Source organism: Colius striatus, chromosome 2 (assembly GCF_028858725.1).
Source record: "Colius striatus isolate bColStr4 chromosome 2, bColStr4.1.hap1, whole genome shotgun sequence".
In the NCBI taxonomy this organism is placed as follows: domain Eukaryota; kingdom Metazoa; phylum Chordata; class Aves; order Coliiformes; family Coliidae; genus Colius; species Colius striatus.
In genome coordinates, this window is record NC_084760.1 from 116774696 (window position 1) to 116837423 (window position 62728).

A 62728-nucleotide genomic window follows, 5' to 3' on the forward strand; every position below is an offset into this window, starting at 1 on the left:
ATAGTGAACCTGAGCCTGATGGACTGGGGAACATGATGCATGTTGGTGCGTTGGTTTCTCACAGCTTGTCTTTATCATTCTATGTAAGGAAACCTGACAGTACTAAATCAGTGCCTCCACAGTGCTGCAAGGATGCAGAATGCTGGCAAACTCTCAGCACCAGTTTCTTCAGTGGAGAAATGTGCATTTTTACAGAGTTTTCCCACCATTGGCGAGCTTTAAACCTGTGTGACTTGGACCAGCTGTGTTGTTGGGATCCCACCCAGCCTGACACCTTTCCCCACAACTTACAATGTAGAATATTTATGTTCCCATGAAAGCTGTCTGCAGGATACATAACACAAAGGGTGTATCCATTGGTACCCAAACAGAGGCAGTGATCCCCTTACCGCCCCCGTCAGCGTGTCTTGAAACCATCTTAATATACTGTATCATGGCACTTTAGAAAGTCAAATCTCTTTTTAGCCAGACTTCCTAAGGAGGCTTATGCGATCATGCTCTGTTTATATCTTCATCCCTCTCTCTGAGAACTTTTGAACCCGTGGGCCCAGATCAGCTGAGTTTATCAGCTAAAGGTGTTGACGGTAGTAAGGCTACAAGGGGTTTTTTTGGAGCTAGATAAAGCAGTGACACTGGAGAAAAGTGCTTCTGTGTCAGTTCATGGCTGATCAGACACAAAGGCTGCGGGGGAGACTGACACCAGCCATGGGAATGACTTTGTTTTTGCAGAGCCCCAGCAGGACCAGCTCCAGTTCAGGTCCTGCCACAGAGGTGCCTTGACAGCAGCGGGGCTCACAGGGCTCCCCCATTCCTGCTTTCGTGGAGCTTGGCCATGGAAGAGGACATTTGGCTGTGAATAATAAGCTGTGAGTAGTGGAGGAGACATCACGACAGCAAAGAGGCTTTCTGCAATGTCTCAAAAACTGGCAGCATTTGGAAGAAACAGAGCAAAACTTGCATTCTGATTTTTGCATTGGAAGCACACTGTGAGGACCACAATAGTGGGGGAGGGGGATGTTGTGTCTGGAAAGGAAACGGTCACAGAATCACAGATTTCATTTTTTCACAATGACTTTCCTGCACTTCTGATGCCACAGAAAGTGTTGAATGAAGCCAAGTCCCTGAATTCAGGCACAGGAATACTGCTTAATTGGCATCTAATAGTGTGTGTGTGTACATACATGTGTGCATTTGGATGTGTATGTACATGTATACATAGGCATGTGTTATGCTGTACTGTGTATTTTGAGCCATCATTGATGAGAGAAAACTGTGAAGTCTCACTGTGGGGAGCTGACAGTTAAGTTTGGGGTACTCTGTCAGCTAAACTAGGCGTTACTACCATCCAAAACCCCTGAGCTCATTCAGGCTTTGCAGTTTTTCCCTGCACACACATCAGTGATTCTCTGTGGTCTTGCCTGACCTGAGTAAAACAAAAACACACCCACAGGGTAATATCTCATGAGCAAAAAGCTTGCGTAAGGCAAAGTCCCTCGGCAACAACCTCAGTGAACTAAATCCCTCTCGGGGCGGGGGGGCAAAAGATAATCGTCCAGAGGCTCATTTTCCCCTTCCTGTGCATCTGTCAGCTGCCTGCAGAGAAGGGGGAAAGAGGTTCCACCACTGTAACACTGTGGGGAGGGAAGGACCAGATGGGCGGGTGATTACATCTGCAACAGGAAGGGGAGAACTGGGAATGACGGTGCTGGAAACACCATCGTTGCCATCTCGCATGGAGGTACAGGGAGCTACACCCCACCGCAGCTGCTTGCATTCCGCCTCAGGGCCACATCTAAATCCATTTCTGCTCAGAAACTGATTGCATTAGAGACTGGAAGGTGGAATTGAAAATGGTTATCCACTAATCTCAGCTTTTTTTTTTCCTGTCTCAAATTTCTACACGTTGTACGGTTTCAGGTCAGTGTTTGATGTGACAACAGTTGTCTGAGCTAAAACTATTTATTCCTGATTTCTAGGACACGGCTCTGAGCCCACTGTAAACACAGTATTTTCTGGCAGATTAAATCACAGCTTTTTTGAGGAAGTTGGAAAATATCTTCAAGTAAATGGTATATAACATCAGCAAAAAGGCAGCAAGCAAAACTCAAGTGCTTTGGTCCTTCTTAATCCCTTCCATTATTTTTAGCCTCCTGTATTTTTGGGTATCTCTGAGCTAAGAGTTGAAGTTCCTTCCATGTGCTTCTCTAAAACATTTTGACTAACCTCTTCATGATGACCTCTCATTGCAAGAGTCATCAGGGGTACATTTCATGACTGTCCAAACATCATTTAGAAGGAATACTGCAGAACAGCTTCTCCAGCAAAGTCTTTATCATCTATGTTTTGCCTTTTATTATGTTCACATCATATTGTAGTCTTGGCTTCATAGGTACATTGTTCCTTGCTTCTCATTTTCAGCCTTCACTCTTCAATATTCATGAATGTAGTTAATAAGATTTCCAAAGTTAGGGGTTTTGTGCATGGAAAATCTTTGAAGCTTGAGTTTCTGCTGCCATGATTTTTGTTCTTCATGTTTCCTTTCGCTTGGATGGACATGGGTCTTCAAATACTGTGTTTTCCTACTGACACATACGCCAGCCTTCAGTACTTTAATAACCATGTCCTTGACTCCAGGACCTTTTGGACTGGCTTTCTCATTCTTCTCATGCGGTTTATTATTTTTGGCCTATTAACTCTCATAGGTGGTTAAATTTAATTATGTGAAGTTGAACTTGATTATTTAACCTTAATTAAACCACTCTAGGTCTCCATTCTTGAAATCTCTCGAGAAAGAATTAAAATATTCCCTTTCTGGTACAACCTACATTAGGAGTATCACCTCGACTTTTGAAAGCTGACTGAGAGAGGTAGATCTCATTGGTTTCTTCAGGTCCTGATGTTCAAGTGTGATGTGGTGGAGACATAAATATTATTTATTTCTTTCCTTTTTTCATCCCCCTTTTCTCCCTTTCTGTTTTTTTTTTTTAAGAATAGCCTTCCCAGTTATGGGTTCTGCTTATATCTCATGCCAATTGTATGAGACCTTTTTCCACAAGTGTGATATGAGACAGATTCATTAGTATGGGCTGTCTAAACCAATACTTTGAAATTACAGTCCATCATACTTTATCCAGGGCTTCAGAGGTGACTGTTAGTAAATATCAACTCAGGCATATTTACCTAAGGATAAATCCAGGCCAACATTATACTTTAGTTTGAAATAATTGAACAGTTACAGTGCTTAGGTTTTAATTTCTTTGTAATTTATGTCCCCTCCTGTATGGCAGGTTGTAGGCAGTTCTTATGAGATGCTTCAAGTCTTCAGTACTCTAATTTAATTACTTTAAATGAGTGATCCATCTTTATTGTGTAGAACATGCAGCAATTAATCTACCTTGCTGAAAGAATTAACCTATGAATAAAGCTACAGGGCTTGGGTGGTTGGGGGGCCCATTGGCTTGGGAGGACTGTGGTTTTGCAGTCCTTAGCAGAAAAAAAACACTTTGAAAGTTGTGCTGGTAGGGGCCCAGTTTTACTCAGTGCTTGCAAACCTGTGATTTTTAAAAGGAAAATGCAGTGGTGAGTGCCTGCACTAACTAGATGTGCCTCAAGTCTTTGTGGTGAGCGTAACACTGCCCTTTTGGTGCTTGTTTGAAAAGGAAAGTAGCTCATCTGTCCTCCCACCTGCAGAACTGCAAAATAGGGTTTGTCTGGAGAAAGAGCTGGGTACCAGGTGACTGTATTTCTAGGATGCTTTGAGTCAGACTTATCCATAGCTGTATATCTCATGAGCGTTCTCAGTTATGTTTCTGGTACCAGTTCTTGAGTTTATTCTGCTAAATGTTTCCCTGGTGTCGTCTCTAATACTTGCCTAAAATTCACTACCTCTCAGACTTTGCTACCGTAAATTCTCAGGCTAATGCATCCAGAGGAAACAAACAAAGATTAAGTAGAGCATTTAGTACCTGGACAGATATTACAAAGTGATCTGATTCAGCCTGATGGTAAATCTATTGCAACTCCCCAATTTCCCTCGTACATGAGACAGCAAACGGCTGCATCCCGTCCCATGTGATCACCCCAGGGTTTGTGTTAAGGTCCAGGTGTCTGCTAGAGAGCTGTGTGGTATCTGATTTACATGTGAAGCACAGATAAGTTGCTCCTAATGTAGCACATCCCTTGTAGGAAAACGAGAAAGCCATGTACAAGGTGTGAGCCCTTGGTTTGGCAGGCGAGTGAGAAATGGTTTCTCGAGGCCATGAATTATGCGCTAAGTCATCTTTGATAGTAATGTGATTGGTGCGTTTCAAAGTGGCTCTGGCAGTGGCATTTTTAAAAGATTCAGAATAGTCAGAACCTAGGGCAAAGAGCAGCTCCAAAAAAGGCAATTACCTTCCTGAGAAAAGCAATGGCAAATTTAACCCCTTTTTGCTTCAGAGAAGAAAATCAGACCTTGGTCCTGTGAGCTTTGATACATGAGTTGCTTTCAGGACAGGAATCATGTCCTTAACGCTTGTAAGACCAAACAGCAGGAGTAAAGTTATGCCTATGTGTGGGTAGGATCAGAGCTTAAAGCCCCCTCAGCATCAGAACCTGATCTGTGCCTCTGAGCTTACAGTTTCCCAGAGAAACACTCACATGAGGTGGACTCAAAGGCGTGAAATCAAACCCAGGCTCCCTGTTGTAACGTAGACAAATCACCATGCAGCTGAATGGAGCTTGTCCCACTCATTTCCCCCCCTTGCTCAGGCTTTTCTACATATCCAGTTAGCCCTGCAGACTGCATCATGTGTGCAGCCGATGAGGCTCTCACCCAGCAACGGTGCCTGCAGTCTTTATCATAACTGGAATGAGTTTTGCCGTTTGACATCACTTAAGCTAAGTTCAGATAAAGCCCCTCAGAAGAGTTAAATCAGCGTAATTCTTTGGTGGAGCTGGGAGCGTTGGTACTGAGATGTCTGATTTAGAATTGTATCTTAAAAAATCCCCTGCAATGCAAACATATAACCAAGTAAAAGGTGTTCTGGGCCAGATTTTGCAGACACTTAAGCTTCAGTGATGTGCAAAGCCTCGTGTTGACTCAAGATCCTTCCCGTGTCTGCACAGGAGGTGTTTGTATCAAGCGTTCAGGGATTTTCCCTGTGTGTGGAAATACCTTTGCTGATTAAATTTATTGTTTCTGTTCAGGACCTGACTCACTAGTTTAACTCTCTAAGCACAGGATGCCAAGGTGTAAGCAATGGGGCCTCATCCTGTGGGATGCAAAGGACTTTTCATATTCAGCACAGCAATGGCTGATGCTGACAGGTGCGTCTTGAACCTCGTGTTGGCCAATACTGTAGGGCCCATTGGGCTAGATCCTGCCTTGATTCCTCTCTGCTAGCTTTGGCAGCTGTGAAGCAGGCTTCATCATTCCTGGCTTTGGGATCCTGAGCAGCAAGTCTAGGACGGGTGGATGGCTTTCTTGTCAGAGGAGGAAGGAGTGACCTGAGTTGCACTGCATCAGTCTGTCTGCACATCTCAGTGTTTTGAGGAGACATTGAGAGACACCAAAATCAGAGTGTTTAGAGATGGTGGTTACAACTCGTTCTGAAGATGCACTGTTTAAATCTCTGCTTTGAATAAAGCCTTGAAGAGATCTGGACCTGCTTCTCCCACCTCAGCTGAGCTATGTAACTGCACAGGCTTTCAGCACAGGAGCAGTATTGTCACTTCTTCCTCCTCCACAGCCGTTTGGTGAGCAGTGCCTGCATTTCGAAGGAAGAAGATAGCTGAATCAGTGCACTGAATTCAGCCCAAGTCCATCAGTCACTTCAGATCTTCCAAAATAGTATTTTTGATCAATGTCCATTTTTATAAAAAGATCTTTTTGAGTTTTCACCTGACACGTGGCTGGGGTTTCTGTTGGTCTCTCTTGACATCATTTCCTTAACTGTTTTTAACCATTACTAGCAGATGAGTGCTTTCCCTTCCCATCTGAGATTGTGGGATTGCCCTGATAGGAGATATTTCTTCAGCCTGCAGTAACAATAAGCTCCAGCCCACACTGATCATGCCGGTCTCAGTGTCACGGGATGAGACCTCTGAGGCGGGTGCGTGCTCAGCCTTTCCTTCATGAGCTGTCTGTGGCCTTTGTCATATGTATCTCCTCTTTTGCCAGCTCTGTCCTTGCTTGCAGGGCACCCTCTTGCAAATCCTGGAGCAGCTGCTGATCTCTGAGTATCTACCCCTGTAGTTGGCATTCATGCATCTAAAGGGAAAACATTTAGCACCCAATAAAGCATTTGCTGACGGAAAGCTGCAATCCTTGGTTGGGTTTGCGTTAGCAATTTCTGTATCTTTTGCCATAATCACAGTAATTTAAGCAGGTACTGTTGACTGAAGGACAATTAGGGAGGTCCTTAGTATTCACCACAAGCTGCCATCATGCCTGTTCTACTGGTATTTATAGTACTACACCTGAGCAGCTCCTTTGAAGCCTGTGGCAATGAATGGACACAAAACCAGAGGAGCAGCGGGACTGGCACCCGGTGCAGCTCCTGTCATCTTGGAAGTGGTCGCAGCAGTTTTTTCTCCTCCTGCAGAGATTCCTACACAGCTGTCCTCCCCCTCAACAGCCTTGAATCATGCCCCGGGATTTATAGAGCTGAACAAATGATTATAGAAGAGCTGTGTGCGTTATTACACTTGGACCGATTTTTCCCAAGCCTGAGGGCAAATCTCCTCTTCTCTGCCGACTCTCTGGTTGTACAGCTCCTCTTTGATAGCCTGAAAGTTGCAGATTAGAGAACTCAGAGGACCAAAAGAGTCATTTATTCTCCTTTGGAAGTTGAGCCCAGGAATGGAGTAGGTGTTGCTGTGGTTTGCCACCAGCTGTGGCTTTGCTGGGTGATGCAGCAGGGTACTGAGGGCTGTATCCAGCAGAGTGCGAGTGGAAGCAAGCTTTGCAAAGTGAAAGTTGGGGGACATTTTTTAAGAAATCATTTAAATTTGCTGGATGTTTGGTCTCAAAGCTCATTACGGGAGGCAAACTGAACACTTACCTTCATTTCCATTAGCTACTTTGGTCGTCCAGGAGCTGCATTAGCGCCACCAGAGTTAACGAAGTGTGCGAGTTAAAAGCTTTCACTCTATGGAGCGTCACCGAGGCCTGACTGGGCCCATTCCTCAGCAGCAGGTTTGCACAGATGTTGCCAAGCGAGACATCTGACCCTCAGGAACTTCGCTGGTGGTGCTGAAGGAGCCAGAGGAGATCTGGCTGAACTCTGAGATCCCAGCTTGAGGCTTCAGCACTCTGCCATCAAGAAATGTAGATTTCCATGTTTGAGCTGAGCCCCTTGAGCCTGGAGCATAGCCAACACCACAGAGTTGCTGTTTCCATGGAGGCAGCTCTGAAAGCAGATTTTTCCTTTTAAAGAAAAGCAGAGCATGGGATGAAACACATGTACTCCAAGTGGATGGAAGTTCTTTACCAAACCCTTTTTTTTTTTTCCAGAGAGAAAAGTAGTACTCACATCTGTCTGGTGGCTTCTGATATTCCTGGGGCCAGGGGTGGAGTGTTACTGATCTCAGAAAGTCTTGCTTCTAGGGGGAGAGAGGGGCAAGAACCTGAGCCCAAAGGAGTTTTATGGGTTTGTGAAGCCTTCCTACTGGGAGAAAGGAGCTGCCAAAGCTTGGTCTGTGTCTAATTAATTCAATTCTGAGCGTTTAGGGTGCTGGGAAAAGTGTGTAGAGCAGACCCAGCAGAGGGGACCCACAGCAACTGCCACGTGAGGCCAAACAAATTGTGACTGATTTTGTCATTTCACCCTGTGTAGAGTGACTGATCAGATCCTCCTCCCTGCCTTTTAATTGCTGTTCTTCTGGCGCTTCCCTTTGATAGTGGATCAAATCAAAGCTACCTGATTGATTCAGCTGTTCCTTGCCTGGCCTCTCCTCCCTTACACAGTTTTCTATTGCATCTGTGCCATCAGAGGGCTGAGCCTCCCCCTCTGCCGGTGGCTCATATCGATACCTCTGCGCTGCTCCTGTCCTCTTGGAAAAACCCAACAGGGTTTCTGTAGTCATGCCTACCACTCTGCCCTCATCATTCCAGGATTTCCTATTTTTCTTCCCCACCACCCTCTTAACCTCCTGTACATGGTTTCCCTGAAGGGATCATCCGTCCCTTGAATCCTCGTTACAAGCACGTGCACCAGAGCTTCATCCTAAATGCTGGGAACATCCTTTGATGCAATGAATGTCACAGCAAATAAATGCAAACTGATGCTTTTTGATGGTTGGGACCTGCCCAGTGAATGGTTGCACTCTTCCATTTTCTGATTCAGCAGGAGAGATAGTCTGAACATGCAGAAAACCTTGCCACAGAGATGACATCCACCGATGAGCGGATGCGACATGGGGCGAAGGGGAAGGCATCAGCAGGGAGCAGATGGGCAGCACAGTATGGGCTTTGCCTGACATTTGCTGCTTTGCTAGAGGAAGCTCAGGAATGAGTTAGAGCAGGACCAAAGAAAGGGGAGGGGGGGAAATCACACTGAAATGCAGCAGCAATATTCAGTACAGAAGAACAAATGTATTGACCTAAATGACCACTGGTGACTTAAAAGCTTAAAGGCAATGGATGTAAATGGTGCTGGTGCTATTAAGAGCAGGAAGGGGCTGTGAAGGAAATTAACTAGTTTATTTGAGGATCTGCTGTCTTTCGGCCTGACCACAGAGACTCTTTCTAAAGCAGATTTGTAAATTAGAATCTTAACTTCTGCCAAAGCCAGTTCAAGTACTGTTACCTTCCTCAGAGGAGAGGGTCTCATTAGGCTAATTCGGAGAATAACTTGGCCTGAATCATCTCCACGTGATTCATCCATATGAATTGCAGACTGATTGCATTTTCTGCCTGTGTTTCTTTCAGCTGAAGGCAAGCTGACCTGGGGGTTTTTGCTTTGGAGCATCCACAGCAAAATTGTGCTTTGCTGGCCTGTCATCACTTCTTCCTCATTCCATGTTTTTTTGGTTTTTTAATAACCAGGAGAGAATAACTTGAGGTGGATGGCCTATTGGACCTCTTCCAAACAATTCTCTATCCTAGTGAAGTTTGAATTAACCCTCTGCTTTTATTACTGCAAATTAACTGACTGGATGGTATCTGATCTGAAAAACTATGTACTCTGACTCATTAAGCCTTAATGTGCTGGGCTTTTGCAAGCAGATTTTGTAGAGATATGGAACGTGTAAAACCAGTCCTGAAACCTGACATGTTAATAATCTATTAATAGTCTGTCTTGAGTTCAGACATCAGGTACCATCTTCTGCATTTTTGCTTTTACACTTTATCCCGTGTATGTATTTCATTCCTATTCCCCGCAGTGCTTGAGTTTGCCTCTCTGTTTCTGTGTTGGATAATTTCAGTGTCTGATGATGTTAAGGAAACTCCTTTTTGTCTGTTCTATTCTACTGACAGCAGCTCTTTGGCCTTGTATTGTTTTGGAGCAAATATCAGGAGCCAAAAAATGAGAGGCAAAACTTTGCTCTTGACAACCCAAGGTGACAGGGCAGGAAGAGGAGGAATATGGTTGGTGATGAAACTGGCTTTGAGATGATGTTTGGAGAGAGTTTGGCAGATTCTTTTGCATCGATGGGTAACTGAAGAGCGGTGCAGAGAGGAGTAGGGAGGAGCTGATGGAGGTAGTCCTTTGGGAGCCAGCACCGGGAGCAGGAGCACAGCAAAACTGAGAGCCCAGGAGAAACGGGTGACGTCGAAGGGCTGCAGGGAGTCCTGGCTCTGCTCAGCAAGTGCAAATAGAGGAGGAAGCTACTACCAAGTTCCCTTCATGTGCTCTTTGGATTTAAATATGCCTTTAGCCAAGAGAAATAAAGATCCTCCTCCCCCCATGTGTAATTTCCTTGCTCTGATTAGTACCAAGCGTGGAAGCGTTTGCCTCTGCGCATGTGGGGGATGCCAGCGGCACTGGGAAGCTGTCAGCGGGGTTGGAGGGAAGAGGAGAAAGTCTTGTCTTGTGTTTCCCAGAGCAGAGTTCAGTGCAGCATTTTCAGATGCTCGTGTCTGAATCATTGCTCTTCTGCTTTGCCTGGAACTCGCCTTTTCCTCTGCATTAGAAACCTCCCTGTTAATAAGCTGCCAGGCAAGTGGTGATTTAGCATGTTAAGCACTGTAGTTGCTTCACCCCAGCAGGGTTGTGCTCGTTCAAGGTTGGACATTGGAAAAATACACATATTGGTAATTAAATTCAACTTTACTGACAAATAGTATCTCTGAGATTCTCCAAGTTGGATGTTTGTGTCTTTGATTTTGCTTTCCTGAGACACGTGAACTTTGCTGGCTTCAGAGCAGATAATGTGCAGCTCAGCCTTTGTCCAGCTGTACAAAGTTGGCTCAGAAAACATTGACAAAGGGGCACGGTTTAAGTTGCCAAGACTTTGTTTTCCACTGAGACTTGGGAGATAGTGGCAGAGGGAGGGAAAGAGAGAGATAAGGAAACAATGTCTTCTCTAGCCTGTGTTATGAAGAAAGGGCATGGGAAATAAGCTTTCTCAAAGTCAACCAGGCTCCCTCTCTCCTTGCTTTCAAATGTACTGTCACCATATAGGCTTATTTTTCCATCCTGCTATCAGTAGAGAGAAATGGAGAAGAAAGTGACTATTTCTAGGGCCAGAGTCCTCTCACTGAAGCCAACAATAGTTGAATCAGGATCTAAATGATACTGCAGAGAGTCCAAGACAGATGACAGAGCTCTACACCAGGGAAACAGTGTTTGAAGATGACTTTCAGAGAGGTATGAAATGCACAGCAGTGAGTACTCAGCTATGCATCATTATACATCATTATACATCAGGTATGCAGGAGGGAGGCTTACTCTAACCAGTCTGATGGTGACACTTAGAATGAGGTCTGAAGCTCTTTGAAATTTGGAGTTCCTTTTGAGTTTTGCTACTCCTTCAAACTCTCTAAAAGCAAGTCATGCCACTGTAAGTAAATATTCTTTTTACTTTCTCTGTGTATACCCAGCTGCATATTTTGCATTTTAAAAGGTACTGAATGAAGTGATGTTGTTAAATGGCACCATGGATAGTTAAAGGCTGCACGGCAGCTCCGCTGCAGATACAGCTTCTCCAGCCTGAGCCCCTGCTAGCGAGAGAGAAGCTCACATGGACTTTGCACTGATTTATTCATATCACATCTCATCTGTGGGCGAGCTGAGCCTTCAGCTTTCAGCATCCTGAGCATTGGTTACTTTCAAGGACACGCCACAAGTAAGAAACACGGGGAGAAGAGATTATGTTCTTTCCATTTAAAACATCCAGCCGATATGTAATAAGGAGAAAGAATAGTTATAATAACACGGTTGATTACCATCAGACTACTAAAAGGGAGTTTTTCTGGGAAAGGTATTATGCAGCCCACTGTGCTTTGCATAATCATCTTAAAAGCTGTTCAGGACATCTTCCTGCATTTATCCTGAGGAAGCTGGAAATAATTTAGCAAGCCGGGGTTGTCAGTAGGGCCGAACTCAAGGCTGGGCACTGCACGTGATTGCATAGGACCGGGGTGGGTTCACTTGAAGACTGAGAATTAGCACGTGTGTAGTGCAGAGACTGGCTCACAGGAGTATATTGTAAAGGTGTTGTCGCTTATTTATGGTGTTTTAAGTAATTTGAGTATCATGGCTGTCTTGACAGCATCTCTCTCAAACCTTTCCATCGCCTCACGAAGCGCACAGCAAGTAATCTCTGATGCCTACCCAGAGCACAGACAGTTTTCACATCAGCTGAAACAAAAGATACTGGGGAATGTATCGAATCCTGTGTCCAAATATTTGAGGAAAAACCTTGGTTGACATTTGAGAGGTTTAAACTTAAGTAGCTTTTGAGTTTTGTTTTCTTTCATATTGAAAAACAAAAGGAAAGCTGTGAAAATTAAATGAAAGACTTGTTAGGACAATGTAATTCATTTAGCCAGAAACAATAGTTTTGTTCCAGTAAGAAAATATTTCCATTAAGAACTGAGCTCCCTCCTCACACTGATTTCTGATCTCAGCCAGCAAGTTTTGCAGTCCCTCTTTTCCCCAAGTGTAACTCTGCTCCCCATCACCCAGCGTAACTGCATATGCTTCCTTAATGAATTTTTTTTGCAATCACTTTCCCTGTTCATCTTTTGATTTCCCAGTTGTATCAGCAGCTTTGCTGGAGTTGTTCCTTAGCAAAGTAGGGAAGGAAGGAATGAATGAATGAATAAATGAATGAACCTCCCTGCCCCTGGAAATGACAGTGAGTGTAACCAGAGCTTGCATACAAAGAAATCTTTCCTTAATTATTATTTTCTAATTGATGGTATATTTTTGTGGCTGAGATTTGAAGGAGGACCTGTAATCCCAGATGCAAATAGGCAAAATGTATGTTTTCCTGGGATATAAAAAGAGGCCTCAGGGTCTGGCTGACCACCAGCACCATTTCCCTGGGCCAGGATGGCAGCCGTGGGCTATTGATTCCCAAGAGAAGACGGCCAAGTTTTTCACCTCTACACGGACTCATTGGTAAATCAGGTTTCTCAGAAAATACTTGGAGCTCTTGCCTTTTCCTGCAGACTCTTTGTTATAATGGTGGTTTTGCAATGAAACAGCCTGCTTTGGAGCTGCTTGAAAAAGCAGTTGGGCTGGGCTGGGGAGGGATGGTGCCATATTGTTTATGCAGGAGTGTTTCTTCTGGGAGAAAAGTGGTCTTTTGTCATAATTGTGCAAAAGTTTGGAAGCTGAACCAGCTCATACACACGCTCATATGGCAGTTTCTCTTGGTGTTTTCAGACCAAGGTTTCTTGGAGTTGTTTTACCTAGTCAGTCACTTGACAGCCTCCTTTCCTTGTTTTTTTTGAGAGGTTGAAAGTGTCCTTTTGGAACATTTTGGATGAAAACGCCCATCCTGGAGAAGCAAAACACTGTATGGATGGGCTCAGCAAAATGCAGTGATTCACATGTGTTCATACTTCCTCTGAAGGACGGAATTGGAGCTGCTTTCTCTCGTAGCATCACCTCTTGGAAGGTGGCAGTGGCCATCTGAGATGCAGTAACCTTTCCAGTTGTTGAAAGCCTCCCTGCAATCAAACCCCATTTCTATTGTAGTCATCTAAAGACTAGAAAACAGTGAAAAATCTCACAACAGTATTCATCTTTCTGTATTTGCATTGATTGTCCAGAGAAAAAAATGTGTGGGCTTTTTCCTTCAGTTTACATGATATTCTGGGTTTTGTCTGCGTTGTTTTGGTGACTGGCCTTAAAACTTTTATATTAGTTTCAGAGCACAGCATAAAACATCTCTATTTCTCCTCACAACCTTTGTCTCCCATTTAAACAGAGAGCAGGTGAGTCCTATCACTCCCAAACTCGATGTCTGGAGATGGCAAAGTACAAAATGCACGTGGCAAGGTCGCTTAGCTCTGACAAAACCAGTGCTGTGGAATTACTCAGTTGCAGTTATTAATAGATGGGAATGATCTGAAGGGAGGAGAAGTGAGCAGGCATCGCTTTATAAACGTTCAGTGTAAGGAGCTGCTGGGAAACTTTCTGAAGGAGGTAATAAATAGTAAGTTCTAGCAAACTCTTCCAGGGATCAGTTCTCATTTTTAATGTGGAAACTGAGTGCTGCATGACAGCAGCTCAATAGTTAATAGGATAAGAATTGACTTTTAAACCAGTTTTTTCTGCACAATGCAGAGTGGGAAAAGATCAAGAAAATATGTAAGGAAAAAAAATTTCTTGTAGGATCTGTACGTTTGTGGTTTATTGTAGACTACAGAAATATTTTTCCTTCAGTTACACAGAGGTGATAGGGAGGAAAACCTGATGGTAAGGTAGGAAACCCACCGTGATGCAGAAACAGGTGCGATTTTTGATGTCCCAGGCACTCCCTGTGGCTACATTAATGTATAGACAATGTTTGCATTGGAGAAATATTTTCACATATCAAAATAGCTGCTTTTGTTCCGTTCCTTGGTAAATATTCACAGGTCAGAAGATGTTTCATCCTAAAGGCTGTTCTTTCCAGAGGCTCACCATCAATGATGCGTTAGGAAGGATTTGCTTCTGTTGATCATTCATTCGAAGGCAATATTTATTACAAAGATAACTGCAATAGAGAGCCAGCACAGCCTGTATTGTTTTAGAAGTGAACTAAGAAACACAGTTAATATTGTTGCAGGGGGAAAAAACTCAGCATGTTGATTGTGAACATACCAGAGAGGATTTAAGGCAGGAGGTGGGCTCCAGAGCTCCCATCCCATTGCTGACACTGGCACGTGTGTCGTCCTCTAGTCCCTTTCATGTCTGCTCCGTGGTACTCCCTAGAGCCTCTGTGCAGTTTCGGTATGTTCAGCACAAGATGAAAGGCTTTTGAGACCTAGAAGCCATTTTGCTCCCTGGTTTTTTGGAAGGAAAAGCTATTTTTACAAATTATCAGGACACATCAATAGTAAATCCGGGGCACTTGTGAGGAACAGTGTGGGCTTGTGATTAGGGTCTCGTAGGAGCTGTAAAAAAGCCCTCCCGCCGCCTAACAGGCTTTGGTCATCGCTGTGTTTGTAATGCTGGCTTTGCAGCTACCGTCAGGCACTGAAACCCTCAGCTTCAGAGGGGTTTCAGTTAAAACTAAAGCTTTACACGCAAAATCAAGCCAAGACATTTTTATGCAAGTCAGTCCCAATCCTTCTATTTTGCTGAGACTTTGCCAGCAGACTCCACCAAGGACGAGGCTCAAAATGCAGCGAAGGTGTAGCCTGGTGCATGATCAACCAGAGCAATTTTCCAAGTGTTTTTCAAGCACTTTGCTCAGTCCTTTCTCTTGACAGCTGTAGGATTTTGTATCTTTGCCATTCTTACCCTGCAGCCACCAAAACCTCAATATTTACTAATATTTGGAGTCAAGTAATATTTCCTAACCCTGGTTCTGATATTACCTGCAGTTTTTCCTGGGTGCTCTGCTCACTCTGTCTTCTCTATCAATATAGCATCACTTTCATTCTTGATAGTATTTCCTTCTATTGATTATATTTTCTTAATTCAAAACATAGCAATAGAGCAGCTGTTTCAGTCCTAGAAATAGAACATCTCCATTCTTTGTATTTCCGAATCATCAGCTCAGAAAAATATACTGTAATGGCTTCAAAGTTTCAGAGGTAGCTTGAGATTTAGGGTGTCATTTAATAGGTGCATTATTTAATACCCTCTACCTATGGGTGTCCAGCATTTCCTACAAAGTTAATACTAATTATTATCTCAATCTGAGCAGCCAAAGGGCTATTTTCTTCTTCAAATCTGGAATCATTTTAGTTACTGGGCATATAAATGATTTTGAGTTACCTCCAGGAGTTGGTGGGGGTTTGGGGTTGGGTTTTTTTTTCCCTGTTTAATCTGCCCAGAGCTGTTGCAGACTAATTCACCCCAGGAACCCCTGTCTGTACAGTGCTATATATGTGTGCATGTGTATGAGATAATAGAGAGTGACTGACTACAATACATGCATTTAAGCTACTCGGCTGAAAATTACTGAGCATTAAAATCCACTGGGAATCACAAGACTTCTAAATTAGGAAAGCACATGTCAGTCAGTGTGTGGAAATGAGTCCTTGTACAAGAGCAGCTTTCAATAAGAAGAATGAGCATTGTTCCCTGGAGTATATCAGTCCTGGTTTGGCCACTCTGTACCAGCTTTTACTGTTTCTCTGGAAGGGATGCATTGCCTTTTGTTAGGATTTTTTCCCTGTGTTTGGTTCCATTGTGCATTTCTATTTGATATATCTCACGAGCCAGCTATCAAGAACCACCCTACTGTGCTGTGACCAATGGAGGCATTTTCAACCATAAACAGGGGCTTGTGGGATTGAAAAGAAACATGAACAATGACAAGTGCAGGGACAGCTTGTCATGATATACATGTATTTCTGTTATAGTGTACAGTGACACTGGAACTCTGAAAAATGGGCTGATTTGACCCAGGGTTGAAATGAGCAGAACACCGTGAGGTAAATGGCTTTTTTGTACTTGTCATGTGTGGTCGAGTCCGTCAGTATATGTTTTTCCATGATTAAAACATGCATTTAGTAGTGTTTAAGTGACTTACAAGTCAGTCCCATCTTAAAAATCCAAGGCACCTTGAAACTCCATGGCAGCAAGTCGAATCCTATTGGCAGTCAGGCTTTTTTGTTCCTAAAGCTCACGTGGGGATGCATTGAAAAGAGTATTTCTGTACTTTGAATTTTAAAAGATAGACTAAGTGTGGAGAAACTGTGTGGTTACAGGTGATTAATTTTTCATCAGTGATTATTTATGTGCAGAAGAGCTTAGCAGAATGGTAGAAGACTCACAAAACTGGGGCTGTATGGGCTGTTCATTCAGGATTTGTAGATCCATTTTGTTGCTGCTAGAGAGTGAATGTTTTAAATTGTCATCTCAATTCCTTAGTAGGGTATGTCAGAATATTTTCTAAGGGTTTATTGTATTGTTCCTACATTGAAATGCTGAAATCATAATGGAGAAGAGCAAAGGGTTAAGCAGGGATCACAGGAAATGGGGTCTCCAATTAGACAGATGAACCAACCTGGCATTCTCCTGGACTTGGTGTTGTCCATCCGCATGGCAAAACCAATATCCTTTCACAAGATGTGAAACTACCTTGTATCTAACCAAGTAAAGAGATCTACCTCTAGATGAGCCCAGTAAATGAATGAATAAACACAGTACGTGACTGCAGGACTCACCCGACTACGTGCTCTGCAGGCAGCTGCTCCATTTGTTCATCTCTGTCCTGTACATCCAGAAAGGTCCTCTGGGAGGTAGGGAAGTATTTAGGAAGATCTTACCTGGGAAGTCAAAAGGGATTTTTCCTCAGTCTTAGAGTCAGAGTGGTGTGTCAGGTCTGACCTAAAACTAGTGCAGTTTTTAAGAGCCTTTCTATTAACTTTACTGGCTTCTTATTCAGTCCACTCACCTTTCCCAGGTACTGCTTCTTGTTTCATCTCCTGGAAAATAGGGTAGTGCTCTCTGTTTTCAGTTAAAAATACAAAAATGTAAATTATCCTTTTTAAAAGCATGCCTGCAATCAAGGCACACTTGGGCTTTGTTTGCAACTCGTGCTTTGATTACAACAAGCAGCGGTGGATCTACACCAAGAAGCTCAGATCCATCCTCAAAGCAAGCAACAGGGAAATCCAAAACTTGTTGATATGCCTTATTAAAAGAAGCAAATAAGCATTTTTCTCGTGCTTATAACTGCATAGATACACAAATAGGTGTCAGTCTCCTCCTGCTTGCCTCAGCAGCGGGGAGTTACACCGGTGTGAGCTGAAGGAGAACCAACGTCATTTTTACCTCTCGCTTACGGGGTATTTCTCAGCGATTTATGTTGCCATCAGTCCACCCCAGACATTTGCTTTCTCCTTGAGATTGAGTATCAGCCCAACTCCCATTTATCTGCAGTACAGGCTATGTGAGCCGGCTTGACACGTTAATTCAATTTGTGCTTCTCAATTCATACTCTTTCATTTAGGATCAAATATGGGGAAAGGTTACAATTAATCAGAGCAGGGGAACAGAAGCTGCCGAAGCTAATGATGTATTACTGCCTTTTGTTTGCTCTGGAGGGGAGTAATTGAGGTCCTTGTGCTACAGAAAACTGTTATTAGTAAGTAAAAATTACCAAAGGAAAGCGACCCACACCCGTCTCTTGTCTTGCAATCTGTGTTCCTAGTGGTTTTCTTAGCAGTTCTTTAAGGTGAAGCATTTTATTAACATTTGCTGTGTCTGTGGCTGCCTTGGGGGGAAAATGTGCCTTTGGAACAGGGCGTTTTGGGATTGGAGCCCTCACTGCTGCGCTCTGCTCTGGGCATGCAGATGATACTCAGCGTGCGGGAAGGCAATTTCTAGATGCTAACAGCGTGCCGGTCCCTGAGGAGAAAGTGCTCTGCTGCTGCTTGCTCAGCAAAGGAACCACAGGGAATCCCTGCAGAAGAAACAGCCCAGGCTGATGGACTTAATGTGGTGTGCGCTTCCTAATTGAAAAGAAACTAATTTCTGTTTGTTTAAAAAGCAAACATATTACTGGGCTGAGGCAGACAAACCCTGAGCCCTTCCCGAGAGAGTGTTTACACTCGAGCAGCAGAAAGGTGTGCATAACAAATCCTTTCAGGCTTCCCAGGGCAGCTTGGGGTTACCGGCAGGCGTTGCTGCTGGCCACGGATGATTTCCTGGGCTTAGTGGCACACAGCATCTGTAGAGTTTGTGTGGTTATGGTATGCAATCATTAAAAGCTTAGGTTTTAAGTAAAAGTACCCATCTCACTTTGTTGTTTTAGTTACTAGCTTTGTAAGGTTATTGTATGATTTTATACATGGCAAAATTTGCTCAATTGTTCAGTGTCTGTGGGGTCATCTGGGGTGACAAGTGCCATTGTCAGTGCTTAGTGGATGCGCTTGGGACTCTTGGGGTAGTTTTCAAGGTTACAAGACAAAATAAGTCTTTTCTATTTTCCTAGTTTGTAATCTGAAGGAATAGTTACTGAGAGGGGAAGAAAAAAGTGACTGTCTTAGGTAGGGAACAGTCTAAGTCTGTCAGAGCTGAGCACACTTCTCCTTTGATGGGCTGTCTGGATTGCTCTGTTTAGGATGTAATGAAAGATACAGACTGTGATTAACTTCAGGAATGAGGGCATCCTTCTCGCCTTTTGTTCCAGCTGTCTCAGGTTTTAGATGCTGCAAGTGCAAAGGAAAAACTGTTCTTCGAGGCTATTTTCTTAAATCTGGACTTTTCAGCTTTTCAGTTCAGCAGTCCCCTGAGTATCCTCTGATCTCACATACAGGGGAGAGACAAAGACCACTGAAACCCCAGGATGAGCCCAAGCGTATGAGACTGAACAGAGTAGCGTGTCACCTCTGAGTGTGAGCATGGGGGTATGAGCTGGTCGTGGCTTTAACTTCCCATGGGAAGGGTATTGTTGGAAATCCTGCCCTGAGCACTGTTTTGGGAAGACCTGAATGGGCATCCTTGGCACCCAAAATAATACTGCTACCCTATTCCTCCAGAGTAGGGCTGTGGGATACTTCTTGTTGGAAAAATACCTTTGTTTGTGACCAGGAGGCAGCGTGATGATGGTGCAGTAGCTGACAGAGTGGATTTCCTTTGCTGGTCTGTGTCACACCTTGCACAGGCAGTGTCTCAGACACAGGCAGTTTTCTCTGCGTGTGGGGACTTGATCTGTCCATGAAGGTCATGTGTGAAATTTGGACCAGACCAGGAGTGGCTCTGTGCTGCTCAGCGAATTACTTCTGCATGTAGAAAGGAGTGAGATGAAAAGGAGGCAAGTCTGGCATAGCTCTCAGGCAGCGTGTGCTGATTAGCATGTAATTCGATTTGTTAGGCACTACAGTAAACAGTATTAAGTGCAAAATGCAGTGATTACTCCTGATAGCACCCTTTCAGCACTGCCTTGGTTCCTGCAGCAGCTGGATGAGGCTGTGTTGTGACTGTTGAGCAGGCAAAGGCAGAGCTGGCTGTAAGACCTTTCTTAGGCAAAAGCTCAAACCATGTAATTAGTGCCACTATAAAAGGTTTCAGGTAGCTGTGCCTACAGAGCACAGCTCACACATTTCTCCTGCTATCCCTACTCCTTTTGCATTCCCCTGTGGTGCAGATGGGACCAGAGCTGCTGTAGGTTATTCACCCATTGTTGGCAGGAAAGAGGGTGTGATAGTCTGATTTTCCTCCAATAAATGTTATAGAATCATAGGATGGTAGGGGTTGGAAGGGACCTTTAGAGATCATCCAGTCCAACCCTCCTGCAGAAGCAGGGTCACCTAGATCAGGTTGCATAGGAACATGTCCAGGGTAGGTCTTGAAGACCTCCAAGGAAGGAGCCTCCACACCCCCTCTGGACAGCCTGTGCCAGGGCTCCCTCACCCTCATGGTGAAATAGTTTTTTCTTATGTTTAAGTGGAACTTTTTGTGTTCCAGCTTCATCCCATCACCCCTTGTCCTGTTGCTGGCTACTATAGAAAAAAGGGATGCCCTAAGCTCCTGTCACCCTTTAGATATTTGTAAATGTTAATAAGATCTCTCAGTCTCCTCGAGACTAAACAACCCCAGTTCCCACAGCCTTTCCTCCTATGAAAGATATTCCAGTCCATATTATTTACCAAAGCCACGATGGAGAAAAGTCTCTTGTCTTTATTCTTTTGCAATGGTTGGATCAGGGGTTGGAGGAGCCCCTCGACATCCCAGCCCTGAATTATCTCCTAGCTCTTCTGCTTAAGGACAGACTTGCATTTGGTCTCGTGCTGCCACACTTAGTGAATTCCCAGTCTGCTATAACTGTAGGACCACCTGCTTCAAACCTCCTGTTTACAAACACAAAATGAATGTTCTGCATCCAAGGGCAAGTCAAGTCATTCTGTAGAAAGAGCCCATTGGAGCCACGTGATGATGACTCCTGTTTTTTCTTCCCCCCCATGAAGTTAGCTCAAGCCATCAGCTGCCACGAATAGTGGCTGTTATTAGGACAGGCTCCCTCAGCCTCCCCCCCCATCCTGTTGAGTATCACCTTGTGCCATGTCTGTGGTGTTGAAGTCAGATTGTTCTTTGGCCAAAGCACATGGGAACACAAGACAGACATCCTGGTTGTGCTCATCCACCCCGAAATAGCAACAGTTTATGCGTACAGTACCTCTCATTTCCTCTCGTGCTGTGGGGGTAAGCGCAGGAGGAGCTGGACACAGAGATGACATTTGCTGAGAGTTCTGGCACAGTTGGGAGTACGTTGGAGGCTGTCGGGAGGAATTAAGTTGAGGATGAGTGCTCTGGCATGGGGAGGACTGGGTGAGGATGCCATACAGGCAGCTCCCAGAGCTGCCCTGCAGCCTTCTCATTTGCTGCTACTAAATGCAGGCCATTCTCCCCTTGTCAGTGGGATGTTTTTCTACCTAATCCCATTAGGAATTTAGGGTTTGACAGCTGGGAGAGGATCACTGTTCTGTGTGACAGGGGATGGATCAGTGCCTGAATGAACTTGGAAGTCTGTACATTTGGTGCTCTTGATAGAAATTTCATAACGTTTCTGTTGCACACACATTATCCATCCTCCTGGAAAGGTCCAGATGCTCTTCAGAGCACTTAGGTACCTCTTATTCCTAAAAAGACTTTGATAAAGCTTGGAGCGCTCTTATTCATTTGTGCAGGATGTTTTCTGCATCTGATGGAATGAATGAGTGCTTTATCTTTTTGTATCATTAGAGCTATGTCAAAAATGAAATCATCTCTCTTTTTCTGAGGCCTAAGAACCAAGCACATTAGTGAGGACTGAATTGAGGCTCTTACCAAGAACAAGAGGTTTCACAGGCTCAGCTGCCCCAAAAGCACATCAGAGAACAAGTAGCTTCGTTCCCATTTTTAGGGCAGAAATGAACTTTCTTTGTGATCGCTGTGTATAGTGTTTACAGTTGTTGGGAGGGGTCATGGTAAGGAGAGGTCAGCCTGGCTTTGCAGGGAAAGGGAGACCTTGCTAGCAGATGAAGCAAAGCACCAGTGCGCAGTGTTTATTATTGCTGCCCTTAAGAGCCAGCCGAGTTTCTGCTCCTCTTGGCAGCACCAAGCAGCCGTTTGCAGAGCTGGAGGAGAGGCAGCATGGTCCAGAAGGGCTCCTGCTCCACTTCCACGGGGCTGGGGGCTACCAGCAGCCAGATTTTCTGGTCACCTTTCACAGGCACCAAGATGCGTAGCACTTGTGCGTTTGCCTGCATGGCTGAAGCCACCCCTTGCTGTGTGAGGTGCTGGTGTCCCTGTCTCTCCTGCTGTAACTTCACGGTCGATTTAAGCTGCTCTAAGCACGAGCAGCGGTCAAAAGAGCAGGGCAAGTCCCACTGCCCAGACCTCAGACTACATCTATGTGCAAAACCGTGGCCTTGGTGTCAGGTTTTAGATAAAAAGATTCTCCTGAGAAAGTAAAGGTCCAAATTTTGTGTTTGCTTCTAGCTGCAACGCTATTGAAATGAGAGAGGGCAACAGATCAAAGAGCAATTTAGAAACATCTTGTTGAATTAATCTGCTGTATATTTTTTTAATGGCGATATTCAGTATTGCAGATGATGTGCTTTTATTTATCTGATGTCGTTTGGGGCTCTGGAGGACTTAACAGCATCCCACAACTGCATTAGGATGCAAGTCCGGTGGGAAGCCCTGCGAGTACTGGCATTGATCAGATAAAGAAGTACGTGTCTGGAGCTCGTGGTTTAAAATGTGACTCCAATAGGTCTCATAGATCCACATCCCAGAGGGTGAACGAAATCAATGCGGTGCCATTGATCTGCAACTGGCTGCAATTTGTGGAGCCCCGTGAATGAGCGGTGAATACGAGCCCCCGCCCGAACCGCTGCCTGCTGCCGTCTGAGCCTGGAGAGCAGTCGTAGGACAGAAACCAACCGTGGTGGCTTCGAGTTAGGCTGGAAACAGCTAGAACAGTTCTGCAGGTGCCACCGAGTGCTTGACATGAAAACAGATCACGGTGCTGGAGGTGGAAAAGGGGACAGATATCAAGGTGATTGTAGGAGGTTTCAGGAGAGGAAGGTGAGGAAGATAGCTGAATGAACGGAGGTGGAGAGAGGCTGTCAAAAGGGCAGGAGATTGGAGGGAGATCAGGGGAGAAAGCCAAAGGTGCTGAAGATGAGACCTGTGAAGGAAAGGCCAGCAGGAGCAGGTGTGCTCCATCTAAAGAAGGTACACACAGGGGAGACATAATCACCTGCAAACACACAGAGGGACTTAGACAGCAGCCAGCAATCAATTTTCATGTAATGGACCTGATCTCTAAATAAGCTAGTAAAAGGGAATGGAGGTGGAATAAATACCCGATTTATCATCCCGTCTTTTTGCAGCAGCAGCAGTAATGCAACTCTATTTTCTTCCCCGAGCTTCTTGTCTCCGCCTCCCGAATCAAAGTCAGGGCAGCACCTTTACAGCAGAGTCTCTGCTGTGTGGTACAAGAGGCTTTGCCTCGTCTCCCAACCGCTGTTTCAGACAGACTGCTCAAGGGCTTACCGAGTCCTGCTTGAAATGGCATGGGAGTCAAGGTGGAGGACTATTTTGAGACAGCAGAAAGCAAGCAGAGGACTTTTCCAACAGAGGACAGTATTTCACCTCTGTCTGTTTCTCTGGGGCCAGGAATTTCTTCTTCCTTCACGCAGCAGGTATCTTGAGTCCCTCAAAGTCAGTTCTGTGGTTGCCTCTGTAAGAGTGGGCTCCTCTTTGTTGTAAGGTAGGACCCACCAAACCCAAAGGTTAATGCAGATTGTGAGTGTATTGCCTATTTCCTACGCTAACAGTGAGCAAATACCTTGATCTCTTTCAGTTTGCAGTTCACGCCTCCTTCACTTTGCCTCCGAAACCTCTTTTGCTTCAACTATCTTCCTATGCTCTCTATGGGCCCTGCAAACCTTCCTCCTGCTTTTCCCAGGCTGGACAGGAGGAAGGCAAACAAACCCACTCCTGTCAGGAAATAACAGCTAACATAGTTGACCAAAAAGCTGGCTTTCTGTGGAGTAAGTGCTAGAACAATTAGCTTTACTGGGCAGCCAGGTCAACCCAGGTCTCTCCAGGGAGGCAAGAAGTGGCGAGGTTGCATTTCCTCCTACAGCCTCCAATTCCTTACTTGCACAGTGTTGGAGGGACTCCTCTCTCTTCTCCACACCACCTGTACAACGATGAAGGCAGCTGATCCTTCCTTCTGCAGGGCTGTCACTGTAATGAATCCCACCTGAGTCTACTGGCTGGGAGCCAGTGGGCTGGGCTGCACCCTCTTGAGCATAAAACCCAAGTGCTTTGGGTATGCAGCTCTCAGCAAATGGTTTCTCTCCTGAGAGAGAGGGCATGGCTCACCACTTGGACTGTGTGCTGTCCTCTGAGCAAAGCCATATGCTTCTGCTGGTAGAGCTCAGGGCTGTGAGCTTTGCAGAGCTCAAGGCTGTGAGCTTTTCCAGGACACATCTTGCAGCATGAGCAGAGCAGCAAAGGGAGGAGTAAGAAAGCAGCACCTGGGACTTTCTCTGCTGGGAATAGAGGCATTTCCTTGTTTTGTAAGGTATTGTGAACATACATAGATTAGAGGCTGGGTTAATTCTTAGACTCTCAGATCCTAAGAGAAGAGGTTGAGGATAGAGGTCAGGATCTCCAGGATAATACGTATGGAGTAAGGCTCATTTAGGTATTTGGCTAATAACATCTCCTGAAATTACCTATGCAGTAGAGCAAAAGGCTCTAGGTTGCAACAAAGCATAAAGGTGTGGTTTTTTTCCTTTCTTTCCCCTCTGCCTCCAGATTTTTCCACCATGTTCGGGAAGAAGAAGAAAAGGCTTGAAATTTCTGGCCCCTCTAACTTCGAGCATCGGGTTCACACTGGCTTTGACCACCGAGAGCAGAAGTTCACGGGGCTGCCTCAGCAGTGGCACAGCTTGCTGGCAGACACGGCCAACAGGCCGAAGCCTATGGTGGATCCTTCATGCATCACTCCCATCCAGCTCGCGCCTATGAAGGTATCGTGCTAAGTCACCTTTGAATTTCCTAAACCTGCCTTTGGTTTGTGTGGAACCTCAAGCGAGTAAATACCAATAGGGGTGGGCACAGCTGGGGAGTGTGCAAGTGACAGCTGCAAATCCCGTTATTTCCTACTAGGGCTGTAAGGAAAATGTGTTCTATGTATAAAACTGACACGTATGTCCAAGGGTCACGAGTCTTGCAGGGGCTGTGCTTTCGTGCTCTTGAGCTGCAGAAGAAAAATGCCCCAGGTCCCTTGGAGGGCCAAAACAATGCTCCTCTGCAGCATAAAGCTCGTTGATAATTAATTTAAGAACGATGCTTTAGGCAAAGGCAGTTTGGAGCAAAGGAGAGAGGGAAAAGTACACCAGAGGAAAAAAAGATGAAATTGCTTGTTCAACCAGGCAAGGAGCTCAGGGAGGGATCTCGTTGCCACCCGCCGCTGCCTGGAGGGGATAATGCAGGTAGTGGAGCTGAGCTCCTCACCGGGTGGTAAAATGAGAGGAAACAGCCCCAGATTGTAGCTTGGGAGGTTCAAGCTGGACTGCTGGGGGAAAAAAAAAACCCCAACCCGTGGCTCAGAGGATAGAGCAGCACTGGGCAGAGCACCAGCGTGGCTCTGGCGTCCCCCTTCCTGGAGGCTCGGGATTGCAGTAGACAAATATGCAGTGATTTAGCCTTATACCCCCGTGGCCATGTCCATCTTGTCATCCTCCAGCTGCAAAATAAATTCAGGATTTCATTTTCGTGGGGATTTTTCTGCAGCAACAGCAAATCAGATAATCCCCAGAGCACAGGCTCTGTATTTATATTTGATAAGTGCTCTTTGCCAAATTTACGTTTACTGCCTGCTCCTGAAGGCCACTCACCACTTGCTGATCGAGACTTTGGGTGTTGCTACAGGACTGGGGAGATAAAACCAAAGTCTTGATGTACTTTTTTTGTTAATAAGTTATCTTACTGTAAAATAGAGGCCTCAGAATAACAAGGAAGAAAGTAGGCAAACCTTTTCCTGCTAGGAGAGAAGAACAACTTTGTTCCACAGCCCTTCTTAGCAGCCAAAATATCCCTGCATGTTTTTACATAATGCATAAAGATGTTTTAAAATGAAAAACAAGGAAAAAGTCAGTTTCCTATCTCATAGCAGCACTGTCTTTTTTCTGCAGCTCTGGAGCAATAAATCTATAAGCTTAAAATGTTTTGAAATGTATAGCTTTCTCTGCACCATATAGGTGATATGCAGAGGTGATATGACTCTGGGGTCTCAACCTGCAGACAGATACAGGCATAGCTTGGTTCCTGTGCAGAGTCCCATTGGAGTGATGCACGCTGCGGACTGGGAAGGATCAAGCCCCCAATAAGTAATTGTGTTTTGAAGTGGGGAAAATCATTGTCAGTTGTTTGCAAGAAGTTGTGAACTCTTGTTTTTGTGTCTGTAGATCAGAGGTCTACGTACATCTGTGTGTCAGGGGTCTGTATGTGCGCACGTAGCCGGGATGCACTTCTGAACTAAGCCATCTTGTGCCAGGTGAAGGCTGGAGATGGGACACAAAGTGGCAGCTCCAAAACCGAGCTCGTTATGGTGTGGCCTTGGACCTTGGTGGTCCTTAATGCAGCTGTGCATCCCACGGCATCTTCCTAGAGACAGGATGCGTGCAACCTGGCCCTTGGCTCCACATGGGGCTGAGCAGAAACAAGCCCATCTGCAGAGGGACCCACAGGGTTTTCTGCATGGATGGAACATGGGAATTAGAAGCAGATGACTCAAATTGCAGTTTATTGCATGCCACCACTCCAAAGGTGTAGTTAGATGAGGAAATAGGGTGAAGACTGATGGGTTCAAGAAATTACGCTTTCATCCTCCAGTTACTTTCCTTATCTAAGTTGCAGCCTATTGAAATGGGCCTCCAGGGCAGTGCTAGAAGAAAACAGGTCGGTTTTAACAGCAGCAGACACATTGACTTTCACCTGAGAATATGCTTTTGACTATGTATTTATTAAAAATTAGCATGCCTTATTTGAATATAACAACTAATGGGTAGAAACCGAGCTGTGGCCTCTCTAAGAGTATATAATGTTGCTAAACTAGTTCAGCATAGTCATTTAGTTTAGACTGTTTTATGTGTGCAGGTGCACCAGCACCTCTCGTTCTGTTGGAAGGTTGTTTTAGGCACTGAGGGTTTCATACCTTCAGTGAGAACTGGCGACTTAAAATACACTTGCAGTTTGTCAAGAAGCAAAGGTTCTGAGATCTCAATACTGTTTACAGCTTTTCTCTTTTCCACCCATCAGTTGACAGTTTAATTAATGGATTTGTGCATGCACTGAGGTGTAACAGAGGCACATTCGTAATTGTACCCCGAGTCACTGCGTTAAGCCCGGCTGAGGCATCTGGCCAGAGTTAGTTTGTGCAATGGTTTCAGGTCATTCAGCAGCTCTGTAACTCCACTACTCTGCACTCCTCACTTTGTTCTCTGTTTAATTGCTTCAGTATTGACTGCCTGTGTGGTGTGAAGCAGAAGGGTTCCTGCTAATAGGTGCTCCTCAGTGACTGAGGAGTAGCACAGATCATAGAGGTAAACTTTGAGAGCACAGTTTCTTGGGTTTGAGACAGAACTACTGTTTGCTTGCTTTGTGTCGAAGAAGGGAAAGGCTTTTTGTTGACTTCTACAGGTTTTGCAGCTTTCCCAGTTAGTGGTGTTTTCTTGTCTCTCAGTCTGGAAAGCAGATAGGATGGTATAGTGATGCATAGTGTATCACTTTGAGTAAAACCAATAAAGGATAAATATGCTGACTGCTCTATCTGTATTCAAAAACAGCAGCAGTGATGAAGAGGCAGAGCCCTGGGCTCCCAAATATCCCGGGGGCTGTCATTGCCCTGCCTCTGCGTTGGCTGGGATGAAAGGCTTGTGGTGCTTTTGCCACGTGGGTGGCGGCGGCTCGTCACAGTAATATCAGCGTTTGAATCCAAACCCGAGCTGCCTGTACAAATCCATTCAGTTCAAGTACGAGGAGAGACAATAATGGGATTCCCCTTCTCAGTGTGGGTGACCCAGATACCAGCAGAGGATTGTGTGTTTCAGATGCTTACAGGAGTCGGTAAAACGTGGCAGAAAATTGCATGACAAATAGAAAACGACGGTGGGGTTGGAAGCGTGGGGACAGAGGGGGTTGGAAAAAGGCTGATTTCTCGCTGAAATGCACCTCTGCATTCAAAATGCGAACCCTCTGTGTCTTCTTGTGCTTAACATAGGCTTCATGAAGTCTGAGATCTCAATGCCAGGCCTCTCAGTCCTCTTGTTTGGGTACTTTGTAGTGGTCCTGTACGTACCTGGAGCTCGTGGTTGGCATCTTTGCCCTCAGCACACAATATGCTTAGGCCTGTCATCACCGTTAGCGTACCCAGGAGCTTCAATTTGTTGCCACCCTTTGATGTTTGGAAAGCTTCAGAATCAACAACTAAGCAAGCAGCGTGTCTTTAGGCAGCAAAAGTCGTTCTTCATGCTTTCTCCACTCAGCTGAAAATACGAGAAAGACAAATGCCAGAACCTTTATTTTGGGGATTTTTGCCAATAGAGCTTAGCACTGGCTTTGTAAAGATGCTCCCTGAAGACACTCGAATCTCTGCAGCTGTCAGAGGGAGCCGGATGATACTGAAGACTTGTTAAAATCCCTTCTTACGTTTGCCAGTGCAGTGAACAGCCGAGCGTCTGCGCTTCTGTCAACTTACTGGAGGAAAAAGTGCCATTTGTTTCTGACAAACCACCATACTGGGATTGTTCTTTGCTTGTCTGTGCCAGTACGTGCGTGAAGCCACCGTCACTTGGCTTTTGTTGCTGCTCTGGATAGCCTCACCCATCCATAAGATCAAGGCATCCAGCTTGAGGATGAGGCGGTGGTGGGCTCGTCTTTGAGTGAGAAGGGGGGTGGCTGTGTTGAGGTGGCCAAATACACAGAAGGAGCAACAGGCCTGAATCCTTCCTGCTGGGACCTCCACGTGCACATCTCCCTCGAGCACGTTGTGCTAAACCCAGCCGTGCTCAACTGGAGGGATTTTACACGTTTCATTAATTTTCTCCCCCTTTTTTTCGCCCCTCAAAATCACAATTTATAAGAGGATGAGGCCAGCAAAGGCAGAGCAAGACCCTCAGCTCGATTTCCACGCTGTATTGTCAGCAGAATGGAAGGAGCCTCCTCTGTGCTGCGTGGAGTTGAGCCACCTTACAAGCAGCACAAACATCTTCCTTTCCATCACTTCCCCAAAATGCCCTTGAATGCCCCACGGCTGAGCCGAGATGCACAGTAATTTGAGATGCACAGTAATCATGCCATTAATCCACATCAGTTCAGTTACTTGGTGTCCTGCACCAGCTGAGTGTTGCAGGGCAGAGAATTTCTGTAGGGGACAGACTGCAGACTCGCTGGCTTTTCTCTCTTTCTTCCTCACGTTTCAGTGGCTCAATCTCTTTGTCATATGAGTTTTTTCTCACTTCTGCCTCTCAAACGTTGACCCCAATACTGGTGAGTTAGCTGCAATCTTTAAAACCTTTCAAAGCTTCTACTTCTGTATTTCAGCCTCTTACACAAAAGAGGAAATAATCACAAAACGAGTTACTAGTCGTGACCCTCTTAATAACTGTGACACGAAAATCAAAGCCTCTGTTCACTGTGCTTGTGTTGACAGAAGGAAAAGCAGATATTTCTCTTCTCTGTCCTATTTGGCCTCTGAAACTATTTCCAGCAATGAAATTCAAGCCTCATTGAAGGTGTCTTTTTTTTCCCCTACGTTTTCCATGCATTCCTTGCTTAGCTGGGGGACGTTGAATGTTTGCACAGAGCTGTGCACAGTGGTGCTGGATGCATGTGAGTAGAGGGAGGTCGTTGTCTGGGCTTAACTGGTCAGAAATGTCCATCTCTCATTATATAAGCCCCAGCCCTCTCCTCCCACAGGGGAAACACCAACCAAGGAAAGGGAGATGTAGAAATAAAGAGCTGTTCAAAGGCTTTGCTGACTCTGTTCCTCACCCTCCCAAATTTTTACCTCTCCTTGATAATTCCTTCTTTTCACTTACTCTTCCCGGGGGACAGCCTGAAGCTCTGGCTTGCAGAAGGTTGACTGCCATCCTCCCGAGAAGCTGTGGATCCACAGCACTGCTCTTGCTAGGACAGGACCTGGGAGGCTGCTGCCATCTCGTGGACTTTCCGTGTAAGGACATCCCGAAAATTCATGCTCAAGAGCTCAGGTTTCCTAACTACACGCTTTGCAAACACGCTGAGCCTGGCGCATGCTCAGCGGGAAGAAGGTGAAGGAGATGGCTCCGAAAAGGGCAGGAGCCCACACCTTGCAGCATAAGAAACGCTGGGTGGAAGGAAAATATTTTGCCAGGAGGAGTGGTAGGGCAGCAGCCCGGAGAGGCTGTGGGAACCCAGCCCTCAGACGGGGCAAGGTTTGATGCGCAGTGCCCTGAGCAGACTGTGACGTTAGCCCTGGTCTGAGCAAGAGGTTGGACTGGATGACCTGCAAGAGTTTCTTTCCAGTCTCAGTTCTTATGTGAATTATCTTCATCTGCAAGTGATTACGGTCAGATTTGCCATTGTCACAGAATCAGAGAATCTTAAGGGTTGGAAGGGACCTTGAAAGCTCATCCAGTCCAACTCCCCCTGCCAGAGCAGGACCACCTAGAGTAGATCACATAAGAACTCATCCAGGTGGGGTTTGAATGTCACCAGAGAAGGAGACTCCACACAACCCATCTGGGCAGCCCCTTCCAGTGTTCCTTCACCTGAACAGTGACAAAGTTTTGTGCTTTAAGGCAGCCCTGCTTTCAGTTTATATTAATCACTAAACGGGAATGCATTGGGTGCTACACAGTGCCAGAAGAAAGTAACATTTAAGTACAAGCTTTCCTGTCAAAGGGTCGATGCTTTTCTCTTGGAGACTGTTTGCTTTACCACGTTTTTAAGTGCCAATACTACTTCAGTTAATCCCCATACAGATATAATACCAATATGCCACCTAGTGTCCATGGAGGAAACAGTCACTTGGTGTGAGAGGAGACAAGTTGCCAATTTTGTGTAGCCATGCAGGAAATCCATCCCTGTACAAGGGACAAAAATCTGCCACAGTACAAATAAATGCAGGAAGGACGCAGCTCAGGAGTTGTTTGTGGTTTATATCAGTAGGTTAATACATTCTCATATCTACTGCATCCAACAGAGGAAAGCCAGTTTCATTGCAGGTCCCCCACTGTCAGAAAATTACAGGTTTTTACACAAGCCCTTCAGAAGAATAGTGCTGCTGCCTGTGAAGTTGAGTCTGACGAGGGGAAAAAAGCCTGGGTAAAAGAACAGGAGGAAGTTTTTTCATCTGAGTAGTTTATATGGAAAACAGTTTCACTGTAAGAGTGTCAGCTGGAAGAGGATACCTTTGGGAGATCAGAAGTTGTTTGTTTCATTTTTTTTGGGCAAAACATTTTGGTTTCAAAGATAAGGCAGTCTTGGTTGTGAAGTATCCCAGGAAGCAGCCCAGAGTAGGGCTGTCAAAGTGACTTGTGCTGTGGCACCGCTGTGGCAGGGGCTGCCTGTCCCTCTCCACTGATGGACCCTGGGCAGGGGTGTCAGGTGAGGCGAGAAACTGCTGGAGGACAAAAGGTAGGGAAGAGGTGTGCTATTGCTCCAGTAGCACTAGTTTCTCTTTTCCTTGCATCCTCCTCAGGTCTTCTCCATACATTCAGTGACATTAATTTAAGGAGCATTTGGGCAATGACCTTAACAACATACTATAACTTGGATAGACTTCAATGGGTCAAGCAGTTGGCCTAAGTGATTCTTTCAAGCCCCTTCCAAATGAAATACTCTATGTTTTTCTGTTCTGTTCAAGTCTAAGGAATCATCTCTTCCCATCGTGTTTTTAACTGATGCATTCTTAGTTCAGTGACCTGCTAGTCATGCCCCTTGCTTCAGATGTCAGTAACATCTCTGAAGTGTTCCAAATACCCTACTCCTGCAGATCCTTGGAGGCAGACTGGCACCTGCACCCACACGGTCCCGCTGAGCTTCGTGAGCTCTTCCCTGGAGCGGTGTCAGAGTTTGCTGTCTGCAGGGTGAAGACCCTTTGTCATCTGACCAAGCTTTGTTCATGCAACAGTCGGCATTGATTGGAAACAGTTTGCTTATGCGAGAAAAGATTTACTTTGGGCCTGCAGCAAAAGTAGACAATAATATAGATGACAGGCTTCTGTGAATAAAAGTCGTTTGCTCCGATATAATTAATGAAATAATATTTTTAAACACTGATTGCATCAGCATTTTTATTTTGAGAATCATAGAATGGTGGGAGTTGGAAGGGACCTTTAGAGACCATCTAGTCCAACACCCCTGCAGAAGCAGGTTCACCTAGATCAGGTCGCACAGGAATGTGTTCGGGTGGCTTTTGAAGACCTCCAGAGAAGGAGCCTCCACTTCAGCCTGTGCCTTTGGAGGAATCTTGAAAAGGCAAGGTTTAGTTCTTACAATGAGCGCTTCTGTGGGTGAGCAGAACTTTGCAGTACACTAAGTTGAGGTGGAAAGTAAATTTAGAGTTCACAGTCTCCATCTGCCGAGGCAGACTGACCTGCTTCAGAGCTCAAGAAACATGTTAAACCTGTAGGTCTACACCAAAGGGGCAAGCTCTCAGTGTCGGCCTTTCAGAAATTGAATCTCGTCTCCTCCAGGAATACCAGACTGGGAATATTCTCCAGGTACCACTGTGTAACCTGAAACCAGTCAGGAATTAGATCCTGAACAAGGACACCCGTAATCAGGTTCTTCTTTTAAAGTGGAAGTCAGTTCCCAAAGTCAAATTTATAGGAAACTGTTCCAGTAACTTTTCTCTCTTGCTTGCCTGCGCTGATAAATGAGCCACTCTCCCAGCTCGCTGCCTGGAGATGGAGGGCTCTGGCTCCATCGCTGCTATGGTGTCTGTTGTTTCCTTCTCGTTCGTTAAGCTAAGCTTTTTGCCCCCAGAGCTTCCCTGCACTGACCTGTGAGATGTCTGGGGCCAGAGGTGGATCAGGCAGGTGGAGGTGATGCTTCGGGACGGTTGCTGCAGCAGTAGGGTCTTTCCAGTTTCTGTACTGTGGCAGCGATCCCTCAGAGCAAAATGTGGAAAAGAAAGGGTAAAGTGTAAGTAGTAAATGCTTTCTGCAGCAAATATAAAAGGCCAGATGTGTTTTACCAAGCTTCAGTCAAATAGTCCAGGGCTCAGCTGAGAACACCGATGGGGTAAAACACTGCGGGAGGTTTGCGCTGCTGAAGTCTCTCAGGTAGAAAGTTGTGTTGATGTCAGGAGATGGTGGTCAGCGATGGGGAACACTAGGTGGCAGCAGGAATTCTCTGGAAATCCATCTCCCTGCATGTCAAAAGTAGATCCAGACAGGAAAGTAATGGGAAATGTGCTTGGGCGTCCTGGTGGCATTTGCTCAAAGTAGACGTTTTAGGCCTGTTTGGAGCAGCTCTGTGGAGGGGATTTCCATGTAAAACTAGTGGTGCAGCATTTACACTCCACATCAGCACTTGGGCAGTGTTTGCTACTTGCATGTCCATTTAACCATATGATGACCATAATCATTCAGTGACCACCTTTTGTGCATCTCCGTGTTCCTATTCCTGGGTCTGGTAATGACCTTGGTTGGATCCATTGTAGTCCGGAGCAGAAACCATACCCGTTATAGTCCCATTAAATTACATTCTGTAACTGAACAGTCAAGTTAGTTTTGAGTTTAGCACAAAAAGAGTAGCTGGATGAGGGGGAAAATAACGTTGCCAAGAGCTCTCTTACCTGTGGAGCTAAAGTTCCAGGTGCAAATGTGGGACTTTTTCTGTCTCCTGCTCTGACATTATTAGGTCTGGGCTTTGGTGGCTCTCTAGGAATTTGAAAGTGCTTTGCTGCACTTTCTTTCTTGTCTTTCCCTTCACTCAGGATTCCATTACACTAGACAAGTGCTGGATGTTGCTGACTTGCCATCAGGCACTTTCAAATGCCTTTTCTGTTGTCTGTGGGATGAACTGTGCAGGTCAGAAAAAAAAAGAGAAGCATTTCAGATACAGGTCTTCAGAGAGGAAAAAGCAGATGGAAGTGTTTAGGATGGTCATTTCTGCTTTTTGACTGCGAAGATCAGATCTAACGGGCTTTAGTTAGCCATCAGGATCACACAGTTAAACGATTAGCAAGAGACTGTGAATGCTACAGGTTTGTGGTCTGAACAGCACAGTAGTTGCTATCAGTGTCCTATCTAATAATACCGACACAGCACAGGTGGAGATGCTTACTGGGAAGGTATATGCTTCCATATGAAGTAGCACTTCATATATATCATGGCATGTGTAAGTAGAGGAAGCCGGTTTAAACACACCAGCTTTTGTGAATCGTGCCAGGAAAAGGCTGTGGGGCAGGCTGTTGGGTCTGACTGCATCCCACACCCCGGGCTGGGGGGGAGCAGCCCTGTTTCTCCCTTGGCAGCAGCAGCCGCTCATCCCTTGTCCTTCTGCCGACTCTGTGCTGTCTGGTGGGGCTGCAGGAAGGGGAGGGAGCGGTACTTTGTCAGGCAGATTAATTTATTAAGCACGTCAGGACCAATCTGGCGCTGGGGACAGTGCACTCGGCAGAGGCTGCAGCCCGGCAAATCAAATCAAATCGAGATTACTCTAGAAATGTTTCAGCAGTTTCTTGTAAATGAGCTATTGTGGTGCTGTGCCAGGCATTGTCCCTGCAAATTACTCTGCTGCAGAGCAGCCTCTGAAACCTTCTGCCTCGGTTTGTTCCTGTCAGGAAGGTGTTTGATTTGCACTTGTCATTTACAGCAGCGAATAGTTAAAAGACCAGCTGGGGAAGCTCCTCTTGTCTTTCCTCTTGCCTGCTTTGTAAATTTGACCTAGTGCTTAGGTTTCTCTGCAGGGCCACTCTTTATACTCTGTCCAGACTTGCAGGTGAAAAGCACTCAGTGGGAGTCAGTTCCAGTCACTTAGGACATTCCTATCCCTCCATTTCCCACTTAATAGCTATCCTTAAAAAGGAAAACTACTACACTTCCTTGGAACAAAGCATTCTGTAACTTACAATGCTTGTGGAATTCTGTGGGTTTGTTTTGTTAATACAGATTGTTGAATTCTCTGAAATCAAAGAAAAAGCTTTCAGGAAAAGACGAAGGAATCCATCATACTCAGGAACATCAGGGGAAAAATCACACCTTACATGTGTGTGGCCAGGAAGGCACAAATGTAGTGAAGTATCTTCAAGGTAATGTTTTTAAGGCCGTGGGCCTGAGGCTTTTTTTTTGGTCATGGCACTTTCTGAAGGGTGATTTCTCCCGACTGGCTCTTCCCTGCCGGCATGAGTCATCCCACCCTTCCTCTTAACTGTGTTAATCCAAATCCCCCAGGATGGGATTGCTGTGGGTGTCTTGACCCCAGGCTGTACTTTGCTGAGCCCCATCGATCTGGGAAGCGATGGCTGCACAATGGGACCAAAATACTCGTTGGCATCTTCTACCCGCTGCTGTCACCTGGTGATTTATGAAGTGGGAAGGTGGTTCTCGAGCTGCCCTGCCTATGCTCTCGAACAGAAATGTTGGCTTAGCCTTCAAGTCAACAATCTACATCTACAATATGTAAAGCCTCTTTCACTGTGGTAAATTGCAGGGGAAAGAGGTAATACAGGTGAAATTGTTTCTTCTAAATGCTGAGGCTGTCAAAAACCCTCATTGTAATTAAAAGCGGGGAGCTGACCATGACCACAGCAGAGTGACCAGAGAGCCTCTGCCCTCCTAAGTACATGCACCTACAGCAGAGCTGTCAGAGGAAGGCAATTACCTCCCTAGCTAAAAGTGTTATCACACTGGAATTTGAGTGTTTCAGGAAGCTCCATCAAACCACAGCCAGGAATCTTTCACTGAGAAAAAAGCGCCGGGATCATTAATTGGGTTAATGCTCCATCAAGCTTGCATTTGTTAATGGGCATGCTTAGGGCAGAGGGGAAACTCCTCTGAGGAACTGCCATCTGAGCTACAGAGGCGGTTTACGCCCTGGTACGGCTTTGGGAGTCACTGACTGTGCATCTCTTCGGGCTTTTTTGCTTGGCATTGTCGATCAAGAGCAAACTGCCTTCTCCGTGGCAGCAGTCAGTAGCCCTGTACCACAGTGGTCATTACAGTAAACCTACAGGGTGGTGATGAAATGGTTGAAATGATGAGACCCTGACTTTTGCACCCCCACCATAGTATAGGTCTCCTCTCCTCTCCTCCTGAAAATACCACACACTTCTGATCCCTAGAATAAAATCTAGTGGTGTCACATGCCTTGGCTGTAGAAATACTTCATTTTTCCACTCATATCAGCCCTGGGAAGACTCAGAGGATGTTGTGTCCCACCAGTTCCCAGCACTAGTCACGTATAGGTGTAAAACTGCTGACTCTGTGTGTTTGGAGAGGTGGTGACTGAGTGCTTAATTCTTGCTGCTTTATTGCCTTTTTGTGAAAAATGGGGGTTTATTTTCCTCACACTTCCCCCACATAAAATGCAGAAATATATCCCAGTCTAGGCTGCAAATATTAGTTGTAAGGACAACTGGCTGATAGAACATTGAGGTGGATGATGATTGTCTTGTGGCTGCACAGAGGATTTCAGAAAACTATACAGCCACTGGGGCTAACCCCAAGCCCCTGTAAGGTCCTCTTGTTAACTCACTCCCCTGCAGTTCCTCCACTAGCGTTGCACCAAGCTCAAAGGGATGGGCAGCAGAGTCAGTTCACCCCTGGTTTAAGATGCATTTTTGTAATGCATTGTGCTTAGAAAATGGTGATGTCAGAACTGAAAGAGGCATCAAGGTTGCAACCACTCGTTGCTTCGTGGCCTGCGCTCTGCACCTGCGTCGTGGCTGAAGCTGAAGAGCTGTAGTGCAGACAGGCATCGTTCCCACCTCTCTCCCATAGCACATCAGTAATCCAGACACACACCAGTTCCCAAGACCAGATTCCTGAAGTACCAGTTACAGATACTGGAGCTCCATTGCTTTATAATAACTACCTTTAATTCTGTCATTTTTATTTGGATGTAAACCTGTCCAAGTCACACACAGCCCTGGACCCAGGGCTCTGACACGTCACGGGTTTGCAGTCTGCTGCTGTCTTGGTATTACAAGGCTGAAAATCAGAGTTGCGTTTCTTAGAGGGAAGGATTTCTGTCATCTGACCCAAATGTCCTCAGCTTGCTTTGTGTTTTTTAACCGCCTCTGAAGTCCCATGAGTTGGAAAGCTCTGAGATTCCACCGCTGCAGAGTTGCACCAGAAGCACCATGGGATGCTGTGTGGTGAAGAAACCACACCAGCGGTCACTGGACCACTGCTGTACCTCAGTAAATCTTACTGAATTTGCACATTTTACTGAATTTTCTTTACACCTTCCTTGTGTGAGCAAGGAGAGAAAATTCCAGTAGCACAGAGGGCACGTGGCTTTGAAAGGGGGAGAATAAGATGCCTAATCTTACTGGTATTCAGTAGCAGTGCTGGCCACAAGCTTTCCCAGTCAGTGATCTTTTACTTTTCCTGCCAGAAAAGGTTAATTTGGCAAGATAGGAAAGTTTGACTTTGACTGACAGATGTTACATGAAATACAACCAAAAAGCTGCAGTCTTTGGGGTGGTTTGATACAGCTTTCTGGCTTTGCAGGTCGCAGAATCTTAAGGGTTGGAAGGGACCTCGAAAGATCATCTAGTCCACCCTCTCTTCCAGAGCAGGATCACCTAGACAATTGCTGTCAACCTTAGGAAAATGCAACACTATTAAGAGGGCAATTAAAACTCCTGCAGTTATTGGTTTTGAGGAATTTCATTTTGTGGGACGTTTTGCTTTTTCATCCCATCTTGGGAGAAAAAAACCAGTTTGAAGTTCTTTGGGTTTGAGGTTTCTCCACCGCTTTCCCTTTTAGGTGCTTGTGTAACTGATCAGTAGTAAGTACACTAACTTTCTCACTTAGAGACTTCTAAGTTGCATTTTGCTCTGTTGTGTGTCTGAGAGATCTGTGTATGCATATTACCTGTAAAGCTGCTTGTACCTAATGTGTTTAAAATAGACCCAGGATAGTTATTTGTGACAGTTAATGTTCTCTAGTAGCATTTCCAATGACATATAACAGCTATGTTCGTGTATTTTAAACCCAAAAGAAGAGGAAAAGTTACTAAAATGAAGCCATTTCAGGGGAATTTTGATACTAAATATTTTGTTAAAGTTACTATCTTTTTAAAATATCAAAGGAATTAGCAGTGAGTGTGGTTCTGATGAAATGTTGCTCTTGCTGTTGTGGCAATTAACTTTTAGAACTACTCTGAAGTGGGACAAATTACACAGTGCCATTTTTGGTTAGCCTGTTTTGTTATAGTTTTCCGTCGTGTTACTCTTGAAGAGCTGTAAGCATCTGGAACTGGTGGTGGTGGCTTATTGGACTTCTCTCAAACCTTTAGGTGTACCTTCGTTTTGATCCGTCGTTTTGATCCGTCGAGTAGTGTCTTTTCCAGCCTGAGTAAATTTTGCTTCTACATCATCAATGTAGGTCATCATCATGTAGATCTTTGAGCAATTAATATGTGGCCGTGCCTATGTTTTCTCAGCTTCTCTCCTGTCCTATGTTGCTGCCAGTATTGGGTTAATTAATGAGACAGCACTGGGTGTATGCAGCTGGAGGCTGCTTGTTACCAAGCTCAGGTCTCTGCTCTGCAGGGACTTTGCTGCACGACAGCAGCAAATTTGGTGATGCCCGTGTGGGCTCAGAAGTGTGAGTGCAGAGCAAATGGATGTATTTCATGGGTCTGGGTCTAGCTGGTTTGCAGCAGCAGGAACCTGACCAGGACAGGACATCTGGCCCCTTCGGTGCAGCCCTGGGCAAGTGCCTCCGGAACACGCTGCAGAGCTCAGCCCAGGGCAGCCGCAGCCTTTTGTCAGGCAGCACTTGCAGAAGCAAGCAGGAGATGTTTTTGTCTGGGGGAGGCACGGGAAGGAGTCTCTGGGACCCATCCCTCCTCCAAGGGAGATATTGTAACAATGGATGTTTTTAATCCATTGAATTTAGCAGAGAGACTTGGACACAATCCTGGAGTAACACAGGTGTTGAATAGCCCAGCATTATCTACCATCTCTACTCTGGTACTAAAGAGACCAGAATGTTTGGGGGAGTTTATACAGAGGTGTATCAGCCTCCCTGAGGGAGGTATTTCTGAACTGATGTTGCCCACTGTGACTTTCTTCCCTCTGAAAGTACAGAGTTACGTGCAGCGAGGTGTTGTTACAGGGGATGTTTGCCTCTCACGTCATAGCGTGAACAACACCACTTTGCTGCCGTCGGCTTCTCTGGGGAGGTGACAAACTTGTGCAGCGATAGTGGGTGGACAGAGTAAAAGTTGTTTTTGTTGAGTCGGCTCTGGTGATGAACACATCCCAGGCATGGTACAGCACCCTGGGCTCGTGTCTGCAGGCCCCTGCCCTCCCAGCTGGCAGACACAGAGGCGGACTTGGCTGGGTTTTTCATTTTCACTTCTTTGCCTGATTTCACTAATCTATGCCTTGCACGAGAAGGGTCCGTTTAAGAGCTGTCCCAAACAGGAATTTCTGGACCTCCTAGAAAGGGATTAGAGAAATTCATGAGCCACAATCGTGGCTCACGTGCTCAGACAACTCACAGCAAGGGGCAGGCGACGGGGTCTTGTGCTCCTGGTTTGTCTGGGTGACTGTGGTGCAAAGTGCACGTCTGGTGCAGGGAGCAGAGATCTGTACCTCCTCGTCCAGCCGAGGCATTTGCAGAACTCCCTCCCCTAGGAGGGAACTGTGGGATACCAGAAACAATTAATTTTCTTAATCATTTTTATGAGGAGAATGAGAATATATAGCACTGGCAAGGAATTCATAATAGAAATTATATACTCTGAGGCTTCCAGGTGTAAACCAAGCTCTAAATTACAGGCTTGGGGAAGAAATGTTCTGACATACTTTCCTGGCTGTTGTATGTTCCTTGTGAGTAGCTCTGAGTAATAGGCATTTTGTAGAGGGGCTGTAGATCAAAACTGGAGCAGATCCCGTAGGACGCTACCGCAGGGTGCAGAGTGATAAATGACATCTCTTCCCATCCAGCGCTGTTTCTTGCCATGTAGTTTCTGTTGCAAAAAGCATGTTTCCAGGGTGATGCTTTAAGGCACAAGAGCCCTAAGCTTTCCACTTAGGTTAATGTTTTGTATTACCCTTGCAGGAGACAGCTGCCCAAAGGCTGCACTTGTGTCTTAACTTACAAATTTGTGTCATCTCTGGTTCTGTCTGAGGGTGAAATTTGGCAATCCCACAGCCAGAGGCACTTAAGGTGGCAGATCAGACTTAAAATGTAGTCTTAAAATCAGACTTAAATATGTAACCTCATATTTGCCCCAGGCTGTTATAAAAAAGCAGGGGTTTGCTGCACACTTGCAGCCATCTCTGGGAGTTTGGAGGATCTACAACTATTCAGAGCTCCTCTTTGCTTGGTCTGAAGTTGCACAGCCTCTTCTGCTGATGAGATCAACTGCAGACCACTGACACCTCTTACACCCTTGGCTGCCCCTACAAAACTCTGTTAACTTCCAGGGACAGCTGGAGTTCTCCTTCTGGCAGTGACAAGTTTTTCTCCCCACACTTACACTTAGATTACTTTGCTCAGATGTGCTTTGTGCACCTTTTTTTATGTGCCTTCTCCTCTATGCTTAGGCTGTGCTTTCAGTTTGCATATAGTGGGAATGAGTGAGGGGCTGTGCTTGCTAGAAGCAAAATCAGAGTTTAGATTGGCTGGCCTTAGGGACAACGTTTGTGTAAAAGACCTGGTTTTTTAAGCCTTTCCCATCAGAGAGGTTTTAAATCCTCATCGATTTCTGCAAACACAGGTCCAGGAGGACAAAAGATGATTTATTCTTAACGAGTGTGTAAAGTATAGTAGTTCTAAAGACAATAAACGCAAGGTCGTATTAGGGCAGAGCAGTTAATTACCCACTTCATTATTGTCAAGGTTAATACAGTATTCGAGCTCAGAAGCTGTTTTTCATCTCCTTTTGGAAACAAGGCAAGACAGCATTTCTTACAGACAGATCCATTATAGCTTATCACCGGAGGACAGACCACTCCAGAAACACGATGAAGGATGTCTACTGTCAGCAGGCTCCGGAGCAAACGCCAAACCTGTCCAGAGAGCAATGGAAATGAGATGAGAGCTTCAGCCCCGTGCTTTAATTCACGGAGATTGCGCCCCGTTGATTTTAACGTATGATGGTAAGGGTAGCGTAAAACCCACCCCCATCCCTTCGCCTGCAGCGACTTCGAAAAGCCTTCAAGTTTAACAGTTTGGAGACCATGAAGTGGTTAAAAGAAATAGAGGAAAACACTGTAGAAATATACAGAGAAGATATGTTTTAAAAAGTAGATTTATCTCCTTATATGGAAACAGAGGTGGTTTTACTCAGTTTACAAAGCCTTTAGAATTGCAAGAACTCGTAGGTTAGGAAACTCAAAGGTGACTTAGCACGATACCTTTGAAGGCGTGAGCTGGATGGGAGTGACGCACGAAGGATCCACCGTAGGATAACTGTGTTTACGTCACTGTCAGCATGGCCTTTTTCTGTTGCATCTTCTTTCAAGGTTTTTGTTGCACTTTCGAAGGTAGAGTTGGAGTTTCCCATCTCTCGTGATCCCTGACGGTGTGTGTTTCAGTCCCGGGAGGCTTTCCCTCCGCTCGCCGTTGCGGCGCACGGCCCCGTGATGCCACGACGTCAAACCCGGACCTTAGTCTTTCCACTGAAGTCATACCTTTGAACCTGGGTACTCCTGGATTGGCATTAGGCTTTCAGGTTTGGGAATCTGAACTTATGGTTATGGCAGGTCTCAATCTCTGACTTCTTTCTGTAAACCCTGCGCTTCCCAGGAAAGCTGCAGGTGCTGGCGAGCCCCTGGCACACGTTGTCTCTGTACTAAACGACTTCAGGACAGGTTAGTACGGCACAACATCGGATCCATTCTTTATAACATCTTCTTTTACTTCTGTTTTTTAGTTGTTGGTGCTCTGTGGGCATCCTTACAAAGCAATTCCTCTTAGTACCCTTGCAGACTTAAGCCCGCTGAGAAGGCACCCAATGTATTTCAGGTTTGTGTATGAACATTTGAAGTTCTATTCGGACAGCAAAGTACTTGACAACGTAGAATATTTCACAGAGGCTCAGTGAAACTCTTGCTAAATTATTTGCTGTATGGTTACTACCGTTCTTTTGATAAGAATAACACTGGAGTCCTCCTTGGAAAAAAATCAAGCTGGTATAGGCTGTCTGATTGTAGCCAGAGGGCATCTCACCTAGATGTCTCGTCTTGTCACTTTCCTAAGTGCTAAATAAAAACAAGCCAAAGCCAATAGAAATATTATTGTTGTTAATAATAAATAATGGTCATAAATTATAATGCTAAAAATTGTTGCTAGCAGTACTAAAGCAGCGACTACTCTGTAGAAAGCACGCCTCTGGTATAGGTAGGTTTTATTCTCCCCTTTGTGCTGGCCTTTTAATTTGCTCATAGTGAGAAGCCTGAAGCAAATTAGAGCCATCACTCTGGCAGGTTGGTGTTTGCCAGTGATCATCCTCAAAATGGTGGGAGGAGAAAAAAAGGATTTTAGTTCTTAATCCCTTGAACTTCCTCAGTTGGTACGAGACAGCACTGAGGTCTGAGAGCTAACCGAGGCTGCTTCATCAGACAGGGCTTTGGAGGAAAACGCTTTTCTTGGAAAACTGAGTTTCCTAGAAGACCATTTGACTACTGGTACTTTTTTATTGAATCATCCTAATGGAAAAGGTGTCTCCCAAGCACGCAGCTGTCTGCAGGCAATACCTAAACCGCAGGGGTCTGTCACCGATGGATTCCCTAACACGGAAACCCTCAGCTGCGTTTTTCTCAGTCTTCCCCCTGAAGGTATCTAAAAACCCTGCTCGCAGAGAGCTCCTGCTGGGAGGAGCAGAGGGGCAAACTCCTCTCTCCTGGAACCACAGAGGCCGCTCTGCTCCCAGGGGCTCCCTCTGTCTCCGAGGGCCTTTTGTTCGGGCACGGCGCAGGCTCCTCCCGGAAGCCTCTCCTTTGCAAAGGCCAGTCCCTCCGAGAGCATTGGATTGGCATTTTACTCCTTGGCACGTGTTTACACAGGGGAAACGGGGGTGACAGTTGGGTATTTCAATCTTGTTTTCAATTATAAGCGTTTCATTGTCAAATGTTGCCGGTTTATTATGTGATAATTAAATATGAATGATGGCACGGCCATCCCGCCAAAGAGGCTGGAGCCGAACGAAACCAGTTCCTCTCATCTCGCTGAATGGCTTCAGAGGCGAAAGGAGTGATCTATTTGCTGTCCCTTATTTTTGCTGTCTTATTGTTTCGGTATCAGTAGCTTGAAAATAGCAAACTAGGCAAGTAATTACGGACATAAATCAGAGCGGGGATCAGCGTGAGGTCACGCTTTGCTTGGAGCCCGGCTTTTTTTACAGCTCCTTTTTGCTGAGCAGCAGAGAAGTACCTTGGTGTTGATTTCTTAGGGATGAAATGCAGATTTGGACAAAGCTTGAGTCCCTACGTGCTTTTGAATGGGAGTTGGGTAGCCTCACCGTGTCTGGAGCGAAGCCTCCTCCGTCTGTGTGCCAGGGTCGATGTCTGATACGCCACGGTCAGCATCCGAAATGCCTCGTGTGACGTGGGCTGGCTGCAGCTTGGCAGAGGGACATCTCCTTTGAGTGACCACAGTGACTGTGTTTGAGAAGTCAGCGAGTGAAATAAGATCCAGCCATAGGTATTTAGCCAAGGCAAATGTGTTTTCAGCAGAGCCGCACTGATTTATGGCCCCGCTCCTTAATCAGTACATCTCATTCTTGCGGGGGTTTATAAATGTGAAGCGGCGCTCGGTGGGAGTCAGCTGCTGAAAAATGGATGCAGCCACGCTTTACACGCTTCAGACGGTACTGGCTAAAAATGGTCCCTCTTTCTTGAAGCGGTGCCGGAGGATCCGTAGAGGACTTTGCAATCTCAGGACAGCGCCACGTGATGCGGATGTGCCAGAGCCTTGGCTGCGCACGGCAGTTCACCGGGTGTGTGTGTTGTGAGAAGAAAGCGTAGCTCGGTGTTTTTTCCCTCTTCCCTGAGCGTCTCTTAGGCCAAGTTAACTCAGAGGCAATCCCCAGGGGTGATTCTGCTACCCGAGAACATACTGGTTTGTAAAACAGATCCCATCTCAGTGTCTGGTAAAGTATATGCTATTTTCCACTCCAGCACTTGGTGCAAATAAGACGTAGAAGTGACCGCTGAATGATTTCTGTGAGGCTTATCCGTACCCCATCAATCAGATTGTGCCCACCAGCTTGGCTCCATGCGGGCAACCGAATAACAACCGAAAAATGAGCGGTTTTAAATATCTCTGCCGTTGGCTGCCGAACACCCACCTCTTAAACCGGGCTTTTTGAGAGCGTCTGCGTGCCAAATCCCAGCTTAAGGAACACACCGAGTTTAACCCTTGTTTGTTTATTCATTTCTGCATGACCTGTGGTGTTTATTGAGGTTTTTGTTCTCAGGCAGCGGGTTGTTCTGAGGTACGTGACTTGAAGAACATAATATCTCACTACGGGTATTTTGGGGTGAACCGTAGGCTTTTTTCATTCCTGTTTTTCTCGCTTAGATATTGCAATGAAAATCAGCGTTTAATCAAAGCAATGTTCTTTTTTTTCCCCCCCAGACTATTGTTAGAGGAAACAAGCCTCGAAAAGATACTTCAATCAACGGCCTGCTGGAAGAGTTCGACAACATCTCGGTGACGCGATCCAATTCCCTGCGGAAGGAAAGTCCTCCCACCCACCACCAAGGCAACGCCAACCACGTGCCGAGGCACCAGGAGGAAAATGGTTACATCACGTATTCCCAGTACTCCAGCGAGTCCGATACTACGGCAGACTACGTCGTGGAAAAGTATCGAGAGAAGAGTCTTTACGGGGAAGAGTTAGACAGGTACTACAAAGGGAGCTACGCCGCCAAGCAGAACGGGCACACGGTGAAAGTGACTTCCCGGGACGTCTATTATTCGGAAGTGACGCCCCTGCAGTCAGACCTTTCCCGGTTCCTCCCAGATTACCACCCGCACCTAGAGACAAAGGCCAAACCGCTGGAGTACGGCGGCCTAAAGCTGGAGTATCAGCGGATCCCCAGCGGATCGTCCCTGGACTACAGAGATCCCTTTCCTTACACCCCGTCCCGAGCGTCGGTGCAGAGCGAGTGCCCCAAGGAGAGACTGGAGTACGGCGACGGCGACTGGGGCCACGGCCCGGGCAAGGATGACTACGACAAGAGGCCAAAGTCGTCCTACGTGGACCCGGCGAGCCCTCAGCCAGCCATGAGGCAGAGGTCCAGGTCGGGCTCGGGTCTGCAGGAGCCGGCCATGCCCTACGGAGCGAGCGCTTTTAAAGCACACCAGCAAGGACATTCCTACAGCTCCTACACCTACCCCCGCCTGTCCGAAACCGCGGCGGGCATCACCAAGGTAAGGTGGCGTCCCCTCTGACGGTCCTGTCCGGGCAGGTATCAACCTCTCCGGAAAGGGAGAGCACAAAAGGAAGGGGCGAGGAGCCATGCTCGGGCGTGGGGTGCCAAAGGCAGCCGGCATCATCCCTGGGAGCTGCGCGGCTGTCGCCTGCCGGGTGTAAGAACCCAACCGCTTCACTCGGGTGTCTGCAAATGGATGTTGGAAGCCAGGGTGTTTAAGGTGTTTGCTGAAAGGCAGCTCTGGGGAGGCCCGACGTCTGGGGGGTTACTCGGGATTCCCAGTCACCCCCGGTTCTCTGACGGTCTCGGTAGCATTCGGGGTTTATACGCCCACGCAGGTCTGAGTGGGAGGGGAGAAGCTGCTCTGCTCTGCGTGTCAGATGCTGTCCTATTGGAATTACTACTGTGCAAGGCTGAAACCTCTGTGTTTATGCCATTTATGCTTTATTAACCTTCTGCTACTAATGAGAGTAGGGGTTTACCCATCTGCTTTGTTTATAAGCGATGAAATGAAATCAAAGCAGCTTATCCTCCCCCGAGACATTTTAGATGCAGCTTAAGAAAACGAGTTAAGGTACCAAAAAGCATTTCAACCATGATATCTGCAAGCAGCTCCTCTGCAAAAAGGTGTGGCCTGCTGTGCCTTTTCTAAGTCACATGAGGAGTATTACCCCTATAAGCTGTCCTAACCTACTTTCTGTAGTTTGCCATAACTATTTGTCCAGTTAAGGATAAAAAAAACTTCTTCTTACACATCTCGTCATGTAGCTACAATGAGACCCACTTAAGCATCTAATATTCTGCAAGAGATGTTTTTCTCTCTCAGTGTAGATTGCGGTGAACATTACCAAGTTCCCCTAGCAACGAGTGTTGAGATGATGGCTCATTTTTCCAGGGCCATAACGGCCTGGGGTTGCTGTGACCAAACGTGCTGAGGGTAGGTGGCTTGTTGGGGGACGAGATGCTGGCTAATGATGATCTGAGCAGTGCATTTTCTCCCTGACTCTGTGTACCAAGACCACGGTTTTTGCCAGCTGTAGGCCCAAAAGAACTCAGGTCTCTGCAGATCCGGAGCCTTACGCCCATGTCTCGCTCGCTCAAGTTTGGCTGCTTTTGGGGTGCAAGAGGGATCATTGCCCTCGCAGTAAAGGGAGAGAGATGAATATGTATTCCACGTTGCATTTAAGCACAGAGCTGGGCTTTGGAGGCCGAGGAGAAATCGTGGGAGGAGGAGACAAATTATCAGGTCTCTTTGCAAGCCTCAGGGTGCGGTGGGAGGAGGGGGGACGCGCGTGGGTAGTTCTGTGCGGCATTAAATGCGGGTTCTGGGAGTTGTGAGGAAAGCCTAGGGGGGGCCGTCTGCCATGTCTTTCATTGAATACAATCATCTTGTCAGAGTTTAGTGAGGAGAAGGGCAAATCTGGCAATCCATAGACTCTCTCGCACCCGCTTTCTCCGGTTTTACGGCATTTGACAGGGCGGAAAGCCGAGGTGTGTTTTACAGGACTTTGGAGCGTTGCAGACGCTGTGAAAATACCCCATTAAAATGCAGTAACAACTGTTAGGAAAAAAATAAAAGATGCCTGCATGTAAGTTTCACTGTGAGCTGTCCCTCAACTCAGAGCATCTAAACCACTCCTACGGCCTTGCTGTATCGAAACTCGGTGATTCACCGTTCAATACAGCAGCTTGAATTCCCAAACCCGTCCCCACGGCTCCTGGAAGCCAACAGCATTTTCTTGGTTCGGATGATTGCTGACGAGTCCTCTTTCGGGAGGCGTTAGTAAGCTAATGGTTCATCCAGTGGGCTTATTAAATGAGCATCAGATCTGAGATGGGATACTTCACAACTGAAATTGCCCTTAAAACGTGATTGAAAGGGGGGAAAACTGAAGCAGTGAAAAGGTCTGCAGCCGCAAATGTGTGACTTCAAAATGCATTTATCGAAGGGGTTTGTTTTGGCTTGTAGTTGTGAAGAGCAGACTTGTTCCAGTATTGTTTGCAGGTGATAGATGTCAGACAGATCATACGTCTGCCCTGTTTGATCATCAGTGATTTCAGAGGTGCCGTGTCAGAACGCTCCCACCGTGCTGGACTTGGCTCGCACTCTGCAGTGGGACCACGGAGGGAGGTGTAGGAAGGTGGAGGCTCAGGTTAGGTTCCCTGTAGTCCACCCCCAGCTGCTCACCTGCAGCCCGACTCTGTTAATGCTCACTTGGGGTGGCAGGGCCTGAGGTAACACCCACACAGAGATTCTGTCCTCAGCGTTGCCACACGACATCACACTCGTCCCGCTGGGTCTGCTTAGTTTTGGACGCTCTGAATTGTGTATTTTCCTTTTACCCTCTTCATTGCACGCAGCCCTCTGAACTTTTTGCATGGACCCTGTTATTTTGAAGCCACTTTTCCCTGTCATTTTCAGTAGCAGCTTTCTGTGAGCCTCTCCCGTCCCTCCTCCAAGGGGCTGTGGTTTCAGCTCTGCCCTTTGCCGCCTCGTGCTGCTGTAACCTAGCAGAAACATCTCTCTCTGAGCTGGCCGCTGCTCAGGACCGCCAGTCTTCTGCCGTGTATTTTGCAGACACTCTGTGCCAGGAGGACATTTCCAGCCTGGTGAAGGCAGAGCCAAGCCTTTCCTATCAGAAACCCGCTCCTTTTTTGCCATGTTTTCTCGTTCCCACACGGGTACCTTTCCACAAGCGCTGCCCGTCACCCCCGTGCGTGGAACAGAGTCGCGGTGATTCCCGCCAGTGAAGCAGCAGCGAGTAACCTTCCCTCTTGCAGTCTCCATGAGGTTTGGGCACCATCCCTTCCACTCCTTTTACTTCAGCAAACTGAACCCTAATCAAACTGGAATGTGGTTTAGGTTTAACTGAGAGAGGGGAGCCCACCTCTGCGCTGGGAGGTCACGGGCTGCGGCCGCCGAGCCGCAGCTGCCACCTCTGCCGCAGTCCCGCTGCAGCGCACAGGGCTGTGTGCTCTGCTGCAGGCTGCTGCAGGGACACGCAGGTGTTCTCCGCACACCCAGCAACCAAACGGAGCTTAAACACGGGGTTACGTCCAGTTTTTAACACGGGAGAGACCCAGCAGCAGAGCACTGCCACACCCCGCCGTGCCGCAACGGATGTTGTGTCAGGGCTTCGGCTGCTCCTTTGACCTGATCTTGAATGAGCACAGGACTGGTTTCTTCTTTCCTTTGTAGTAGATGAAGTGTTTCCTTTCAGTGGGTAGAAGCGTTCAGCAGCAGAAATAGAACCGTTAGTGGAATGGAGCGTGTTGGGTTTGGCCATGACGCAAAGCACCGCGTCAGGACGCGGCCTCGGCTCGTTTACTCCTTGCAGCTGCTGACTTCATGAGATCCGGACTGTGAGTGGGTTTACGATGTACTGTAACCTCAGAAAGCTTTCCAAGGTTCTCAGCGAGCACAGCAAACCGCTGAATTCTCATTTTCCAATCTCTCTCGATGCAGAATTGCCTTTTGCCTGTGCGTTCAGCTTGGGACGGGCTCAGAAGTGTTGGGCGTGAGCGAAGCCTCAAGTAATGAGTCTGGATTTATCCAGTGTGAATGTCTAGGCAAGGCTTTCCCCAACTCAATAGTTAAAAGAAAATGGGGTGTTCACAGCTAGAGCAATAATTCACGTGTCCCCTACGTGCACAGATATATAGGACAGGGCTAGATGGAGTTCCCCTCCCTCTGCCAGACCATCTGAGCCCTTTGCCACGGTAATTAGTTTGGCAGACGTAACGCCTTTCACGAAATCCACAGTGTCTCTGACCCCTTTCTATTTCCCTGCAACCTCCCCCCGCTTAAGCGCAACGATGGCTGCAATCCTGGAGATGTTCCGCTTAGACAAAAGCAGCAGCACCTCAGGAGGCGGGATGGCGTGGGCAGGAGCAGACTCCAGCCTCACGTTTTCGAGGGGAATCTCTGAGGACGCCTCTCTGGAGGGGCACGTGTGAGGTAGGGAAGTGCTGATCTAACATCGCCCTCGGAGGCTTTTCTCCCCCCAGCCGCAGCTCACAGCTCCTCGCGGCCGTGCAGCCCAGCAGCCCACAGAGATAAATTGATGCTGCGGCAGATTTCTCTCCTCTCTCTCTCTTTTTTTTTCCTGCAGTCTTAGCATAAAATGGTCAAATGATGTTCCACCGCAGAATTCAATTTCACAGTTCAGTTGGGTCCTTGATTACACTGCCAAATTCAGATTAATGTGCGTTTAACTAACATGGATCAGGGACTCCTGGCTGGCAGCCAGCAGCAGCAGCAGCGACCGCGAGCCGTGCGGGGTTTGCCGCTCCGTCCGCCCGCGTGCCGCTGAAATTGATTGATTAAACGAACTCGTCGCCGTAATCATTTGTAATTGTGCTACATCACGAGCCCGTGTCGAACCACCCTCCTGCCCCGAGGTGCTCCACACATTGTCAGGAGTCACATATGTTCTGTCATAAACGTGGAGATGCTCTTTTCCAGGGGAGAAGCAATGCGGTTTTGTTTTGGGTGGGGATTTTGTATCTTGTACCTTTCCTTCTGTGGGTTTTTTTAATGTTGGATAGAAGCAAACTATTCCATTTGTGAGCGCGAAGGATTCGTTTGCTTTCAGTGTTGAGAGGCTTAGGAAAGCTTGGCAAATGAAATAGAAGGGAAGGAACCTGCAAATGGACGAGGCCTCCCGTTGGGATCATTTCCTCTGCGACTCGTCTCCGATTCCAGATGAAAATGAGCAGTCCCGTGGCACTGCCCTTCGGTAGCGTGTCGCTCTGGAAAATGGGTCTAAGAAATGGTGAATGGAATCAGGCTCCTCGTCACGGTGGGGCACGCGCTCAGCCAAACGGCAGAGGGGAGAGGGAGGAGGAGGTGATGGGTTTCACCTCTACCAGAGGTTGGGTCATCCCCAGGTTGCTGGAAACGAGCGTGAGAAGAGAGGTAAGGGCCGGTATTACCCAGGGACTGGGGTTTGGAAGGAAAGACACCGATTGGAATTTGCCAAAGGTCTGCCGGTTGTGCAAGGCATGAGTTATTGGGGGCCAACAGCGCTGAGCGCCGCAGGTGCAGAGCAGATACGCTTTTTGGAGCGTATGCTTTCATTAAACAGGTACCTGGACAGAAAAACAGACCGGAGAGGCACAAAAGATGCTGCTGAGAGCATGGCAGCCCAGCGGCCTAAAAGTCTCTTTTCACACACAGGGTGGCAGCATCCCAGCGAGAAGAATGGGCACGTGCCAGAGCACGTTGTGCCGGCACCCGCCGAGGAGCGAGCAGAGTCCCTTAAGCCACGTTCACTCCTCTGCTCTTGCCTTGCAGGTGGATTACGATCGAGCGCAGATGGTCGTCAGCCCACCGCTCTCCGGGTCGGACACCTACCCCAGGGGCCCGGTAAAGCTACCTCAAAGCCAGAGCAAAGTCAGCTATTCAAGCAGCAGCTACCAGTACCCTTTGGTGTACCACAAAGCATCTCACTATCACCAGCCAGCTCTCCAGCCCGGCTCTCCCTATATTTCCACCGCCTCCTACCCCAGCTCCCCGAGTATCACGTCAAGTGCTTATCCTCCACCCAGCTGGGGCTCCTCCTCGGACCAGCAGCCCTCCAGGGTGTCCCACGAACAGTTCAGAGCTGCCCTGCAGCTCGTGGTGAGCCCCGGCGACCCCCGGGAGTACTTGGACAGCTTCATCAAGATCGGGGAGGGCTCCACGGGGATCGTCTGCATCGCCACCGAGAAGCACACCGGGAAGCAGGTCGCCGTGAAGAAGATGGATCTCAGGAAACAGCAGAGGAGGGAGCTGCTCTTTAATGAGGTACATCATTTTGGGGAGACGTGGTGGGTTTTGAAGGCGGGAGAGGTGGGCCAAGTGGCGACCTCCAGAGCCAAAGGGAGACCTTCCGAATGAGATGGCGTAGAGTCCTCTGTGCTAATCTCCACTCTCCTTTCCTGAGCAGTTGCAGCCAGTTCAGAGCCCACAACTAGTAATGGGAGATTATTTTCCTTCTGTGCACTTGTTAAAAATGCAGAGAACGCTGGTTTTCGTTTTGCCTTTTTCACTCCGTTTGGTGTTGAGAATCCTTTCTGCAACTCCAAGTGTTTTCAAATGTTGTTACTTCTCACCCCCTTAAGGAATCTGGTTGTGCTCCCTAGTCAGGATGGCTTGTGAATCCACCCATTCACAAAAGCACTGCAGGTCCCCAGGGAAACCTCTTGGGAGAACTAACCTTTTGCTTCCTTTATTTGACCTGTAAGACACTCTTCCCTCAGCACGCAACAGACTGGTTTCTTTAAAAGCTTGTTTAAAAGTACTGCTTTGTGACAAACTTCACCCAGTTCTCCTTTGCCCAGAGCAGGAGTGGAGCGGGTGTCGGGGCTTTGTTTTGCCTCTGCTGGAAGCCCGCACAGAATCGCGTCGCGGTAGCTGCAGCCGAGCGTCTCTGGCAGGGTCACATCTTGCAGCGGGTCCTACGTGCTGAGCGGGACCAAGCTGGTTCCCTGACACGCTCCAGTCACTGGATGTCGTCTGAAACGCTCCTTTTTGTCAGTGCTGAGATTCCTCTGTCAACACCAAAAGCTTCCCTGGCTGAGGTTTTCTCTCCCTATGGCCTTTCTGCCATCTGCGGTCCCGATCCCGTACAGACCCTTTTCACGGAATCTCAAGGGCTGGAAGGGACCTGGAAAGATCATCCAGTGCAACCCCCCTGCCAGAGCAGGACCTCTTAGAGTAGGGCACACAGGAACTCATCCAGCTGGGTTTGGAAAGTCTCCAGAGAAGGAGACTCCACACCCTACACCTGGGCAGCCCCTTGCAGTGCTCCCTCACCCGAACAGGGAAGAAATTCTTCCTTGTATTTCTTTGGAACCTCTTATATTCCAACTTGTCTCATGAGCATCCCCTACATCGACAGCATCCTGCTGAAATTGCCTGCAAAGTAGTCTTTGATAGGCAATGAAGGCAGCTCTGATGGGCTGAGAGATTGGTCAGGTCAAGAAAACCAGACAGAAAATAAATGTGAAAGCAACTGTCAGTAAAAAACAAACGGCCCTGTTCCTGCAGCCTGACAAAAACACCCCAATTATCTACCACTTACAATTTAGCACTAAAGAGTCTTCCTAATGTGTTGAGATGACTGTTATTTTTATGTAAAGACACTGATTGTTGTCAATGAGTTGGCACAAGCATTAGGGAGGGTGTGATTCACCTTTGCAAAGCACAAAGAGGAAAGCACGGGGAGAAGAAGGTCAAAAGCAGCGTCTGGTCACGCATTTGACGTGTTGTCTTTCCTCTTCCTCGCAGGTTGTAATCATGAGGGATTACCATCACGAGAACGTGGTTGACATGTACAACAGTTACCTCGTCGGCGACGAGCTGTGGGTCGTGATGGAGTTTTTGGAGGGCGGCGCTTTGACGGATATCGTGACTCACACGAGGTGGGTTGGCCGGGCCGGGGAGGGGGGAGCCAGGCAGGGGCTGGGGCTGTTCTTTGTCCTTCTTCAGATAGGTTTTTAAAGGTATATTTATGGCTGTGTATTTGTGTATCATGTAAAATACGTAGGTTCTCTTCCCCCTCTACTCTGCCCTGGGGAGGACTCATCCAGAGTCCAGTGTGCGGTTCTGGGCTCCCCAGCTCGAGAGGGACGGGGGGTTTCTAGACAGAGTTCAGTGGAGGGCTACAAAGATGTTGAGGGGACTGGAACATCTCTCTTAAGAGGAATAGCAGTGATACCCAGGGTTGTTTAGCCTGGAGAAGACCGGGGTGGAACCTTATCGGCATTTATAAGTACCTAAAGGGTGGATGGGATGGCACACGTTCTGTAGCACCCAGCGACGGGATAAGGAGTAACAGACATAAGCTGGAACACCAAAAGTTCCACTTAAATGCAAGGAAAAACTCCTTTGGTGTCGAGTTGAGAGAGCCCTGGCCCAGGCTGCCCAGGGAGGGAGTGGAGGCTCCTTCTCTGGAGGCTTCCAAACCCACCCGGACGCCTTCCCGTGCCCCCTGATCGAGGGGAACCCGCTTTAGCAGGGGGTCGGGCCGGACGAGCTCTGGAGGTTCTTCCAACCCCCACCATTCTGGGATTCTGTGACTCTCTGAAATATTTATATAAGTATGTATGTGTATAGCTATATAGGCACGTGTGTTACGTATATACATACTGAATATGCATACTGGAGCACCCTCCTGTTACCGGCCACTGTTATAAGCCACTGCAGATGGATTCCAGTCGGTAGCAGCATTTTTAAACAGAAGGCAAGGCACTATCTGAAAGGACTTGCTGGCAGATGAGGATTTGCTAGCGCTTCAGGAGGTAATTTAGCAGCAACACGACTTTCAGCCCTCACTTCCTAAAATAGCCCAAAGAAAGAGATAATCTTCTTTTCCCCGTTTGGCGATCCGTGGTGGCGTTTTTGCTGTCGTAACGACGTCGGTTCTGAGGGCGATTTCTCTCCGTGCTCGTAGCCACGCCGTCAGAAATGTTACCTGCTTAAGCATAATAGGAAAAGGATTTTTGTGTCAGAATATTTGTGCCTATGATGGAGCTTGTTCCCATGGTCAGTTAATACCGCGCCTGTAAAGAAGGTGATTCGCCAGCACAGAAGCTGTAGCGTGTGGAACTGCTCTTCCTCTTCTGAGGGGAGACGTGAGCTAGTACGGCCCTCTTTGTATCTGCCCTTCACTCATCTTTTCCTGATAAGCAGCATAAAGTGACCCAGGAAAGAGGAATTCTTTCTTTCGTTTCCTCCTCCCGAGTAAAACCCCAAACCAGCGGGGAGAGTATTTTGGGCGAGCAAGGAGTGGTAAATAGGAACATTTCTCTCGTAGTGGAACGATGCCTTAACCGCAAGCAGAGCTGTAACACAGGTGTTTTATTCTTCAGCATGGCTTTAGCTGAAGGAAATCACAGCATTCCAAGTTGTTTGTTAACTGCTGCTCTCCAGATTATCTAAAGCTCCACCTTAGACATTTCAGACAGGAGTTTAATGGCAAAGAGATGTTCCCAGGGCACCGCTTCTGAGGAGCTGTCATCTACTTTGTTAGTCAAAATAAGTCTTTCCTTAATCTTCCTTGGGGGGGTGTTTTTCACCCTCAAAGATTTTGCTAAAATACTGCAAAGGCAGGCAAAGTTAAGGCAGAAATTTCCACGGGTATCTTTGTGCTCACTGGAAACGGGGAAGCGGTGCCCGGGCGCGGGACCCGTCGCCGTCGCTTCTGCCGGAACGAGGGTTGGCATGGAAATGAAGACTCTTGCTGCTTATTTTTTCTACTGAAATGCCCTGAGTGTTTTTTTATGGAAGGCATAAAAGCAAAGAAGCGCTCTCGAGCAGCTGCACCCAGGGCCCGATGTTTTGCCTGCACAATTAAGAGGGTTTCATCTCGTATGTATTCCACGCCTGTTTCCATCCCAGCAGCGATTTGCCCTCCTTGGCAGGCAGTGAGTTTACTGTAAATAAGGCTTTTCCTTCATTTCCCAGAGGGAAACGGGCACATGGGAACAGGCTCCATCACATGGTACACGAGGCTCACGCAGAGTTGTCCCTTACCCCTCATCTCACCCTTTCTGACATAAACTGGAGCAGAGTCCCCCTTTAGAGCTGACGCCTAAAAGATCTCGTGGCTGGCTGTATACAGGCCTGAAGGGGGACTTGTGCCTCTCTGCTGCAGCTCCCCTTTGCCCCTTTCCCCCTCTCCCCGAGCACTCAGCTCCTGTTCCCTCCTCGCCGTTGCAGGATGAACGAGGAGCAGATCGCGACCGTCTGCCTGTCGGTGCTGCGCGCCCTGTCCTACCTGCACACCCAGGGCGTCATCCACCGCGACATCAAAAGCGACTCCATCCTCCTCACCAGCGACGGCAGGGTGAGTGCCCAGCGGTTCCTCTCTTAGCTCAAAAGACACCCAGACCCAAAAGGCCAGGCCTGAGACACGGAGGGATGTGGTCTGGTGATGCATCAGAGAAAGAGGCCTGGCCCGGCCGGTGATTGACGTCTCCATGCAGAGTCCCCGGGGGCGGGGGATTGGAGCCATCAAAAGGTAGAGACAGTAGAAACTGTGCCACGTGGGTGACAGTTAGGTGACAGGAGGCTGTATTTTATGCTGCACTGCTTCATAAACCGCTTCTGCTCTGATGCCTCTCCAAACTGCTGCATTTTCACAACACGGTTCTCAAGCTTTCCTACGTGTGCTGTGTTTTCCTGTGTTAGTTAGGAGGCTGACATTCAATCTGGACAACTAGGAAATATTCTGCGTTACTGCTGCAACAGTCCCCCGATGAAGCGAGTGGGTTTTACCGTAGGTGCACTTAGAAGATGCTCGAGAGTACCCGTTTCCGTTTCCTTGGATGGGATGCTGCTGTCAGGGAATCGGTCTGTCTTTGTGTTGTGAATGAGTAGGGAAAGGGAGATAAAATGCTGTACACCATACTCATCTGATAGCAAATCCAAGTTTGCATGGAAATCAAACTGTTTGATCCCAAAGACAGTATTTACTTAGGAGGAGGAAGGAGAATTTGGGCAGCAGCGTTTCTGGGCGTACACGGCCAGAGAACTCGGGGCACCTAAAACTCGTGACACCCAAAAGCCTAGGTGGAAACAGGGAAATCCCTCTTAGGTAAAAAACCCTACTCCCTGCTTGAGTTAGGCACGACTTAGCTTCTCACCTCGTGGCCCCGTTGGGATGATTTGAGTGGAAGGGGATGTCCTCGTGACCAGAGAGCACCCTAAGCAGGGTCGCTCCGGTGGCGTTACCCGCCTAAAGCTAGACTGAGCCCTAGAGCTGGGTTTGGAGCCAGTTTTACCTTCAGGTGTAAAGCTCTTGGCTCCACAGGCCCGGTGCGATTCCATGGTCAAATGCTGTCCTTTATCACTGGATTTCCCCTTCCCCGAGCGAGAGGGATTTTCTTCCCGCAGCGGTTGCGGGCCGCTCCCGTTAATCCTGTCGGGGGAAGAACGTTCCACGTGTGTAGGAGTTCTTCAGTTGTGGTTTCAGTCCATGCCACTGAAATAGCATCAGATCTGCTCTCAGGATCTGCATACAGTGCCTCATTATCCTCATTACTCCAGTACTTATTATCTGCATTGCAGATTTCTTCATGGCTGCCTCGTGCAATTAGCCTTTTTTTAGAAAAGCCTCTTCTTTTATGTACTCGAGTGAGCAATAGATATGCAAAGGCTCTTGTGCCTCCTACAAAAGGAGACCGGGCTCTGCTTCCAAAACACACATTATTTTTGCCACTCTTCATCCTGTAAACTGGAAAAAACCCCAGATTTAGCACGGAGCACTTGGCTCTTGTTGGCTTTGTTTTAGAAACACCAACAATCATTTGGTAATTCTGTTAAAAATGATACCCTGGGTTGTTAAAAAGCAAAAGTAATGTCTGTGCTCAATCCAAAAGAGAAACAAATCGGCGCAGAACATCAAATGCCAGCCCACACAGTGCAGGGATTTATGCAGCTTCCCACCTGAGGTCTCCCGGGGTCGTTGAGGCTCACGTGGCATCCCCGGGCGCCGAGGACGCGGTCGGGTCGGACGTGGGTCACGGTGGCTCTGTGTGATGCGCAGATGAGGGTGATGGGGGTTAGAGGGGTGTCCAGGAAGACCTTTAGGGTGGCATATGGGACTGCAAAGAAATAGTTGGGAGGAAAACAAAGCCACTGCTGCCTGAAGGAACGGGCTGTTTCTGGAAAGGGGTGATGCCACCGGCACTCGGAGCAGGTTGTTTCGGTCGGTGGTCGGAGGAGGTCTCGCCTCGGTGTTGTGCAGCAACAAGGAGGGAGAGGTGATAATTTTCCATAATTGTTGTTGAGCAAAGCACCAAGCCTGGCATAAAAGCATGAGCGGTGTGACGATACAGCAAGAGCCGCTCTCTGCGGCTCTTGTATGTATCCCATGATTTCCGCTGGAGGTCAGTGCCACGGCTGCCAAAGGGACAGCGCTGTCTTTAATTCCCAAGTTCCCAGCAAAGAGAGCAGGTCCCCTTCAGTCTTACAACCATTTTTGAAGAATGTTGTACCATTCCTTGCCTTCTCCAAAAGAACCCCCTCACTGCAGAGAGTTTCTTTAGCCAATGGTGCAAAGAGTGAGGTCCCGATCTGGAAGAGTCATTGGCGGGGGTATCGCTTTGTGTGAGTCTGGGGTCATGCTGTGGTGGGAGGGGTGAAGGCTACTTGTTTCATCTGTTCTATGGCAAATTCACAGATTATGTATGTCATAGAAACAACAGGTGTGGTATGTGTCACTTGGAATATGTACATTAATCACTGTACATACATAGACTGCAAATTTGAGGGGCGGGGGTGTATATATATATATATATATATATATATATATACATGTTCCTGTGTGACCTGATCTAGGTGAACCTGCTTCTGCAGGGGGGGTTGGACTAGATGATCTCTAAAGGTCCCTTCCAACCCCACCATGCTATGAATCTGTAGTTGATAGATACGATAGATAGATGCCCCCTCATGCTGCCAAAGCTCTGCTGCTGCTTTGTCCCAGGCAACCCCTGCAGCTGGAGATGTGTGTTTGGGAGGTACCGGCCTTGTTATTCACCAGGAGCTTTTTCTTTTCAGATAAAATTGTCTGACTTTGGGTTCTGTGCCCAAGTGTCAAAGGAGGTGCCCAGGAGGAAGTCTCTGGTGGGGACGCCGTACTGGATGGCCCCAGAGGTGATCTCCCGCCTGCCCTACGGCACCGAGGTGAGCGCAGCTGGGCAGGGACCCGAGGTGGCTGTACTGGGGCTGTGGGAGTTCTCTTGCAATGGATTTGAAGCAAAATGTAGTTGAAAGCAATTATGTTTGCCCTGGAGTGCAACCTCATACGTGTTGAAGGCAAAGCTGTCAAGCCATGACTCGGTTAAGCACACTAAGCAGTGTACAGGCGGTTACAGGATTTAGCTTGGGGTGCCATGTTAAAGCAAACCAGTAGCACTTTCACACCGTGGAAGACATTTAGATGATCTTTAATATCAAAGCTGCAAGCTGGAGCTGCAGGTGTCTACACCTGCGTGTGCCAAAGGAGCAGCTGAGTCGTGTGCCTGTACTGCACAGCCACGTCACGGCAGTGTTTGCACATTGCTGCTGGCAGAGATGTGCTCGGTGTTCATCCAAAGCCGGAGATCCCCTTCCTCTGGCTGAGCGTGGCGAAGGCACAGGCGTGTGTCCCTGGAGGGTCCCGCACGGAGGAGCTGGCTGGGTGCCTTGGATGGAGCGTTCACCTCCACACTAGCTCATTGCAGTCATTGCTCTCATTAGCTGAGAAGGAGGGGGAAAAGAACAAAGGAACTATTTTAAGCACTGATATAAGATCTGAAAAAAGCAAGCCACACATTGTTGTTGGAGCCCTTCAGATGAGCCCAGCAAGGTGGGGACCCAGCAGCTGTGCCTTGGGAAGCTGTGAGTCACAGCAGTTCTGCACTACCAGCCCGGGGAGAGTAACCCCTCCCCTCCTACGCTGAGAGCTGGCAGACTCCCCTTCCCAGCCACAGACAGGGCTGCGTTTTCTCCTCTGCCTGGTGAGGGAAGTCATCTCGTGCTCCATAGTGCCTATAGTTACAGCTGCAGAGAGCAAACCCACAAGACAGATCTGTATAGGCAAGTAAGAAGAGCTCCTGCAGGCACCACGCACCCTGCAGACGCTTACCCTCACCGAGGGCCTGTGGTGTCCCCAGAGACATTCCAAGGGTAATAACAGCAGCTACTATTGGCCTGTTAATAACACCAAAGGGATTAGAAAGTGACTGAAGTTAAAACCATGCTAGGTTTCCCCACCAGAAGGGAAAGAAAAGGATGGAAGCTGAAGGATAGTGTTAGCAAAAGCAGCGTGGACTGGTCTTGGCTGTATCTGGGCTGGCAAGTGACAGGAACGACATGCAGTAGAGGATTGGGGTTCTGCTGCTCTGCAGCAGGCCAGGACCAGGAAAGGGAAAGGAGGGGGAAAGGCACGTGGTTTTGGGTTTAAGCTGGAGCCAAATCTTTTCCCAAAGCAATTATGTTATATTTAATCATTGTTACGTATTATATAATGTGTTGTCTGTGCTTGCTGGAAATGAGTCCGGGGTTAGGAATTGCCCGTGTTTGTTTTCAGGTCTGAAACAGAATTCCTGTAGTCTTTGAGATTCAGGAGCAATAGAGCAACCGAGTTTCACTCTGCACTCCCACCTAGCTGCACATTTTCACAGCAGTGGAGAGTAGCCAAGCTGGGGTGCGGGTCCAGCACAGCCTCTCAAAAGGAGCAGCCTTGGCAGGGCTTCGGTGGGCATCACCCACAGCAGCTGCACGGCCAGGTTGGCAAGGCATTTTTTCTCTTTAATGTACTTAATGCTCAGAGCACAAGAAGTGTTGATTGGTGGCGATGGCGTAGCAGGGTTGCCTTAGCCCAGGCTCAGACGGACAGTGTAACGGCATCAGCCATGCTCCCATTAGCCCCCTCTTGGCACTGCCCATCGGGGGGGGGGGTCACCGGTGGCCTGGGTGTTACAGGTGCTGTCTGTGTGTTCCAGGTGGTTCTCTGTGTGTTACAGGTGGATATCTGGTCCCTGGGCATCATGGTGATAGAGATGATAGACGGCGAGCCTCCGTACTTCAACGAGCCGCCGCTGCAGGCCATGCGCCGCATCCGGGACAACCTGCCGCCGCGGGTGAAGGACGTGCACAAGGTCAGGCTCGCCTGAGGCGCCTAATAAGTCCATAGCCACACGCTTCCAGGCCCAAAGGGTAAACTCCATCTTTAAGGGGCCACCTTAGACAGCGGTTCCTTCTGAGAACTTGCAGGAGGAGGAAGTTGGAGCTGAGCAGAGCCTCGGGCTCGCCGCATTTCCCATCCTGCCCGAGGAGCAGAGCATCAGCACTGCTGTGGGTGGCCGCTACGTGGGTGCCCACTGCCAGAGCCTTGGGGTACCTCCCACTTAGCCCCGTGGATGTCAGATTTAAACCCTCAGCATGCTTTAATGATGTTAACCTTCAGCCTGTTCATGTTTCTCTCACCCACAGCACGCAAAGCAGGGTGGCGTGTGCTGTTCTGCATTGTGCTGAGGCACAGATACTCAATGCTAAGGGCACCCAGAGATCACATAGCCCTTCAGCTCAGGGCATCTCCTCCCCTAGGAAAGCTCAGGGTGGCTCTTGCCCTGCGTCCCAAGCAACGTGGCACGCACAGGCTGGCACCGGTTCCCCTGCTCATCTCTAACCCCAGCGTTGTGTTACAGGTCTCCTCGGTCCTCCGCGGCTTCCTGGACTCAATGCTGGTGCGGGAACCTTTGCAGAGAGCCACAGCACAGGAACTGTTGAGACACCCCTTCCTCAAGCTGGCCGGGCCCCCTTCCTGCATCGTGCCCCTCATGCGGCAGCACAGGCACCGCTGACGCCGCCGGCTCTCCCCGCAGGGTGGGTGTAGGCTGTGAGGAGAGCCCGGCCGGGGGCACGGATGAGGCACAACCTGGGGAGGAACCGAGCCCCGTGGAGGGCAGGAAACCCCCTGGGAGCCACAGGCTGGGGCCACGAGGGTGAAGGGACGGGGCACCCTCACTCACTGGTGTTTTCTCAGCCCTCCAGGCAGAAGGCGAAGGTGGCGGGAGAGGTGATTAGCAGAGATAGCACAACCAGGGTGGCACAGCAGCACTGTCGTGCAGGCTATGGCCCTTCTCTTTGAGAAGAACACTTTTCTGACTACAGAAACAAACAAAAGAGCACTTTTTATGCGAGTCACGGCAGCGCAATGTATTTTGCAAGAGATTTGTAACGTTCTGTACAGGATGTTTTGATAACTTTGCAGTACTTTGTCACGTAACCCTTGTGTTTGTTGAAGTGTCACTGAGCAAGCAATTTGTGAAGAGAATTTGCTACTTTTTTGTATCCCTTTTGAAAAAGAGGAGAAAAACCAACCCCACAAGGAGAAAGGGAGAAGGTTTTGCATCAGGGGCGGGAGGAGGTGAGCCGAGGCTCGCTGAAGTTTGGAGTTGGCAAGTGGCACCTGCCCGTGCGGTTTTGGGGCTCGTAGCAACGTCCTCACAAGGTGCCCTGACACACTTGGCACGGAGACATCCTACTGCCATCCAGCCCTCCCTGAATGTGGATGCAGTCAACTACAAGGGGAGAATGTCATGTTACTTGTAACTTACTTTGCATGTTACCTGTAGGCCTACATAGTTGTTTTCTTTTTGCCTTGACAATTTGTAGGAGTGCTTCATAATGATTTGATCGAGATTTGAGTTTTATTTACTAACAACTAGATGTTTTTAACGATGTAAAATACTGAAGCCATGTTTTCTTTCAAGGTTGTGGGGTTTTTTTTCCTTCCTGACCTTGTTTTACAGGACCATTCAGAAACACGAGGCCAGTTTTGGGCAAACAGTTTCTTTTGTATGATAGAGTTTAATACTGATTAAATTATTATTTATTGTATTAAATGAGAAGGATACCTGTAAACCTGGCTGGAACAGTTTGGGATAGGTGTTCCTCCAGGATGAAAGAGGTGCCAATAGGAAAGAGGGTGGTGGAGAGTCACACCTGTAAGAGACGGGAGAAGGGAAAATAAAAGAGATGAAGTGCAAACATTGAATAAATGGTGTTACAGCTACGATGTGTTGTCTCGAGTGTTGCTTTCTGCACAAACCCCTGGTTAGCAGGGGGAGGAAACAGGAAATGTTGAGGGTGGGCCGTGCACTGCCACAGGGGCTTGGAAGGAAAGAAGGGATAGAGGTGCAATGTGTGATTGTTGTGTGTGAGTGGATGGCAGGGGAGGGGTTTGTGTGTGACAACTGTGCCAGTGGGAGCTAAGGGGGAAGGTTTTGTTACTGCAGATGCTGCTGTAACAAATGGAGGCAGGCATGCATCATCATGGCAGCAATAGGATGAAGGGCAGGGAGTTGGGCACATGTAGAAGGGGAAACATGGGAACCAGGCAGAGGAGCAACCTCAACCCCACATCATCCCTCAGCAGCCATAATTTGCAGTAATGGAGCACAGCTGGGCTATCCCAGCAGTAACATAGCACACCCGAGGCACAAACTTGGGGTGCAGAAGGTGCACTGACACAAACAGAACCCTTCCCCAACATCTGGAACAAGAGAAGAAACATCAACCCCACATCAGCCATGGTTACCAGCAACACAGAACAGCTGGGGTGCAGAAGGTGCACTTGAACAAATGCACCCTCTCCCCAACATCTGGAAGAGAACAAACATCACCCCCCCACCACATCAGCCACAATTAGCAGTAATGCAGCACAGCTGGCAGCACCCCATAATTAGCAGTAATGCAGCACAGCTGGGGCAGAACTTGGGGTGCAGAAAAGGGCCACTTACACAAGTGTGACCTCCCGGGGAGTCGGGGTGCAGGGTAACGCAGCACCTGTGCTGCTGCTCCCCTCTCATGCCCCGAGGAGGCTTCGCCTCCTCATTCAGTGCCCTTGTTCTGCCACACGTGAAAATTGGCAACTTGCCAAGTTTTCTTTCTTTCCTTTCTTTCTTTCTTTCTTTCTTTTCTTTCTTTCTTTCTTTCTTTCTTTCTTTCTTTCTTTCTTTCTTTCTTTCTTTCTTTCTTTCTTTCTTTCTTTCTTTCTTTCTTTCTTTCTTTCTTTCTTTCTTTCA

General features: G+C 47.4%; 1 protein-coding gene across 1 annotated transcript; it reads left to right on the top strand.

Annotated features, from left to right (window-relative positions):
* The first annotated feature begins 24364 nt into the window (after positions 1–24364).
* Positions 24365–60508, top strand: PAK5 (p21 (RAC1) activated kinase 5). The gene is made up of 8 exons (XM_061989254.1): positions 24365–24574; positions 44367–45164; positions 50463–50954; positions 52440–52573; positions 54873–54999; positions 57714–57839; positions 59663–59797; positions 60347–60508. Exons 1-8 carry the CDS (start codon positions 24371–24373, stop codon positions 60500–60502), a joined length of 2172 nt encoding a protein of 723 aa, XP_061845238.1. The 5' UTR covers positions 24365–24370; the 3' UTR covers positions 60503–60508.
* The last annotated feature ends 2220 nt before the right edge of the window (positions 60509–62728 follow it).

Bases quoted from the DNA above. Each gene is read 5' to 3' on its own strand.
- PAK5 (XM_061989254.1), top strand. From the start codon at position 24,371: ATGTTCGGGAAGAAGAAGAAAAGGCTTGAAATTTCTGGCCCCTCTAAC. The intron at 50,955-52,439 runs GTACATCATTTT...TCTTCCTCGCAG, and splicing joins GGGAGCTGCTCTTTAATGAG to GTTGTAATCATGAGGGATTA. The intron at 57,840-59,662 runs GTGAGCGCAGCT...TGTGTGTTACAG, and splicing joins GCCTGCCCTACGGCACCGAG to GTGGATATCTGGTCCCTGGG.